We start from the raw sequence: 72,089 nt of genomic DNA on the forward strand, positions 1-72,089 counted from the left end.
ATAGGTCTAGTAAGCAGGTGGGTATCTTCAAGAGTTGAAGTATCAATGGAAGGTAGTGGTTGTAGATCATCCAAGTTCTCATCTCTCCATTCATTTACCAACTGATAGTGATTATTGTTAAATTGACGACTGTTATTGTGGGAGAGAATTTTCTCCCATACATCACCCATCAAATTAGCCTGGTCCTGTGAATCGTCAAGTTTAATCTCAACATCATCATCCTCATCAGTGAAGGTATGAACTAGGTAGTTAGGAGCCTTGTGCTTTGCACCTAAAAGTTGTTGGATCTTACTCCAAAATTTTGCTGGCTCACGTTTATACTGATAAGCTTGAAGAACTAGCAATTTCCATAAGTCATGTTTGTGGTGACTAATCATGTTAATTAATTCTTTCCTTAATCTATTCAATGTAGCTACTGGTGGTTGTCGCGTTTGAAGATGCCTTCGACATTCTGCTTGATAATTTCTTAAAGCTTCTCTAATTTCCCTTGTAAGTTTATATTGTTGGTATATCTTTGTGGAAGCTAATTGGCAAGTTGCATTAGTAGCTTCAATTATTCGATTATGAAGGGACCTGATCGCGTCGTCAATTGCAGTGGAAGGTTGATTTTCTAACGACACAATTTCATCTTCACCAAGAAATGCCCTGAAGGGGTCAAATCCTAGGGTGTTGAGATTGGGTTTAGGAGGAACAGGTATTCTAAATGGAAAAGTTTGTAGTTGTATTATAACAGGGATGTGGTCAGATCCTACGTTTCCGCCAGGAGAGATACGACAATGAAAGAGGTCACAGTCCCTGTTTGTCAGGACTATATCTGGTGTCCCTGGATGAGGTCCAATATATGATTTAAAGAATGGGCCTTGAAATGACAAGTTTCTGGCTGTCATGATATTAAATAGTTGTTTTCCTTTTAAGTCACCCAGTGGAATACCGGCTCCACAGTTAAAGAGGGCAGGGTGATGATGATTAAAATCTCCCGCTAGAATTGTTGGAATATTTCTGCTTAATATCCTATGTAGAGGTATTGACTCTATATATTGTTGTCTCGGGGGAAAATATCCAGTTGCTATCACTAGTTGGCCATGAGACGTCGTCATTTCTATTGCAAGAATGTTATCTTCATCAACATGAATATTTTTAAATGTATATCCTAATTTAACTAAGATGGCTACACCACTAAAGGGTCCTCTCAATTTCTCCACAGTAGAGTAACCACGTACAGTGGACCCCCGCTTAACGATCACCTCCAAATGCGACCAATTATGTAAGTGTATTTATGTAAGTGCGTTTGTACGTGTATGTTTGGGGGTCTGAAATGGACTAATCTACTTCACAATATTCCTTATGGGAAAAAATTCGGTCAGTACTGGCACCTGAACATACTACTGGAATGAAAAAAGTTCGTTAACCGGGGGTCCACTGTAATTTAATATGTTGGTTTACTCTTGCAGCTGTCTCATTCAAGAGTATAACATCGGGATTGTAATTATGTAGTTCAACTTCACGGAGGTAACGGTTATTAAAGAAATGTTGAATATTAAGTTAGAAAATTGTAATCCCCATTATTTCTTGCACTTCGCTCGTGTACTGCGGTCTGAACGCCTGCAAGTAATGTCATGTTTGGTATCCACGCTATCCCTGCTGGACTCGTCAAGGGGAGGAGAGAAGTTCTGCGTAGTTGCTTGTGTATTGAAATTGTCACCATCTTCACTAGAATTGGTAATATTAACAGAATCATTAGAGTCATCGGAGTCATCAGAAAACTGAGGTGTTGTATTCCCCGTTACAGGAAGCAGAGGCTCGTGAGAGTTAATTGGAGACTATGGAGTCTCCAAGGAAAAATTTGGTAGGCCAGGTGATTTACCCGGGGGGAGTTCCTGTTCAACAGGATCAGCTGCAGTAGCGGAAGAGTAAGCACCAATCTCTGGGGCATCGTTAGGGTCAGGTATTGACTCATCGGGTTGAGGGGAGTTGACAACCTGGTTATGTGAGGTGGGTGATCCCTGGACAAGGGATGAATTAGACTTATTTGAAGAAGTAGAGTAGGGAACATACTTCTTGTTATGAGAAGGTTGGGCCATAATCGTCTTAACATTTTCAGGGATAGTAATGGGAGTGATCCCATTAGCCAATAACAAATCATTTAAAACCTTAGAGCATAGATGAATGTCACCTCCTGCTATGTCTTTGGCCAGCATATACATTAGTTGTGCTCTCGTCATATCCCCGGCTGAGGATACCTGAGACATGGAAGGTGAGGCTGAACCTTGTTGTTGCGTTTGTGTATGTTGTAAGTGAGGGTTAGATTGGGGCACTCCAAAAGGGGCAGAATTCCAAACATTGGAACCAGTGGTAGAGACATGAGGAGTCCCACTAGATCCAGGAAGAGCTGGGAAGGAAGTTTGGGACATTGTTGGTGGTGCCTGGGGAGTGGTCTTTTTAGAAGTGGACAGTTTCTTAGCTTCAATAATTTTCTGCATTTTCTTTTTCCTCTCAGGACAGATAGCAGAAACAGCATGGTGTTTTCCATTGCAGAGGACACATTTGGGCGTATTTTTATTAGTACAATCTCTATAAGAATGTTGGCCAGAGCAAATGCTGCAAATCTGCCCTTGAGTACTGCATTTGTTGGTGGTATGACCAAAGGCACAACATTTAAAACATTGTGTCACACTGACAAATCGTTCAAGAGAGATTTGGTCAGGTGTACATCTGGTGCCAAAACATTTGAAGCCATTTTGACACACAAGTTTGGCCTCTTCAGGTGTCTCAAGTATTAACTTTAAGGTTACCTTGTTGTTGTTAGGTTTAGAGAATTTATGTGCTTCGACAGACCTAAATTCAGAATTCTCTGTATTAAAGTCTTCAACAATTTCATTCACTGTGCTATGTTGCATGAAACTGTTAATTCTGGCAACAAACACAGTCCTCTGGGCTTGATAGCTTTTGGGTGCAACTGGGGTAACACCAAAAGTCTTCAATTTTTCCAGAACATCATGCTTCAGCAGTTGAAGTAACTCTTCTTCAGAAGAGAGGAGAAGTACTGCTCCAGCATGAGTTTGAAAAACATCCACTGGAGCAACAGTTGAATTCGAGCAAATACATGCTAGAATTTCTTTCATCATCTTTTGGTTGCCTTCAACACGTAATCTTACTCTTATCCTCCCCATGATGTCTAGGAAGGAACATCTGGCAGAGAAGTTACTTTAACAAAAAGGGTCTTTCCTTAGTGTTATTCTAGCATCCTATTTCAGCTGACTTATGAAGGTCAGCCCCTAAGATAGCCTACCCTCGAGTGGTGAGGGGGAAAGGGCCCAAGGCAAAGATCGGCCGGATTTTAAAAAGCCACACGGGCTACCGGATGGTCAAAATGCCTTGTGTTAACTCGCCAAAGCGAAGTTGCAGAAAAAGAAGAAGATAGGAAAGTCAGAAGGATAGCAATGTATGTAGTGTGTTAGTGTGTGGGCCAGTGTAGATGTTTGGGTGAGGGGAGGATGGGGGGATGGGGAAGAGAGGGGTGAACAAGCAAGCAAGTCACCGCCTTACCCTCTTGATGGGATGGGGCTCGAAGTGACTGCAAGCAAGTTTCCTCTCAGCTCTGGTGAAGAACTACTCAGGATAACCCAAGAAAAATCTCGGGTAACAGTGTTCAGAGTTGCTCAGCTGAAGAGCAGGAACAACGACGTCTTCTCTCCACGGCGGCTGGGCTGCTTCGGGGGCCGTCAGCAAGGAGAAAATAAGGGCGTTAAAGTGGTGACGTCAAGAAGTGATAAGGCCAAAAACAAACTTGGCTTGATGGAATATAATTTGTAAATTATTATCGGACCAACGGTTGCGAGGGCGGTTAGAGATTACAGTAAAACTGAGAATGTAATACCTCTATATGAAACTGAGGTCGTGTACTGCTGACCGCGCAGCAGTCTGCCTGCTCGTTGCCCTGAACATCAACATGACCAAGGATCCAGCAGAAAATTTTTGTTTTTGCTAGAAAGTTGTATATGAAGTAGGGGATGAGGCGAATCAAATTCTTTAATAGCTTGCAAAGCACTAAAGGAGCCAGACTAAGAAACGTTGAGGAAGGAATAAATGCATTAAGAATTGCGCGCGCGCGCACGCACAGGACAGCACAGAAGGGAACACCAAGATGGAATATACCAACAAGTGTTGGATGACATACGAACAACCGAGGAGGAGGTGCAGAAGCTGCTAAGTGACCTTGATATCTCAAAGGCGATGGGACCGGACAACATCTCCCCATGGGTCCTTAGAGAAGGAGCAGAGATACTGTGCGTGCCCCTAACCACAATCTTCAACACATCCCTTGAAACTGTGCAACTACCCGAGAAATGGAAGACGGCAAATGTAGTCCCCATATTTAAGAAAGGAAACAGAAATGAGGCACTAAACTACAGACCTGTGTCTCTGACATGTATTGTGTGTAAAGTCATGGAGAAGATTATCAGGAGGAGAGTGGTGGAACACCTGGAACGAAACAAGATTATAAATGAAAACCAGCATGGGTTCATGGAAGGCAAATCCTGTGTCACAAACCTCCTGGAGTTTTATGACAAGGTAACGGAAGTAAGACACGAGAGAGAGGGGTGGGTTGATTGAGTTTTCCTAGACTGCAGGAAGGCCTTTGACAGTTCCCCACAAGAGATTAGTGCAGAAGCTGGAGGATCAGGCGCATATAACAGGGAGGGCACTACAATGGATCAGGGAATACCTGGCAGGGAGGCAGCAACGAGTCATGGTACGTGATGAGGTATCACAGTGGGCGCCTGTGACGAGCGGGGTCCCACAGGGGTCAGTTCTAGGACCAGTGCTATTTTTGATATATGCGAACGACATGATGGAAGGAATAGACTCTGAAGTGTCCCTATTTGCAGATGATGTGAAGTTGATGAGAAGAATTAAATCGGATGAGGATGAGGCAGGACTGCAACATGTGGTCCAGAAACTGGCTTCTCGAATTCAATCCTGGGAAATGCAAAGTCATGGAGATTGGGGAGGGGCAAAGAAGACCGCAGACAAGAGTATAGGCTAGGTGGACAAAGACTACAGACCTCACTCAGGGAGAAAGACCTTGGGGTTACCATAACACCGAGCACGTCACCGGAGGCACACAACCAAATAACTGCTGCAGCATACGGGCGCCTGGCAAACCTTAGAATAGCGTTCCGATACCTTAACAAGGAATCGTTCAAGACACTGTACACTGTGTATGTTAGGCCCATACTGGACTATGCAGCACCAGTCTGGAACCCACACCTGGTCAAGCACGTCAAGAAGTTAGAGAAAGTACAAAGGTTTGCAACAAGGCTAGTCCCAGAGCTCAGGGGAATGTCGTACGAGGAAAGGTTGAGGGAAATTGGCCTGACGACACTGGAGGACAGAAGGGTCAGGGGAGACATAACGACATACAAGATACTGCGGGTAATAGACAAGGTGGAAGAGATAGGATGTTCCAGAGAGGGAACACAGAAACAAGGGGGCACAACTGGAAGCTGAAGACTCAGACGAGTCACAGGGACGTTAGGAAGTATTTCTTCAGAGTCGTCGGGAAGTGGAATAGCCTAGCAAGTGAAGTAGTGGAGGCAGGAACCATACATAGTTTTAAGAAGAGGTACGACAAAGCTCAGGAAGCAGAGGGGGAGAGGACCTAGTAGCGATCAGTGAAGATGCGGGGCCAGGAGCCGAGTCTCGACCCCTGCAACCACAATTAGGCGAGTACACACACACACACACACACACACACACACACACACACACACACACACACACACACACAGGCTAAGGAAGGAAGGAGGAGAGACAACAAGAAATGACCGTGAAGTATGTGAAGAACTCAACAAGAGATTCAAAGAAGTGTTCACAGAGGAGACAGAAGGGACTCCAGAAAGACGGAGAGGTGGGGCACACCACCAAGTGCTGGACACAGTGCACACAACCGAGGAAGAAGTGAAGAGGCTTCTGAGTGAGCTAGATACCTCAAAGGCAATGGGGCCAGATAACATCTCCCCATGGGTATTGAGAGAGGGAGCAGAGGCGCTATGTGTACCCCTAACAACAATATTCAATACATCTATCGAAACATGGAGATTGCCTGAGGCATGGAAGACAGCAGATGTAGTCCCAATCTTTAAAAAAGGAGACAGACATGAAGCATTAAACTACAGACCAGTGTCACTGACATGTATAGTATGCAAAATCATGGAGAAGATTATCAGGAGAAGAGTGGTGGAACACCTAGAAAGGAATGATCTCATCAACAGCAGCCAACATGGTTTCAGGGACGGGAAATCCTGTGTCACAAACCTACTGGAGTTCTATGACATGGTGACAGCAGTAAGACGAGAGAGGGGTGGGTGGATTTCATTTTCTTGGACTGCAAGAAGGCGTTTGACACAGTTCCACACAAGAGATTGGTGCAAAAACTGGAGGACCAAGCAGGGATAACAGGGAAGGCACTACAATGGATCAGGGAATACTTGTCAGGAAGACAGCAGCGAGTCATGGTACGTGGCGAGGTGTCAGAGTGGGCACCTGTGACCAGCGGGGTCCCGCAGGGGTCAGTCCTAGGACCAGTGCTGTTTCTGGTATTTGTGAACGACATGACGGAAGGAATAGACTCTGAGGTGTCCCTGTTTGCAGATGACGAAGTTGATGAGAAGAATTCACTCGATCGAAGACCAGGCAGAACTACAAAGGGATCTGGACAGGCTGCAGACCTGGTCCAGCAATTGGCTCCTGGAGTTCAATCCCACCAAGTGCAAAGTCATGAAGATTGGGGAAGGGCAAAGAAGGCCGCAGACGGAGTACAGTCTAGGGGGTCAGAGACTACAAACCTCACTCAAGGAAAAAGATCTTGGGGTGAGTATAACACCAGGCACATCTCCTGAAGCGCACATCAACCAAATAACTGCTGCAGCATATGGGCGCCTAGCAAACCTCAGAACAGCATTCCAACATCTTAATAAGGAATCATTCAGGACCCTGTACACCGTGTATGTTAGGCCCATATTGGAGTATGCGGCACCAGTTTGGAACCCACACCTAGCCAAGCACGTGAAGAAACTAGAGAAAGTGCAAAGGTTTGCAACAAGACTAGTCCCAGAGCTAAGAGGTATGTCCTACGAGGAGAGGTTAAGGGAAATCAACCTGACGACACTGGAGGACAGGAGAGATAGGGGGGACATGATAACGACATACAAAATACTGAGAGGAATTGACAAGGTGGACAAAGACAGGATGTTCCAGAGATTGGACACAGTAACAAGGGGACACAGTTGGAAGTTGAAGACACGGATGAATCACAGGGATGTTAGGAAGTATTTCTTCAGCCACAGAGTAGTCAGTAAGTGGAATAGTTTGGGAAGCGATGTAGTGGAGGCAGGATCCATACATAGCTTTAAGCAGAGGTATGATAAAGCTCACGGCTCAGGGAGAGTGACCTAGTAGCGATCAGTGAAGAGGCGGGGCCAGGAGCTCGGACTCGACCCCCGCAACCTCAACTAGGTGAGTACAACTAGGTGAGTACACACACACACACACACACACACACACACACACACACACACACACACACACACACACACACACACACACACACACACACACACACACACACACACACAAACTTCAGCTGTAAAAACAAGCGTCATACAGCGTTGATTTTTTACTGGAAAGTTTCGGCCAAATATTTGGCATTAGAAGCATTTAGTATTTAAATTTATAAAATTTATATCACGTTATTTACAGCTATCTCAACTTTTGCCAGATTGAAATCTTAGAAAAGTCTGACGAGCACAATGGTTAATGGCGTTTTATTCGATGGTATTTCATTCGTCAGGGAACAGGCCAAGAGTTTGCTCACGCAGGTCTCACGACCCTAGTTCTAACTGGAGATTTTGGTCACAAGACCGAAGCCTTCTGCTGCTTTATCCTGTCAAAAATTAAATATGACAGTTGATGTGGACGTTATGGGCACAATCTGCCGAAACAGGTTCGTAGCCTGACCAGAGGAATATAACACATTCACCCTAGACCAATCTATACACACTCCCAGTGTGACTTTATATACAGCCTTTGAAGTGGAAACAGTATATGCAGAGGTATATTTATCAGCATAAATATGCTGATAAATACTTTAAATTCCTATTTCAAGGATTGAAAGCATTCCTGTCTAGTAGCGGAAAATTTGGTTGTGCAGCCTCAATGACCCTAATGGAGTCAGATAGGCTTTAAACCCCATTAACCACCCGAAAACACTACAATCCGCCTGTACGACTAGCTGACGGCTAACTGGTATGTGAATTAGCCCTTCTAGCCAGTAACTCGCAGCAGACCTTTATTACGACACATGGTCAATCAATTCTCAGAACCAATCCCCAGTTGACCACAAACGCCAGAATTAGATTTGGCAGCGTGTTGAATAGTCAGACTTGCCAGCTCAACCGTCAGAGCTTGCATACACCTCCATGCAACAAACTTCATACGAACATAATAGGACAGAGGCTTCAGACTTTTTCCAGTCGTGGGCCACATAACTATTGATTTTTATATTGCTACACGCCTGTAAGTCAGAGTATAGAGCATTGAAGGCTCGATCCTATGTTCATGTGGTACCTTTTATGTGAAGTGGGGGGGGGTAATGTTTTGACAAGCGTGAAGCCTAAAATATTTCGCCATGAAAGGTGGTGGTGATGAGAATTTAGGCCTACTGGTCTGTGCGCTGGATAATTTTGTTCCGGGAAAGCATTATACCCTTAGAGTCGTGTAATACCTGGAGGACATTATTATGATCATGGGAAATCGTAAAGCCTGTAGTGGACTGTGATTAGGGAATGAGAAAACCATAATGATCAGAGGAATAGATAGCTCCAATACTCTGGATCAAGAGCCCTTCACCAGCATCAATTGCTGTCACGCACGCATGTACACACGCACGCGCCCAATCTCAATTGCGCATGCATGTACACGCACTATTACCAAAGAATGTCACCAGCCTGAACACGTCTCCAACACGTCATCTTGCAATTTCACAGCTTTCCGGGTGTTGTATGGGCAGTGCGCACGCCACACTGCTGGGTTCATCTTCACTGACCACAATCACACTTTCTGCCAACACGCTCTGTCCCCCGTCCCCCACTCCCTCCATCCTCTGTCGTAACCCAGGTTAGTCCGGCTTTTGCACAACGTACAGAACACTACCCACCGACACCCATGCCACTCCACAAACCTCGAACCTTATTCCACATCGTGTAGGAATAGTGTGGTTGGTCCCCGCCATCCACCTACCAGACCATGACATCAGTATCCTGTCTACTTTCAGCAACTTGCCGCTTCTCTGAACTATTTATCTACTACGCCAGACAGTACTGGGTATTATAATCATGGGGGAGCGCTAGACCCGTAGGTTTATGCAGCGCCTGTGGGAGGGGGGAAGGATTGTGGAAGGTATTCAGGCATAATTTAGGGAACCGGAGCACAGATCCAATTCCCTAGATCAAAAGCCTCTCGCCAATATCGAGGAACCTTCCTCGAGGGGCAGAGAAATCATTTAAGAATTCAGTGAGGCTCAGCAGGTGAGAACATCCACAAGCATATTAGAACCTCGCTGATCACATTAGAACCTCGCTGATCACATTAGAACCTCGCTGATCACATTAGAACCTCGCTGATCACACAAGTTAGCTTACGTACTAAAGTGTGCCTCGCCAATATCGGCTAATATTCAGTAATTAAGTACTGAAATTTTGTATCTTGGGTAACACTTGCCAAACCCGTTATTAAAAGTATCACTATGGTCTTTATTAAAAGCAACACTATTATAAAGACATTTAAATTTGGTTGTATACTAAACACGTTAAAGCAATGACTAATGTTTAACCTGTCTGGTGTTTTTAGTAGCAACAAAACATCAGTAGACAGGCGTAAGTTTTAATACCTTGTCTTTAATAAAGGTACTCACAAGAAAAGCTGCCACATACTCTGCTCCCTTATTCGACTAGCGGCTAATTTAGCTTTTAGGATCTATTTACATTTCAGTTTGTAATTATACCGCAATTTATTAACGAATCAAAATTGAACCAGGATCCCCACCATTGTTCTACAGAGCCCTCACTATCACGTCACTGCACAGCTGCCATTTACAGGTTCCACCGTTCAGTTTCTCCACAACTACACGCTGTTCAGGAGTTTGACATCTTTTATATATTAACTTCTCAAAAATCTTAGCTCAATGTATAATTCTCCATTGTCACCTGAAGCCGAAAGCTGTGCGCTAGACTTCAGTCTCCAGAAATCTGAAAATAAAGTAACTTATTCGATTTGAATAAAAAAAAAAAGTGTCACTGAACAGTAATTAAATTAAATCTCATTTAAAGATACACACATGAAGGAGATACTAATACTTGTGTAGACATACTTCATTAAACAATAGTGTAATTAAAAACTAAAGAATAAGTGAGTGTTAAAACTTATGCAGTAGAAAAAAAACTTTCATATGGTAGGGAACGTCCTTGCAATGACGTTCCCTGTGACCGTATTTGCTTTGACCACCTTTTCTGAATCATGCAAACTCCTGTGTTTATTGCAACACGAAAGGACTAGAGCTATCATTCAACCCCCTCCCACCACCCGGTTGGTTGTTTTGAATCTTATCGCTTGTTAATATTTGCACAATTAAAGCTAGATTAAAAGAAGCAAACCTCAATTTTTTTTTTTACCTGTTATCTCAAGTGCTACAACGTGTAATATAAACTCACACCTTAGACTGTTTGGCCAATGATATTTATGCAAGACGTGTAATCATTGATGAAATATTAGGCAAGAGTAATTCACTATCGCTGTTTATTGCGACATTACAGAATATACTTACAAGTCATAGATAAGTCCCAATGGGGCCATTTGTATGAAGATTACTCATCTTTCATGGTCTTGTACCCGTACTGCTTCTGGACGGCCAACAGTCTCGCTGGGGTGCAGAAGTCTCTATCAAACGGTGATGTCGCAGTCGAAACTGAAAGGCTCTCTGCTGGGATGGGAGTGTCGCCATCGTATGCTGCTGGCGTCCTCACAGCGCTCAGAGAGCTTGGCTGTGGTGGGTCAGTTATCTCCTGTACCAGGGAAACATGCTTGGCATCGACAACACAAACTATTTCAGGTAGAGTTTCAACCATGCTCTCGTTAACTTCTGGCATAGCTTCAACAAAGCTCTTTTGCGCCTGCGGCGTAGTTTCAGGTAAGCCGTTTTGCGCCTGGGGCGAAGTGTCAAAGCTCCGTTTTACTTGAGGTGTTCTGTTAAGACTTTGATGCATTTGGAGTGTAGTTTTATCAGTGATGAAGCTAGTCAGTGAAGGGTACAATGAACATACTGAAGCACCTACACTACCGTTCACAAGTGTGGCATTTCCATGTTCAACCGAGGTATCTGTCGGGGTGTTCAAGCCGGACAAGCTTTGTCTTTGCTGCAGCCGCACGCTTTCGGGAAGATCCTCTACAGAGTTTTCTGGTGTAAATTCACGTTCTTCTAGGAGAGTCGGCGATGGTGGCGAGGGCCTTGCTGAAGGAAGGTCTCCGGTTCTCTGTTGCTCCCCCTTGCACACACGACAGCAAGCGGCCAACAAGAACATCAGAACAACAATAGGTATGAAGAGTATGAAGCCGAGACTATCATCGCTGCCGTTGCTAGCGCTGCTGTAATTCGCGTGGTAAAAGCTAAAGTGTGGCATTGTGCAGAGTCGCAGGTAAAGACCATGTAACTGGCTACAGTGGAATTATGTAGTGCTCTGGAAGAGATGCAAATTTTAGGTTAAGAAAGTGGCACAAGATTATGATAAACAATGAAAAAATCAAACCACAAAACTGTACCTTAGCAATGAAAAGGAATTCATTTAAAAAGTAACCGAGAATAATGAGTGCACAGAGTTAACCATCGTGTAAAGGTTAACTAATTAAGGGTCTTGGCAATAAAAGCTTCTTAGAATATTCGGGATGTTAACTATTATTGTTACAAAGAAATTAGAAGAACTTAAGGGCGATCTACGTACGGCTGAAGGCAGAGAATAGCGGCCTCACACAACGCTCTGGTTGTCACTAAAGCTCAGCAAGTTTATTCAAGTATACACAAATGCAATTACATAGATTATTATACATAGCGGCATATGTGAAAAGTACCTAGGATTACGCCCCCCCCCCCCCCAAAAAAAAAGTGACATTTCCATTGGGGTCAGCCTCTCGAGTCTTCCCAATACCCAAGAAAAACTATACGTGCTAGTATTACGCCATTTACGATTAAGCCTTGACAGGAGATGTACATATCTAAAGGTCGACACCAGACTTACCAATGACGACAGACAACTACTCGTATTTAATTTAAATATAGTCTCGGGTAACAAATGGCGATTAACATGTATCCAAGAAAGCGGTACGAGGTAACTAGGACGTTTATGAAGGAGACTTTTCGCTAACTAGTGACTCAATCCAATAAACTAGTAAATAACGTGGCTGGAACAATATACAAATACTCACTCTCCTCATATTTAGGATATTTACACTTCCCGGCCGTCTTGAACCAGTTAAGTGAACGGAAGAAAGTGAAGGAGGGGGTCCAATGACAGAACAGGAGGGGAACCAGAAGGGAAGGCAAGAGTCCCTTGCCCCCATATAAGTTTATTCAGGTATACACAAATACAGTTACATACATTATCATGCATAACAGCATATGGGTAGAGAACCTAGTATAACTCAAAAAGTCAGAGTGACTTATTTCCATTTGGGTTCTAGCATCACAAGCGAGGTAACCGATACTGAATCTGAAATAATCAGTCTGGTGTGAAATATGCCCACACCCGAACTAAGAAATCAAGGGATACTGAAGAAATTTTAGTGCTAAGATTTACTAAAGCATATAAATGATTTTTAACAACCTAATCATGGGCCGGGAACACATGCCTAAGATATTTTTTTTTAATTTGGTATCTAAACCGAGTTTGATTTTATAACTTGAGAATAAGGTTATTAATTGATGTTCGAAAAGCTCCTCCCACCTTACCTCGAATGGGAAAATGAAAAGGTTCTAGCAGTTTTTGAGCATGCCAAGTCTTTTTATTCTGTAGTTATGAAAGGGCTAGATCCCTAGGAGTCATACTGAGCCTAGGGAACAAGAGGTAATCACGTGTGATCCGAGAAAGAGAAGGATAGTTCCAGTTCACTGGGTCTGTAGCCTTCGCTAGAATCAAGGTAATATCCCCAACTATGCAAGGTACGAACCCTTAAATTCTTTTTAACGGTTGAGTGGGATGAAATGGCATATTGCCGGCAAGTCTGAAGACAGAGCTTTAAAAACTAGCTATTATTAGGACAAGTTTCGTTCTGTGTAGAGCTCTACACAGAACGAAAGTTTGTCCCAATAAAAGCTAGTTCTCCAACGTATGTCTCGATTTCACACTTATCAACATTACCTAGATCACTAGAGTTGCAATTAACCTGTACACTAACACGAGTACTTAAAAACCCTAAAACAGTGATAAAGCAGAAATATACCCTGCCCGGAGCATACAACTAACGCACAGAATAAAAAAATAACGTCATTTACCTTAAATTCCACCAGGACACACCGAGTGTTGACAGCAAGGAGAGCGACGCCGATACACAAAATCCACACACAATGAATTCTCACTAGTTTATGTTCAAAGAAAATCATTTCAAACTCAGTTCGAGAATCGGAATTCGGGGTCAGTATGGTAGTTCGGGTTCAGTCACCAGGTACCCCTGGGCGAAATATAATTATTCAGAGTGGAGAGATGTCTCTATACTAAGAAGTGTATGTTTCTCGGTGTATCCAGAGTTTACATTAGTCCTTATTTTAGGGATTAAAATATTCTGGCCTGGCAGTATCCAGTTTATCCACAAATCGGTGTTAATAATCTTTTAGTGGTCGAAGCTTCTAAAGCAGGGAGCATACGTGCTGAGAGTACGAAAGGGTGAATAACGGTGAAAAAAATATTAATTTGCTTCATGAATATGATAATGATATTCATTTGGGTTTTGTCAGTCATGTGGAATCGTGGATTAACAATTTGATCTTATGTGAAATGTTAGGGAAAGCGGTGAACCCGCAAGGCTCATTCAACGCTGATGCGAAACTCAATACCCACAGGGTATATGCATCAAGAGATGTGTATCGTTACGTATACATACACAAACACACACACACAAACACACACACACACACACACACACACACACACACACACACACACACGCACACACACACCGAGAAGTGCGTATCTCTGCATATACTGTATATAATCCTCTGTCTATTGTACAATTTTGGCTGTTTCTCACTTTTTACAAAGTTTTGAACAAGATATTTTGGACACTGCTTAGTAGCAATTTCGTATACGTGGCTTAATTTCATCTGTTGTACTATGCCTACTACTTATAGCATTTTTTTTTTTTTTTTTTTTTTTTTTGGTAGCTCCTCCTGACCTGTACGTTCTCGTGGAACCAGATCCAGGATGAATCTTACCACCTTATTTTGGGTAATTTGGAGTCTGTTTTTTTTTTTTTAGAACAGAATGCCAAGAAGGAGATGATGAGTAACCTTCATGATACTGCATAAGAGTCTGTGACTAAGTTGGTAGGCACTGTGTCTCTCTACAGTACAGAGGAACTTTAACCAGGCATTCTCTTTTTTTTTCACTACATTTTTAACTATTAACCCCTAGAAGGAGTGCCTTGATGCCGGTAAGGGGCTGTCTCGGTACAAAGGAACTGAAGCCATCTTGCCTTTCCTTAGATCAAACTTGATTGCCTTAAATTCCGCCAGACGTTGCATGATCCCTGCGGGTTTAGCGCTCCCCAGGAAAGGTAATATTAATGTTAGATACTGATTCACCCAATATGCACTAATCAGTTTTTGTAATATTCGCCAGGACAGAGTCCTGACACGGATCTTAAGCAAGTTTATTTGGGTACAGGTACACAGAAGTACAATCATCGTACATAGTGTAAATTACCTAGGATAGCCCGTTGGTATGTAAAGGTGATATGCACTAGTCCGAGGTTCAGGTAGGTTCGCCAGGACGATTCTTGGACCGAGTCTTCTCCATGTGGTTGGGTTAAGTTAGGTAAGGTTTGGTCATCTGACCGAAGCCTTCCGCTGGCTTACCGGTCCACCCTTTTAAAGATTATGGTTATGATTATAGCTATGTGGTGACCCGGTAGTGGCTCCTGAAGGAGTGTGGGAGTCTGTAAAAGTGATGTACCGTTTACGGCAGAGGCGCTGTGAGCGTTCGTGTCATGCGAAGTACCGTTTAAAGCCCTAATCTAACCTAACATTAGTCAAAAATTATTCCTCTATATTTTAGTGAAGTTACTGCTGAGAGAAGTTCCTCGTTACACATTAAAATTATTTACTCTCTCCATGTACACGGTGAATTAAATAACATGTCTTCGGTTTTCCTCATGTACAACGACAAATAGTGTTGAGATAATGCAAATAAGCCACATTGGTTTTGTTGAGTTATCATAGATTCATGTGGAAAATACTGTATATTTTCCGGAAATACGGTAATTTATAAGTAAATAGATGGCCTATATTGTATATAATAAAAATTATGTTATCGAAAATGGGAAACCCTGCGCCTGCGCAGAAGGGACTCGCCATTTGTGTTTTGAATGAACCAAGAAAACGTTAGTGATTGGGAAGAATTTTTCCTGCTCTAGAGGTTAAAATTGAGCTGACACCTCTCAAATGGGAGGCGAAATTGTTGGATGTGCATTCCTGCATAACTTGAGATATCAGGCGACTGGACAAGACAGCTCCAGTAACCTCAGATAAGTCTGTTATGTTTAACTCTGGCCAGTGTTATTTTCATGTATAGAGAGTGAGGTTTTCTGAGTATGATAAACCTTGATCTCCAGTCAAATTGGTGAGTGAGTTTAAGATATTCTCCTTCTGTTATGTATATGTGTATATATATAATCCTTTATTAATTTAATATACAGTCCACAAACTTATATGTTTACCAGAATTCTTGTTGATGCATCTTTTATTTATAATTAATAGGTCCAGAGCAACTTGTGGATAAGACAGTTGTAGGTATCGAAGGGGGACATTTTTGCGACCTAGGTGTCCCAAATTCCTACTTGTCTATGTAACTGATAAATAATAATTATCTTTGTTATCAGTTACTGTTATGTACATAATGAGTTACATACAGATAAATGTAATTTTCCACAGTTCAGTTCTACATAATTTACTATATAACATTAGTTTAAAATTATATTCTTTCTTTCAACACACCGGCCGTATCCCACCAAGGCAGGGTGGCCCAAAAGGAAAAACTAAAGTTTCTCCTTTTACATTTAGTAATATATACAGGAGAAGAGGTTACTAGCCCCTTGCTCCCGGCATTTTAGTCGCCTCTTACAACACGCATGGCTTACGGAGGAAGAATTCTGTTCCACTTCCCCATGGAGATAAGAGGAAATAAACAAGAATAAGAACTAGAAAGAAAATAGAAGAAAACCCAGAGGGGTGTGTATATATATGCTTGTACATGTATGTGTAGTGTGACCTAAGTGTAAGTAGAAGTAACAAGACATACCTGAGATCTTGCATGTTCATGAGACAGAAAAAAGGACACCAGCAATCCTACCATCATGTAAAACAATTACAGGCATTCGTCGCTCAACCTCTGGGACGAGCGGACGTGAGCTGAGCCTGCCCTCTGCTGTCAGCCGGTGACAACTTGGTTTTCTCAAAATGGCGCAGCAGGCAAGAAGAAGGGTAAACACTGTCGGCATAGAAGTGGTGCGTGGGGCTGTGCATGCCCACTCAGCTCAAGTTTTATTACCTGCCATCATCAGGGACACATACGGCATTGCCAACGAAGAGCTGTATGGTGTAGCCTTGAATGGGGCATATAGAATTTTTGTGAAATTTCTCAATGCAAGTGTATACGAGGACATAGTCGCCAGGTTCCAAGATCTTTGTGTACCAGTGAATCCTGCAGTGACGGTAAGGCTACATGATGTGTCCTGCCATTATACGTGGGTGAAGATCAGAAATGTACCTTTTGAGGCTGATGAGGCAGACCTACGTGCCGTCTTCGAGAAGTTTGGGACTGTTCATGTGGCGACATTGGGGAAATGGAAGGAAGGATCGTATTCTGGGATTGAGGCATCCTATTCCTTCCTATATTTTCCTAGAAGACTTCAGGACTCAAGTAATGGTGACTTACGCAGGGCAACGACGTACCTGTCGATTATGTGGTGCCTATGATCACATTGCTGCACAGTGTGTTACACAACAGGGTACACAGGCGAAGGAGCAGCATAAGGAGGCATCAGAGGACCTTGAGACGTTGAATTTGGCACGACGTGAGTCGGTTTCCTTGAACAAGGCTTGGAGTGTGGAGGTCGAGGAGGCCTTGAGGGAGGAAGAGTGTGTAACTCTTCCGAGAGAGTCATGCACTGCCGGGCAGGCACCGGAGACCAAAGATGTGGTGTCGCTGGGTGAGGACAGGGCCGTGGAGGCTACCATTGATTCAGTCCTCCACGACCTGTTAGGGACCCCAGGAGAGGTCACAGTTGAGGGGCTTGTGGGTGCCCTGGATGCTGCTGGGGTTCCAGGTGGTGAGAGGGGGGGAGGCATGTCAGAGACCCAGGTTGAGGCTGGGTTGCAAATTGGCACGGTGGTGGCGGAAGTGCACGGGGATGGCTTCCGGGTGGAGGCGGGGAGAAAGGCTCGAGTGTCACGGAAGAGAGCGGCAGTGCCCTCGGACGTGGACGATGTGCTCACTCCGGCACAGCGTTCGGGCAAAAAGGTTTGGGCTGAAGTGGTTGAGCATGGACCTGGGGGGTCCAGGGGCAAGGGGCATGTGAAAGCAGATCACAGAATGGTGATTGAAGATCAAGGGCGTATAAAAGGGAAGGGGGATAAAGGTGGTGCAATACGTAAAGGAAAACCTCCATTGACAAATTCAAGAGTCTCTCTATAAATGTTAATGGTCTGAAAAATTCTAGGAAGTGTGTATGGTTTCATGAGATGCTCATTAGGTATGGTGTAGATGTAGTGTTTGTGCAAGAGCACAACCACAAGCTGGGTTGTATGTTGATGATTGAGGGGTATACTGTATATGCAGCACACTCAACGAGATTGAAAGGAGGAGTGGCTATTTTGGTGAGGGAGGCTAGCCCGTTTACTGTACATCATTGTGAGGAGGGGGGTGAGGGGAGGGTTATAAGAGTGGATGGGACATGGGGAAGAGATAAGATGTCTTTTGTGTGTGTTTATGGTCCGGCGGAGGGGGACAGTCGAGTGAAGAATGAGTTTGTACGTGAAGTGTTGGTGTATCACTTAAGGTCGCTTCCAGCATTAGCTGTGGTGGGAGGGGACTGGAATTGCGTTATACGCCGCAAGGATGTGGAACCTAGGGGAGCAGGATATTGTTCTGGCGATCTGAGGGACCTGTTAACCGGGGTGGGGTTGGTGGATGTGGAGGGGGGGCGGCGTGGGAGGTGCAGCACACCTTTGTGAGGCAGGGGTATGCTGCATGGCTGGACAGGATATACGTGACAAGGAAAGCTGTGGTACGGAGTGTAAGGGTTTTGGATGTCTTTTTTTCTGATCATAGAGGTGTTTTGGTGGATTTGGGATGGGAGGGTCGGCCGAACAGGTATAAGAGTTATTGGAAATTGAATGTTCGGTTGCTTCAAGATGTTGAGGGGAGGGTCCTATTTGCACAATGGTGGAAAGGCTTATGGGAGGGGATGGAAGTCAATGGGGATGTGTTGAGATGGTGGGATGTGAGAGAGTTCTATGCCCGACAGGGAAGGCACGAGAATCAGTTGGCTTATGGGCTTATTAGGTATCTTGAGGGGCAGTTAAGTGAGTATTATGAGAGAGGAAGGGGGGGATGGGAGCCCCAGTGGCTGACATAGAGGGAGTGAAGGAACGCCTAATGGAAGTGCAAAATGAGAGGTTTGATGCAGCAAGGGTTTTAGGGGGGTTGGAGGAGGTCATGTGGGGTGATAGACCATCGGCGTGTGTCCTGCGAGGGCAGGGGCACCGGCGCGTTGCAATGGAAATGGTGGGTTTAAGAGTTCTTGAGGACATCGAGGGGTATAGGGAGGGACAAAATTTGGTGACGACAGAGGGGATGGGAGGGTATGTTGATGCTTGGCTTAGTGCACATATGAGGAGTGTGGGTGTGAGAGAGGGGGCTTTAAGTGAGACAGGGGGATGGGTGCAGCGTGTGCTGGACAGGGATGACAGGGAACAGTGACAGGGGCCTATTGTGGAGGAAGAGGTGTGGACGGCTTTAATGAGTATGAGCAGGGGTAAGGCACCGGGGATAGATGGGCTGCTTGCGGAGTTTTACATACAGCATTGGGAAGTATTAAAAGATTTTTTGGTGCAATTATTTAATATCATAAAAGAGAGGGGTGCGTTGGGACCTTTGCAGGCGACAGCGCTAGTAGTTTTGGTGCCAAAGGGTGAAAGTCAGTGCACAGTGAGAGATTTCCGGATGATATCACTCATGTGTGCAGACTACAAACTTTTTGCAAAAATTTTGGGAAATCGTATAAAAAAGGTCATTGGAAAGGTAATAGTGAGGGGTCAATATGGGATTCCTGGGAGATCAATGTATGAGGGGCATGGGGTTATTAGAAAGTTTATTGAGGGTCCGCAAGAGGGGGAACGAGGGGTATTGGCGTTGGATTGGAGAACAGCATATGACAGTGTCGAGAGGGAGGCTCTGTGGAGAATCATGGAGCAGCAGGGGTTCGGGGAGGACATTGTGAATTGGGCACGTACTTTATATCGGGGAGCTGGGATGTGTGTACAGATTAATGGGAGGGTGGGGTTGCATGTGAAAATGGGCAGGGGATTGAGGCAGGGTTGCCCATTGTCACAAATATTATTTGCATGTTTACAGAATCCGTTTTATAGGGCAGTGGAAAGGTGCATACAGGAGGGGGTAAGGGAGGACATATGAAGTGAGAGTCCTGGTATCATAGGTTATGTTGATGACACAACTGTCCTAGTGAGTGGGAGGGAGGGATTGGAGGGTCTGGAGAGAGTTATAGATGTTTTTGGGATGGCAACAGGTATGGCAGTGAATGTGCATAAATCAAAGCTCATGAGATTGGGTGAATGGGATGGGCAGGAGGGCAGGGGTGGGGGGGGGGGTGAGGTGGTGTGTCGTGGACTGGGTGAAAATTTGTGGAGTTGTGTATATGAGTAATGCTCAGATGGCGAGGGAGAATAATTCAAAGGGTGTGGTAGATAGGGTATTGGGAAGATTGTCAGGATTGAAGCCGACACATCTTACGCTACACCAGAGGGTCATTGTGGTCAATGTGCTTTTGTACAGCAAAATATGACATGTGGCAGCTTTGTACCCTTTGGTGTATGGGGATGTCCGGAGATTGTTGAGCAGAGTTTTCCGTTTTATCTGGGGTTCGGGATGGGATTGGTTGAAAAGGGAGGTGGTAACACTTCCGGTGGCCTTGGGAGGGCTGGGGTTAATTCATTTGGAAAGAAGGTTGAAGTGTGTATATGTGAAATATGGGTTACTAAGGGCTCGGGGGGAAGGGAGAGGAGGGTTGGGGATGCTGCAGGGTGATCTTCGGAGATGGTGGAAGGGACAAGATTTGAGAGATGGTGAGGAGTTGTTGCGTCTATTGATGATGGTCAGAGAGCCGAGAAACATGCGGGTAGGGTCCATGGAGAGGAAGATATGGCCTAGGGTGGTAGTGGCAACGGAAGGAGTGTACCCGATGTACGCATGGGAAGACATTTGGGGTCGATTAAAAGGGTTACGCATCCGGCCACGCGTGAGGGAGGTAATGTATAGGTTTCTTCACGGAATATTGCCGTCTGGGGTTGTTTTACGAAATAGGCGAATAAGGGAGGGTGGGGAGTGTCAGGTTTGTGGGGTAGATGAATCAGCTTTTCATGTAGTTTATTTTTGTGAATGCCTAGGGATTGTGCGGGAATGGTTAGGGAAAGTAATCCGGTATGTGGGGGGGAAAGGGTTGTCGGGTTTGAGAGCGCTCAGTTTAGATGTAGGTGGGGTTGGGGTAAAGGTTCAAAGGGCAGTGGCTTACTTAGTGGTTGATTTTGTGTATACATCATGGGCAATGAGAGACAAAGGGGCGGAGGAACGTAGGATGGCCATAGCAGCATCCTTTTATAGAACAAAGTGTCGCAACAGGGAAATATATGGTAGGAGGTGGGAGAGGGATTTCTCGGAGGGCTACAGGAACTTTCTTTTGAGGGATTTATGGTCTTTATAAGCGGTCAGGGGCATGAACGGGCTGGCCTTCCCAGGGGGGGGGGGAGTTGTGTGTGTTGCAGAGGTCGATTGTGTGAGTGTGTGTGGAATTGTGTGAGGAAAGGATGTTGAGGTGATATTCAATGTAATGTGTCTTGGTGTTATTGTGAACACCGATGATTATAATTTATCTAAGGATTCCTTCATGTTTTGTAAGGATGTACATAAGCATGTTAGTATATAAACATATTTTAACCTGTAATTATACATGTCTACCTATATATGAGCAATGTAACTTGTCATAATAATGAGGCATTCATACCTGTTTTTTAACTAGTGGAACGTTTTGGTATTGTATATAATGTAAGATCTTGCCTGGGGTGTTTTTGCTTTTATATTGTTACAGATGTTTTTTTTTCACATTTTCATTATAGTATATGTTCAAGTGAATGAGCTTTTGATCTTGTGTATAGCCAGGTGAAACTGGACAGTTTTTCACTTGGGGGGGGGTAGGAGTTTAAGTAATCTGCAATAGCAGGTCATGTGACACACATGTCATATTATTTTAGATGTCTAATGTTGTCCATTCTCTGTATTATTATTATTATTATTAAATATTAGCCGGTATTCTCCCGGCCCGGGCCTTTTCCAAGTGGTGGCCCGGCCTTGGCTCCCTCTTTAGGGAGTGTCTGAGACCTAAGTCTCCCATGGGAGGAGGCACAAGTACCTCCTCATCTTTGGGACCAACTGTCCCCAGGCCTAGCCACAAGCTAGGCCTCTCTGGTCTGCCATCCCCGCCCCAAGGGGGCAAATGGGAATGACAGTCTTATGAGCTAAAGGCTCGGGCTCAGGCACCTACCCTACCCTAGAAGGGTTAGGCATGGTGTCGATCATTCTCTGTAGGATGTGATGTATAGATTATCTCCGGCAGTGTAAATAATCTGTCTGCAGGAGGGAATAATGTGTAAATTTATTTATTATTGTGGTAGGTTTATGTGCATAGCGTGTTTTTTAGGGTGATATATTATAAGACGCTAATTACCATCAATGACTGTTGGTGGTTATGAGTGGTGACGGCAGACACAGTTAATAGGAGGATGGGTTGAAGTGTCAGCGGTAGTGTCTTAAACCCACCACAGTGCACGATATTAATTATTACCATAGGGTATATGAGGGTAGGGTGGATTGTGTTCTATGGTGAATGTGAGCCATCAGGTTCAGACATTCCTTGTATTATAGTGTCAGCCGTTTAGCTGGCTGGATTGTGTTTATATATTTTGTCATTAAAGTTTTTAATGCTTTTACAATTGTATAAGTATAAGAGATTTGTCACTGTGTATCTAAGGTGAAAGTGGCACGTTTTCATGGGGGGGGGAGTGTAAGCATATATATATATATATATATATATATATATATATATATATATATATATATATATATATATATATATATATATATATATATATATATATATATATATATATATATATATATATATATATATATATATATATATATATATATATATATAATCTCAGAATAACAGCACTATATGGTTTATGTAAAATCGCCAATACTACTACTGTTTTTAATAACTTAGTACTTTTCATTATTTTTACTGTGCTGCTATTATTATTTTTTAGTCCCCCTCAAATTTACAACTTAACACAACCCTTCCTTTTGGGAAAGAAAACGAAGCCTTCGGGAACATATTTATGGCTAACTAAACAATAATGAAATTATCTTACTAAGAAGAAGTAAAAGATGTAAAAACGTTTAATTGGGTACAATTACACACTAGCACAATTAAATATTTTTTTTGGATGATTATAATTGCCTTACACGGTGACATTTGTGTAAATTACCTAGGATAACCCAAAAAAAGGCCCTCGTTACTTTAGCAGCCTAACATTTAGATACTGTAAAATCAGTCATGATTATAAGCATGTAACATAACTCGTATGCATCTAATGGTTATAATCATAAGCATATTTGTAAAGGGATGTACTGCTAAGCCAGCGGAAGGCCTCGGTCAGATGACCAAAAGCTCCAGCTGCGGGTCATCATATGACTGAGACCCGCGTCAAGAAACACTTGTCCTGTTTCTTGAGAAACCTAATTACGTATAACCATACAAATGAAATAAAATAAATAAATCGACTGCATGAAATCAGTTACAAATAAAAGATATAATAAGGATAAAGTAAAGTGGGAAGTTTCATGTTAGCAACGTTCTCGCCTGGCGGGGCCAGGAGCTGAGTCTCGACCCCTGCAACCACAATTAGGTGAGTACACACTGAGTGTCCGTGGTTCAATCCCCGTCATAATTGGAAACGTTGGGTATATTTCCTTACACTTGATTTCCCTAGCAATAAGTAAGTACCTGGCTGTTAGGCAACTGGTGTTAGTCTTATCTCTTATCTTATCCTGGGGACAAGATTGATGGACCCAAATGGAAATTAAACAGACAGTCCTCGATGACGCACTGGCTTTCATGGGCTATCCTGGGTGGCAAACCCTCCCGGTTAAAACTCCGAACATATCTTATAAAGAAAAGCTTAATATAAAATAATAATTATATAATAATATTATTCTTATTATTTTATATTAATCGTTTCTCTATAAGAAATCACTTTCCTCCCTCTCTGTAGCTACATTCATTAGGAACCTTTTAGCTCTCTTCCTGATCTAGTTTATGCCAAGACTGGCCTTGACATGTTGAGGCAATCCTTTCCACTCCTTTGTTGCTCCATAATAGGTGTTTGAGGCCTGAACACCTACTGTAGATACTACGAAGCTGTGTTCACTTTCCCTAATACCATACATGGCTTTGGTTCCTAACCCTGACAATATTTGCACCAAGATATTCTGGATACTGAGCAATTTTATAAACATGATGCAGTTTCAGCTACCTTACCCTATCTTCAACATTCAGCAATTCCAGTTGCTATAAATCCTCTTGGTGTATATGATCTCTAGGTTCCAGGTCTAGAATGAATTTCACCATCTTATTCTGGTTAATTTGGAATCTGATTTTCAATCTTATTTTGTTAGAACAGAGCATCATGAAGAACAAGAATAATCATGGTAATCTGCTATAACAAAAAAAGACTGAAACGTTAATAACGCAGAAGAGCGCACTAAAGTCGGTGCGACATTGGGAATGTCTGTCTTATTTCCATTGGGGATCCTTTAAGCTTTTTCCCCCAGGATGCGACCCACAGAGTCGACTAACACCCAGGTACCTGCTTACTGCTAGGTGAACAGGGGCAGCAGGTGTAAGGACATAAGCCCAACGCTTCACCCGTGCCTGGGAGCGATCCCTGGTGGTTCAGTGTGTGAGTTGAGGACACTACCAACCGTCCAGGATACTACTCACAACAGTCGAATACCACCCTAGGACTGAACTCAGGGCCTTCAGTTGTTAGCCGAAGATGCTCCTGCTAAGCTATACAAAATCTCTACGCAACAGCCAAAGGAAACAAAGTGTTATTATTATTAATTATTATTATTGCTGTTATTGGTGGCGTTGTTTATATATTTTGGGGGGAGGTCTAAACTTGTAAAGATCATACAGCGCAATGAAAGCGGGAGGCAGTCAGAGAATAGCTCCATTGTCTTGGGTTAAAAGTCCTTCATCAACATCAAATTTCCCTCCCGCCTTGCAGGGACATTTATAGAAAACAAATGGCAGCAGCAACTAATGCTCCCATACATCGCCTTATCATTCATGGAAACTGTGACCTACCCGAGCTACGTAAAAAAAAATATCAGCACATAGTAATGACCTAATATACGATGATATTACACATCCTGTAGGTTCTTACACTTACACTCGCTCACTCATTTGACCATAAACAAAAATATTAATCTCAGTCTTAAAATAATGAATCCTGTGATACTCCAATACTGAAACTATATACTGTGCCAAAACAAAAGCATTCACATTGCTAAACTCATAAACTAGTATTTAGTCACTTAGCCATAATACCAACTTACCTCAAAATTTGTAATATTTTACAATTAAGAATAAAACTAAGTATGCCCGAAATGCCTAGCCATGCTAAGCGTTCTAGTGGTACACTCTGTAATCACAATTTTACTACATGTAAACCAAACAATAACCAAATTTCTGTAAACTCAGCATTGTAATCCTTATAGAGAATAAACTTTGAATTTGAATTTGAATTAGTGACATCATGACGTCATGGGGTTAGCCCACTATTGCCCACGTTGTGTAATTCTTCGATTATTCCTTCATTCTCATTCACTCAGTGTTAAAGCAGATTTTAGTATATTACAGCATATTAATGTGGTGGTAGTTTCAATTTAAAGATTTTCAGTAGTGTTTGAATCTCGGGAGGAATAGAGACAAAATGTCACAAAGCAGCATCGTGCCAGGGAGAGTTGCTGAGCCTCGTGAGGGAGGAGAGTCATGCCAACACTCAGTGAGACGTGTACGTTGAGAGGGTGATGATACGTACCACCTGTGAGTAGAATCTCGGTCTCTCATTCGTGAAAAGTTTGTTTAGCACTACAGAGAGCGATCAGAGGTACGCGTGGTAATCCTACAGTGAGCTGAGAAGTGCAAAAAGGAAGGATGGCCGGATGTGATGTTCACTTGATACGTATATTGCTAGTGTTTTTGGCTCTTTCGTGCCTAGCCTCGGACTGGAGGCAAATCTGTATTTTAGACGAGCATGTGTATACTCTCAGAGAGCATGACATTGCTTTCTTCCAACCACCGAATCTGAATACAGAGATTACAATACAATCCGACTCGTGTCAATTCTTTAAGAAACTGAAATTTCATACACCTAAAAAACTCGGAAATAACACACACTTGCAAGATTCTAGAGGTTGGCAGTGGTACGAGATCAGCTTTTTCATAGATGATCCCGTCTTTTACGTGATTGTAGAAGCCCAAAACACTTTAAATGCTTCCCTGACATGGGACCCTCCTCCTGGTTGTAATATAACCCAAGGAGTACAATTTAGTTTTGATGATTTCACAGTCCTCGGCATTGATTGTCCTCAACAAATATCTGATCTCGAAGATTCATCTATTTATGCTTTCAAGAATACTTACCAGGACGAAACTTATTATAAAAGTAGCTATAGTGGAAGCCATATTATTTTCATTCCAGTGGGTGCCATCCTTGTTTGCCTGAGTGTGTGTTGCCGTTGTTGCTTCCGCCACAGGAGAACTTTACGCCCTGTCAGGACTATTGCAGTTGTGAGAAGTGTCGCAGCAACTCCAGTCATTGTTACAACACAGCGGGATGTGGACCATCCTCCCTCTTACAATGACATCCAGAACGATTGCGAGCAGCCGCCACCATACTCAGAAATCGAGAAAGAGTGCTCACCACCGCCTACGCAACTGGCCTCAGCAGAGACATCCACAATCAGTACCACAGCCACGGTAGCTCATACTTCAGACGTCACAGAGAATCCTCGTTTAACAAGTGCATCGAGGATTTTCCGAATGTTGCCCTCACGACCTAAGGCTCAGTTTTCCTTCAAGCCCCTAAATGAGGAGAACTAAGAAGTATCTACCTTATTCCACTCGTCCCTTTTTTCCTATTCATGGAACGTAAGTATTAAAAATAAATAATTTTCGATCTTGTATTACTCGATCATTTTTTGTAACCCTATGGAATACATTTGTTGTAACCTTGTGGAAGACATCACTTAAACTCAAGTCCATTATTGTAAATGTGACAATTTTTTTTCACCATTCCGTGGCCGAAACAGTTCACAGGTTGCCCACAAATTAAAAAGGAAGAATGGACAGTGTCCTTCTTGGACCGCAATGATTTTATTTGATAATAGTCAGACAGACCCAAACACGTCAAGTTTCATTTTCGGTTTGTGAATTGTGTATTTGTGTGAAATTTCAGTTCCTATTAACAACTTTGTAGACATAAACCAAATAACAATGTAGGGACATATAAACCAAACAACAATGTAGGGACATTTACCAAACAACAATGTAGGGACATAAACCAAACAACAATGTAGGGACATTTACCAAACAACAATGTAGGGACATTTACCAAACAACAGTGTAGGGACATAAACCAAACAACAATGTAGGGACAAACCAAACAACAATGTAGGGACATATAAATTAAACCAGTGTAGGGACATAAGCCAAACAACAGTGTAGGGACATTAAACCAAACAACAATGTAGGGACAAACCAAACAATGTAGGGACATAAACCACACAACAATGTAGGTATATATAAACTAAACCAGTGTAGGGACATAAACCAAACAACAATGTAGGGACATACAAACCAAATAACAAAGTAGGGACATAAACCAAGCAACAATGTAGGGACATATAAACCAAACAACAGTGTAACAGTGTTGGGACATATAAGCCAAACAACAGTGTAGGGACAAACAAACAACAATGTAGGGACAAACCAAACAACAATCTAGGGACTTAACCCAAACAAGTGCAGGGACATAAAACCAAGCAACCGTCCATACCTCGGGTAGGGATAGAACCCGCGATCAGTCTCAAAACTCCAGACCGTTGCTTTAGCCACTGGGCCAGCTAGCCAGAGAATATTCATCCAAATAGGTATATTTCTACACCATAGGAAGGTTAGCATAGGCACCAGTATATTGGTATATTGGCCGTCAGTATATTGACATTAAGAGGGACATTAAAAAGGGGATAAGAAAAGCTAAAAGGGACTATGAAATTAAAGTTGCTAGGGATTCTAAAACTAACCCAAAAAGTTTTTTCCAGGTCTATAGAACAAAAGTTAGAGATAAGATAGGTCCCCTTAAAAATAACTATGGGCACCTTACTGACAAAGAGAATGAAATGTGCTTGATTTTAAATAATTATTTTCTCTCAGTTTTTACACAGGAAGACACTAACAATATTCCAGTAATTAATTTTTACAGTGGGCTAGAAGAAGATAAATTATGTAACATCACAGTCACGAGTGAGATGGTTGTGAAGCAGATAGACAGACTGAAGCAAAATAAGTCGCCGGGTCCTGATGAGGTTTTTTCAAGGGTTCTTAAGGAATGCAAAATGGAACTCTGTGAACCATTAACTAATATTTTTAATTTATCTCTTCAAACAGGTGTAGTGTCTGATATGTGGAAGATGGCTAATGTAATTCCTATTTTTAAAACAGGGGACAAGTCGTTACCGTCAAATTATCGCCCAATAAGCCTGACCTCAATTGTAGGCAAATTACTAGAGTCAATTATAGCTGAGATTATAAGAAGCCATCTCGATAAGCATAGCTTGATTAATGATACTCAGCATGGATTCACAAGAGGCCGGTCTTGTCTAACTAATTTATTAACTTTCTTCAGTAAAGCTTTTGAGGCTGTTGACCACAATAAAGAATTTGATATTATTTACTTAGATTTTAGTAAGGCTTTTGATAGAGTTCCGCACCATAGACTGTTAAAGAAAGTGGCAGCTCATGGCATTGGGGAAAAAGTGCTCTCGTGGATCGAGTCATGGCTCACTGACAGGAAGCAGAGAGTGTCCATAAATGGGGTTAAGTCCGAGTGGGGATCTGTAACAAGTGGCGTTCCACAGGGATCAGTCTTGGGCCCGTTGTTGTTTATAATATATATCAATGATCTTGATGAGGGAATTACTAGTGATATGAGCAAATTCGCCGATGACACAAAGATAGGTAGGATAATTGATTCAAACGTAGATGTTATGGAACTTCAGGAGGATTTAAACAAACTCCATTCTTGGTCAGAAAAGTGGCAGATGCAGTTCAATGTAGATAAATGCAAGGTTCTGAAGCTTGGGAGTGCCCATAATCCTAGTACTTATAAGTTAAATGATGTAGAACTTAGCCATACAGATTGCGAAAAGGACTTGGGGGTTATGGTGAGCAGCAACCTTAAACCAAGACAGCAATGCCTAAGCGTACGTAATAAGGCAAATAGATTACTGGGATTTATATCAAGAAGTGTAAGCAACAGAAGTCCAGAGGTCATACTGCAGCTTTATACATCATTAGTAAGGCCTCACCTAGATTATGCAGCTCAGTTCTGGTCTCCGTATTACAAAATGGACATAAATTCGTTAGAAAATATTCAGCGTAGGATGACTAAATTAATACATAGCATTAGAAATCTTCCTTATGAAGAAAGATTGAAGACTCTTAAGTTACATTCACTTGTTAGACGAAGAATGAGGGGAGACCTGATCGAAGTGTATAAGTGGAAGATAGGTATTAATAAAGGGGATATTAATAAGGTCTTGAGGATGTCTCTCCAAGAGAGAACCCGCAGTAATGGATTTAAATTAGATAAGTTTAGATTTAGAAAGGACATAGGAAAGTATTGGTTTGGAAATAGGGTAGTTGATGAGTGGAACAGTCTACCTAGTTGGGTTATTGAGGCTGGGACTTTGGGTAGTTTCAAATCTAGGTTGGATAAGTACATGAGTGGGAGGGGTTGGATTTGAGTGGGACTTTCACATCAGAGCTTATTTCTTGGGTGGCATTGAAAATTGGGCAAATGTTTTGTTAGTGGGATGAATTGTAAAGGACCTGCCTAGTATGGGCCAGCAGGCCTCCTGCAGTGTTCCTCCTTTCTTATGTTCTTATGTTCTTATGTTCACTGTAACCACAAATGCAAGTTTTTACTGACGAGTCTCCAGCATGCGTGGCCGTGACGAACTCTAGCTCAAGTCCCCTCAAAGCCGTCAACATGACTGATCGCTGGTTCTATCCCCGCCCGTGGTATGGTTTGCAATCGTGTCATTACGATTTCGTGAGTCAAGCACCAGTGTAGGGACACAAAACAAACAACATTGTATGGACATGTAAACCAAATGTTACCTGGCACTTGAGTTAGCACTGAGGTTTATGCAATGCGTGATCTGTAGTAACATTGGGTTCCAGAATAATCAGGTGGACTTTACGGTCTATCGACTACACGCACGTCATTAAGGCGTAACATAAATAGTTGCTAATATCAAGCATATTTTAAAATATTATATTAATACTAATAATAAAAACTGTAACACTTTCTTGCTAAAATACAGCAATATATATATATATATATATATATATATATATATATATATATATATATATATATATATATATATATATATATATATATATATATATATATATATATATATATATATATATATATATATATATATATATATATATATATATATATATATATATATATATATATATATATATATATATATATATATATATATAAGTGAGCAAATTTTCCCAGGATGACAACTCCTGATTAAAAATTATGAATATGTAAGTTTTTCCTGCAAGTCTTGACTCACAATTACAAGTAAATTGGTTATTTGTTATTAAATATTAACACCATTAGGTAGGCCTACCTCAAGCCAGGGTTAGGTCTCTGAACTCATGTACCTCAGGGAATTGAACCAACCCGGCAGGTTCAGTAGCATCAAGGTACCCTTCAAGAGGGTACCTTGATCTTATTGAAGGATTCTTGATCCAAAGAATTGTATCATCCCATACGAAATTTACCCTTCCCGCATAAAATTAGTAACATCGAATCCCTTAAGTAGACAGGCACTAAGAAAAAATATGCTGTCCTTGCGTACACGACATAAAAACTATGAAATGTTAATTAATTATTCTTTACGTTTCAGAAATGTCCTCGGTGAGAAGAAATGTCAGAAGACGACCTGTATAAGGTAGACTGCTTCATGCTAGTACAGTTTTTGGAGAAAAAGAGCAATGTGAGAGTGGTTCAAGAGATGGTGCTGTCCTATTTGGCACCAGGTGGCTCCCTTTGAGCGTGTCTCTGCAGACCTTTGGTTACATCGTTAGAAGACTGACTATGGGGCTTCTTAAAGCCTCGGTTTAATAGACTTAGTTTCTACACCATTAATTCAACAACCTCTTTTCAACACCATTGGTTCAACAGCTTTGTTTCAACACCATTGTTTCAACAGCCTTGCTTCAACACCATTGTTTCAACAGCCTTGTTTCAACACCATTGCTTCAACATAGCATCAAAACTTTCATGTCACAATAAAGGAGACTAACCATTTAGCTCTAAAAGAATCGGTAAAATTTTGTTGAGCACCGCAATAATGTTTTTAATCTAAAAAAATGCGAGTTTGACCATGAGGTTTCTCCATGTAGCCTGATGTAGAATAATTCGTGTACCATACAGTGAATCTTTATTGTAGTACTAAGAGCTTACAGTTTTGAAGTGATACTTGCTATATTTCAGTATAATAATTGCCTTCCTTAATATGAAATGGCTTATATAAATGTTTATGTAATATGTAATTACCAATATCTTTGCCAGATTTCTTCTCGAGACAACATACTCTTCTTCCATTAAAGATGTGTTTCCTTTATGTCGAGGAAGAATTCTTAATCCAAGGAATTAGAGCAATTCCGTGCCTTTTCTTGGATCGAATCTATTCACCTCGCATTACCCAAGGCGCTGTGTGACCCTTACAGGTTTAACGCGTCACCATGAGCATGATAACCCTTTTATATGGCTACGTGTTGTGTAGATGGGCTAAAATAAAATGACTGTGATTTTAATTATTGCTGTGCTTTTTGGTGGCTTATAAAGTATTTATGGATTTTGATTTAAGTTTATTTTGAGCATTAGAATTTATGAATGAGACGCGATTTTTTTCAAGGCTCTCAAAGCTACATTGCTATATAACGCATAGAGGTTTAGATCTTAATGTATAATAATAATAATAATAATAATAATAATAATAGCTACTTTAAGTTCATGATCCAAATAAATGTCGCTAATCTGAACTCATAATTACCTTTTATAACTCGAGATAAAACCAAAATCATTCCATTCTGATGATAATACAAACAACTATTATTCTTGTTTCTTGATATTAATAATGTTAATATAATATGTTCAGTGTAAAAATATTAAAATGTTTTCCAGATTTTTGCCACCATAATAATTAAATGTTTTGTAATGTTAATGAATATAACAATATAAATGACTCATATTTTTGCTGTTATTGTCAATATAATAATTTATATTTTATAAATGTTTAATTTTTATGTATATGTTTAGGTTTATCTTGCTCAATAAATTGTTACTTATATAATGAGAAATTGTTATTTATGTAAGTAAGAATATATTCATATCTGCTTGTGTGGAGTATACTGGCAGCTTTCTATAAAGTGGAGTATACGAGTATTTTTGATAGTATGCACTACTGACAAGTTGATGGATGAGACATGTGCAACACAAGTTGATGGATGAGACATGTGCAACACCAGTTGATGGATGAGACATGTGCAACACAAGTTGATGGATGAGACATGTGCAACACAAGTTGATGGATGAGACGTGCAACACAAGTTGATGGATGACGCGTATGTGCAACAGTGGCTTTAACAATTCAATGCAGAGGTTAATTTGAGGTGTTGAAACTGGAGACAGTAGAAGACGAGGTAATTAGTCCTTCATCCTAGATGGTATTCACCGTAGTCTTGAATCTGAGTTTCATTAGGCTACGGTGGTGAGTGCCATCCAAGCAAAAGGACTGTTTACCTCGTCTTCTACTGTCTCCAGTTTCAACACCTCAGATTAATCTCTCTTGAACTGATAAAACCACTGGCTGGCTTTATCAATTCAAGAATAAAGATACTCAGGTGTTGCAAATGTGTCTCATTCATCAACGAGTATGTTTATATAGTAGAGTATATTTGTATAAAGTTATTTCGTACCGAAGGCTGTATGAAAATGAGTTATATCAAAATAATTCAAACTGTTTTATTTTTCTTTCCTCAGTTTACATGTTATGCAACAATACATTTTAATACAAATTACATAAATTAGTTGTTGAAAAGTATATAAGATGTGCAGTCATGCATTACTACACTGTGTATATTACATTAGCAACAGTTAAAGATATAAAAAGTTTTATATACAAAGCTATACATGTTGCTAAAAGTATTTTGATCTACAGAATATATACACAAGTGTATTTCCCTCAGTGTATATATACCGAAAGTTTACTTTAATCACTCTTCTAGGGATGAAGTTATTCATCTATGGTGGTGAAAAAGTTACCATACAGCCTTAATGACAGACTTTAAACCACCATAAACCAACCTAATCTGAATCAAGGAATTTGAACTATCTTCACCTGTCTTGGATCAGACCGGATTACTACTCATTCCTCAGGCTCTGCATGACCCCTACAGGCACACACAGCTTCCTTCATGCTGATGATCTCCGGTGGTAAACAACAGAAGTACGTCCAGCATTTTGATGTGATGGTAATTTTTTATATACGTGATAGGCATTCTCATTATTATTATGGCCGTTGTTTGTTAGTCTTTTTAAAGTTTAACATTCTTGAAATTTAACAATATACATTGTATCTTGATATAAGGCAGATTATAACTGAAGGCAATCAAACTGTTCAGTATGGCATCAGCCACGCTTGCTGACAACAGTGTGGCATCAACCATCTTTGCTGAAAACAGTGTGGCATTAGTTATCTTTGCTGACGAAGTGTGGCATCAACCACTATCGCTGACAGTAATGTGGCATCAGCTGCCATCGCTGAGAACTGTGGCATCAGCCATCACCGCTATCAACACAGTTCAAGAAAACTGATATAAGTATACAATGAAAGTAAATATATTACACACAAAATAAACACAACAATACATACAATTATACACACAAAACAACACAATAATACAAACAATACACACACAACACTAACTTTTACACCCTCATAGCACAATGAGTGATCATAAATAATGAAACATACCTCACAGATACGAAAACATAACATATACCATAGATATTTAAACAGCAGATACATCAGGAACACTATAGATACACCACAGATACTGAAAAATAATAGGTACATAATGCAGATATTATTTAGTGGCTTAGCGCTTCTTTTTTTATTATAATAATAATAATATTTAGGTAATCACTGGATATGGTAACATGTGGCAGGATGGGTATGGGGTGCATAATAAACATATTAAACTAACTATGGTAACATGTGGCAATATGAGCCGGTGATGAAAGCATTACGTAATACAGAATACATAATGCAAAACTTTGCCTTCGACGGACAGTGATGTGATAAATCATGCTGTGGGACGGGGCGTCAAAGGGAATCCATCCCGTGTGGTTGAGCGTAAAAGGAAAATCATCTTGTGTGATGGAGTATTACTTGAAACCCATCCTGTGTGATGGAGTATGACTTGAAACTCATCCTGTGTGATGGAGTATTACTTGAAACCCATCCTGTGTGATGGAGTATGACTTGAAACCCATCCTGTGTGATGGAGTATGAATTGAAACCCATCCTGTGTGATTGAGTATGACTTGAAACCCATCCTGTGTGATGGAGTATGACTTGAAACCCATCCTGTGTGATAGAGTATGACTTGAAACCCATCCTGTGTGATGGAGTATGACTTGAAACCCATCCTGTGTGATGGAGTTTGACTTGAAACCCATCCTGTGTGATGGAGTATGACTTGAAACCCATCCTGTGTGATGGAGTATGACTTGAAACCCATCCTGTGTGATGGAGTATGACTTGAAACCCATCCTGTGTGGAGTATGACTTGAAACCCATCCTGTGTGATGGAGTATGACTTGAAACCCATCCTGTGTGATGGAGTATGAATTGAAACCCATCCTGGGTGATGGAGTATGACTTGAAACCCATCCTGTGTGATGGAGTATGACTTGAAACCCATCCTGTGTGATGGAGTTTGACTTGAAACCCATCCTGTGTGATGGAGTATGACTTGAAACCCATCCTGTGTGATGGAGTATGACTTGAAACCCATCCTGTGTGGAGTATGACTTGAAACCCATCCTGTGTGATGGAGTATGACTTGAAACCCATCCTGTGTGATGGAGTTTGACTTGAAACCCATCCTGTGTGATGGAGTATGACTTGAAACCCATCCTGTGTGATGGAGTATGACTTGAAACCCATCCTGTGTGATGGAGTTTGACTTGAAACCCATCCTGTGTGATGGAGTATGACTTGAAACCCATCCTGTGTGATGGAGTATGACTTGAAACCCATCCTGTGTGATGGAGTATGACTTGAAACCCATCCTGTGTGATGGGGTATGAATTGAAACCTATCCTGTGTGATGGAGTATGACTTGAAACCTATCCTGTGTGATGGAGTATGACTTGAAACCCATCCTGTATGATAAGTATATGACTTATAACTCATACTGTATGATGGGTGTATTAAGTAAATATGGTTATTTCTTCGGTCCTTATACAATGTCATATGAATCAGAGTAACTACACAATGTGATTTATAAAATTTTAATAAAACTATTATTGTATGTTATTTATAGTCAAGTTTCTCTTACTAATGCATACTTATTTATGTGCTAAGTCATAAAGTCACGTGATAAAAGGCAAAACTTTATTTTAGATATTTTTGTCACTCGGGACCGAACCTTATCAAGACTTGACAAGGCTCAATGTTCCTAATGGTATCCTTATTGAAACATAAAATTGTAGCATGTAAAAATAGTTTAAATGTAACCTAAAGAGAGTTTACTTAACACATGTACACGTTGGGAGGAAAAAATTATAGTATACTATTTATAATATAAAGAGTATGTATATATATATATATAATATATATATATATATATATATATATATATATATATATATATATATATATATATATATATATATATATATAATGCGTAAGGAATAGGAGGTAATCAGATTTCATCCAGGGAAAGCGGAGAACAGCTCCATTTTCTTGGATAAAAACCATCAAAGTACCATCCTTGAGGGGAAATAATGTCACACAGGTAAAGGTGGTTACAGTATAATGTATCAAATTTTTTTAAACGTCTTCTAAAGGCAAACAATAACAAAATGTAGCATCGTATACAAACCGCAGGTACTGTTTAGGACTATAGACAATACACCACACTTTCACAAGCATGGCTGAGCTCTTAAAAAAATCTATAACAAGAAATAATCTTATTAAGTTAGATTTGTTAAAGCACTACTTAGGCGAAACGGCGTAACAAAAAAAAAATGGCTCTGCTACGTGTTTTTATAGTCCAGGTTTGAAAGTCACATACCGCGCTCACTGCACGGATGGATAAATCTTTCCTAGTTCAGTCCGTACCCTCTCTTTTGTACAAATGATTTAGAGTATTTTCTATGTCAGTCACAAGCGTCAGATGGCATTATTCTTCATAAGTAACTGAAGACTGGTTTTCGCGTATACTTTTCTCCACCTGACAAGAATATTTTAATGTTTAGAACAGAGGTTAAGGTATACTCTCAGCATTTATACATCGAGAGAAATACACCTCTCAGTGTATGTAATACTTTACTAAAGGTTACCCTTACAATTACGACAAATTTCAAAGGAAAAATGTAGAAAATCAACACAATGGAAGAATGCGAATCCAAACAGCCGAATCATTGGATTATTATAATCATGGGGAGCGCTAAACCCGTAGGATTATACAGCGCATGTGGGGGGGGGGGGGAATGGAAGGTATTTGGGCTCAATTCAGGGAACAGGAGCACAGATCCAATTCCCTAGATCAAGAGCCCCTCACCAGCGCCGAATCACTGGAGCAGAGCAAAAAAAAACATCACCAAATCAATCAAAATTTTGAGGAAACTTGCATAATTTTGTAAACATCAAGTGATAAAGACAGCCAAATAAAGAAACTTGTGCATCATGGCGGAGACTGAGGCAGGAAGAAAGAGTATGGAAGACAGATAAGTTGCACCACGTTACGTCAGTTGCCGGAGAGCATTTCCTGAGATTTGCCTCATAATCTGAGTCGTCATCCCTACTGAGGAGAAAACATCTCCCATGACGTACATAGTGTAAATGCTGAGAGCTTACTTTACTTTACAATTAACTGGTGATGTAAAGGGCACATGACCCTCGTATGTATATTAATGGTATTATTATAAACTATCACAATATGCAGTTTATAACACCTTCGAATCTTGACACTGAAGAAATGGGATTTCCGTCCACGATGTAAACACACGATATCCTCTTCCCAAGCTGGAGCGGCCGTAACTAGTCCCTCCTGTGCCCTATAAACTGCAGTACGAAAGCAATTGACTGTCGACAACTTGGAAAAAATGGACATGAATGCATTTACTTAGGACACCTTTATTGGAGACGTTTCAGTCCTTGGACCCTTTCTGTTAAGTAATGAAAGACGGAAGACCGAAACGTTTTGCATTCAGTTGCCTCAATAGGCCCCCCAGACAGAATGGGCCAGTAGACCTCCCGCAGTGCTCCTCTATTCTTATTATCATATATTTAAATATACTCACGAAATGTGAGTAAGTGTATATTTCGTTCTCCATCTGAGGCCCTCTTTATCAAATGCAGAAATGAGGAGAAAACGAATTATTAACACGAGGCAATAACAGGGATGAATTTGAGAAATTTTCACGTGTTAATAGTAAAGACAGTCTTGTATTATAAATAAATATTGTGGAATAGGAATGTTAAAACACTTTTATTATTGATTTTGTTAACTGATCTATATTGATGCTGTTTGAGTAAGTGTCAAGTCTTCTCATTTTTTATTTAATTTCAATGGAGAAATGATTTAAAACTGAATAAATAAGAGAACATTAATAAGATTGAAGAACAGAAGACTGCAAAGAACAGAACACTGAGATCAAAGAACTATACACTGAAATTAAAGAACAGAACATTGAGATCAAGAAACCTATCATTTAGATCAAAGAACAGAACATATTGATCAAAGAACGGATCACTGAGATCAATTAAGAACAGGTAACATTCTCGAGAGGGAAATATTCAGTTCAGGACGATTTGATAAAACGGGTTTATAAAGCTTATATTCAGAACCTCAAGGTCAAAGAGTCTGGTTTATCCTCCTGCTACCATCACTACCACCATCACAGCCAACACAACCTTCTGCCACCACTTCGGCTGCCACTGTAAGTGCATGTGACACATATTTGTATATGACATACATGTCCATGAGATGTGTGTTTACTCTTGTATAAGAGCATGTATAAGACGTGTGGCTTTAACACACATGTATGTATTAGACACGGATAAAAATTCCATGTAGTATACACAAGCTACTAAAGTATAAAACTAAAACAATTTAGTTTTTCTAGAGTGATTATAAAAATAAATATTAAATAAACACATCATATCTCAAAAGACAATTATTTTCTTTATAGAAATTTAATGCCAGAAGACCCGGACATTAAAAAAATATAGGTATTTTTATAGGTATATAAATTAAGATCAAGCCTGTTTAAATAAATTTAAAGCAAATTTAAAATTATTAAATTTTTTAAATAAAGGTTTAATATATGCAAGTTTATACACAAGTTTTGTAACATAAAATCACAGTTCATATATCAGCGGGTCATGTACAAAAAAAATTCTGTTTTATTAGTTTTAATAGAAAGTTTGAAATTGGTGGAAAGTAAGTCATGGACAACAGAATATATAAATCGAGAGATGTATATCTCAATGTGTGTATATGCTGAGAGTTTATTTTAATCCTTATTTTTGGGATCAAAGCGTTTGTAACTCTTTGGATAATCGATAGGCTTTAAACCACATTAACAACTCGAATACTAGTCATATACGCGTGAAGACGCAGTCGTAGAGAATATGTCTAGTTGAAACAGCAGTTCCCTTATTATCATCTTGGACTGTCTCCTAGAGAGGACAATTAAAGAACACAAGATAGAATAATAAAAGAAAAGATATATATACGTATATATATATATATATATATATATATATATATATATATATATATATATATATATATATATATATATATATATATATATATATATATATATATATATATATATATATATATATATATATATATATATATATATATACAGAACAAGCTTGTTTTTTTTATTATTGTAACAGCGTCAAGCTTTTTGGAAAGCTTTATCAAAGCTCGAAGTTGCCACAGTATATAAGCTTGTTCTGGGCATGTCTTTTATTCCATTGTCTACATCTCATCCTTGATTCCTGTGTGCGGTTATGAAGCGTCGATCCTCCGTCCACTAACCGCAGGACTCGCCTACTCCTCGTAGCTAGGCTTGCTTCTACAATACATAAGAAAAAGACGTCAGGCAAGGTTAGTATGTTCACCGAGAGGTGTATGTCTTTCAGTATAAATAAGCAGCTTTCTTTATACTCTATTTTAGGGATCAAAGGATCTTTGGCTGGTAGTGTACATGTACGTCTTGTAGTCAATAGGTTTTACCCTTGTAAAGTAACTAACCAGGTCAAGGGTTTTGCAAGTACAGGACATTTATCCAGTGCGAGCTGCCTTATCATGGATTTTCAGACAATTGGAATCGAGTAGCAAAATACATTTCCCGAAAAAATCGATTTTGAGGAAATGGGACAAACAAAATTGTGAATTCTCTGGACATTATTCCTGTGTTTAATTTTCATTAGCACATTCTTAAGTTATTGTATTGCTATTTACTTGGTAGTTGATCAATGTACTGATGACTTCACATCCCGCATGTTACAATGAAATCTTATTTTTTGGGTTATCCTAGGTTCTCTACACATATGCTGCTATGTATGATAATTCTATGTAACTGTATTTGTGTATACCTGAATAAACTTACTTACTTACTTACTTACTTACAGTACAACAGGTTTAACGAAGTAAAACAATAATTTCGAGTATTTGTATGATGGCGTGTCAGGAGGCAGCACTTGTCAGTGTTTACATGTTCATGCAGTCATGATGAGGTGAAAACAACTTCTACCTTTAAGTAAACTTCACGTGTCCTGAAGAAAAAGAAGTTTGTTTATGTGTGCATGGCAGTGGTGTTACAGAATTAAGAGCTTTTATCTCTGGAGCCTCCTCAACGTGGAGGATGGAAGTTATTTTAGATTTGGTAAGACTCGCCAGGAAACCCCAACAAAAAGACTCGTCAGGAAACCCCAAGAAGAGTCATCAGGAAACAGGGCAAGTATTCCCTGACGCGGGTCTCAGTCATATGATGACCCGCCACTGGAGCTTTTGGTCATCTGACCGAGCCCTTCCACTGGCTTAATCAGTCCAATCCCTTTAAAATTTTAGATAAATTGAGGACGGAGAACAGACATGCCTATGATTTCGCAGAGTATAAGTCTTAACTTTTTAGGATTGTCACCAAACATCATTTGACGTAATGACCACAAGCGGAGACTATTCCTCACAACCCTCTGAACTTAAGCAAGATGAAGGTGAGCAAGTTTTTATTGAAGTATTATATACATAGCACACATTCTTTTTTACAGTGGTGTTGAGGGAATACATGTGTTACGGACACACACATAATACATTATGTAGATTTAACCATAAAATTGTAACGGTTGTGTATATGGGAATCTTTATTGAAGAAACGTTTCGCCACACAGTGGCTTCATCAGTCCAATAAAAAGTAGAAATGGGTAAGGAGAGGAGAAGTTTGAGGTAATCAGTCCCTCAACCTGGAATCGATATGTTCAGTCCATCACTCTTGTGTGAAGTGCAGCATAGGGACAGAGAGGTGGCTTATATACTGCAGTCAGATGAGTTGAAGCAGGAGGAGGCGGGATCACAGTGGGACCTGCCACTAGTGTAAGTAGGTCGTCGCCCAAAGGTTGGGCAAGCGTTGAAGTCTTTGTACCAAGATCCCATGATGTTGCAGTGTCTAACAGATGTGATGAATGTTTTTGAAAACCGACAAGTTGAAGAATTGTGACACTTATGCAACATATGGGAATCTCGCCACACAGTGGCTTCATCAGTCCATCATCATCTTTCCCAACCTTTGGACGACGACCTACTTACACTAGTGGCAGGTCCCACTGTGATCCCGCCTCCTCCTGCTTCAACTCATCTGACTGCAGTATATAAGCCACCTCTCTGGCCCTATGCTGCACTTCCTACTAGAGTGATGGACTGAACACATCGATTCCAGGTTGAGGGACTGATTACCTCAAAAGTCTCCTCTCCTTACCCATTTCTACTTTGTATTGGACTGATGAAGCCACTGTGTGGGGAAACGTTTCTTCAATAAAGATTCCCATATGTTGCATAAGTGTCTCAATTCTTCAGTGAACAAGGTCTCCATGATGGAGTGAACAAGGTCTCCATGATGGAGTGAACAAGGTCACCATGATGAAGTGAACAAGGTCACCATGATGGAGTGAACAAGGTCACCGTGATGGAGTGAACAAGGTCACCATGATGGAGTAAACAACGTCACCATGATGGACTGAACAAGATCTCCATGATGGAGTGAACAAGATCTCCATGATGGAGTGAACAAGGTCTCCATGATGGAATGACCAAGGTCACCATGATGGAGTGAACAAGGTCTCCATGATGGAGTGAACATGGTCACCATGATGGAGTGAACAAGGTCTCCATGATGGAGTGAACTAGGTCACCATGATGGAGTGAACAAGGTCACCATGATGGAGTGAACAAGGTCACCATGATGGTGTGAACAGTCTCCATGATGGAGTGAACAAGGTCACCATGATGGAGTGAACAAGGTCTCCAAGGTGGAGTTAACACAGTCACCATGATGGAGTTAACAAGGTCTCCATGATAGAGTGAACAAGGTCACCATGATGGAGTAAACAAGGTCTCCATGATAGAGTGAACAAGGTCACCATGATGGAGTAAACAAGGTCTCCATGATGGAGTGAACAAGGTCACCATGATGGAGTAAACAAGGTCTCCATGATAGAGTGAACAAGGTCACCATGATGGAGTAAACAAGGTCTCCATGATAGAGTGAACAAGGTCACCATGATGGAGTAAACAAGGTCTCCATGATAGAGTGAACAAGGTCACCATGATGGAGTAAACAAGGTCTCCATGATGGAGTAAACAAGGTCTCCATGATGGAGTGAACAAGGTCACCATGATGGAGTTAACAAGGTCATCATGATAGAGTGAACAAGGTCACCATGATAGAGTGAACAAGGTCACCATGATAGAGTAAACAAGGTCACCATGATAGAGTAAACAAGGTCACCATGATAGAGTGAACAAGGTCCCAGGACAAAAACGTTTCCATAATAACATACCCGAGTGTTTGTTCGTGTGTCTTTAACGACAACTTGTCGCTATTATATACCAGGTTTTCACCAATTTATTCTTTTCTAACTGAAGCCGTGTAGTAGCAATATAGTAATTTTTTGATAATCGAAATACAAACTATTTTTTTTTTTTGTAAAACTAGGCGAAAGTTTTAACGGACCAACTTATATAAATATCCTGTAATTTTGTTTTTACTTTTAAAAAACTATATTTATATATAGTATATAATGACTTTGATCTGATTTTCACGTCTGTATTAATTTTATCCAATCAAGGAAGGTACCTTGATGTTGAAGAGCTCTTGATCCATGGAATTGGAGTTATCCTCCCCTTGTATTGAATGTTTGCTTTCTTTTTCCCCGAGACACTATATGGCCCTACGGGCTTAGCGTTTCCCCTTGAGCATAGTAATGATTATAATAATTTAACATCCTCAGTCTTTTTTTTTAATTATTTTTTCATTTCTAATTTTTATATTTGTTTCGTTTCTATTCATTTTAATGTTTTTTTACAATGTATTTGGTGTAATGTATGCATAATAGGCTCTTCAAAAAATTAACTGGGGTATATTTTGTGAGGTTAGGCTAGATTTTTTTTTTTTTTTTTTATTCGCCGGTATTCTCCCGGCCCGGGTCTTTTCCAAGTAGTGGTGACCCGGCCTTGGCTCCCTATCTGGGGAGTGTCTCTAGACTTAAGTCTCCCATGGGAGGAGGTACAAGTACCTCCTCATCTTTGGGACCAAGTATCCCCAGGCCTAGCCACATTCCCCGCCCTCACGGGGCTCGTAGAGAGAAGCTAGGCCTCTGGTCTGCCATCTACCCCGCCTCAAAGGGGCTCGTGGGGATGGCAGTCTTATGAGCTGCAGATGGTAGCAAGCTCAGGCTCTTAGGCTAGATTGTTCTAGGTTATCCTAGATTTAACCTAGGTTAAATCTTTTTAATGTGCTATATATGTATGTACAAAACATTCATGTTCCCTCAGAATCACTGTGCACATTTAAACTTACGTTTGTAAAACCATTTGTAAAATTTCTTAAAGAAACTTTTCTTCTGTTATTCTGTCTTGAAAAATATTTTATTTAAATGTCAGTTTAAGTTTTAGAAATAAGAGTTGCCATATTTGTAATCGATTAGGATGAAAATGCAGAATTATTTTTAGAGTACATTGGTAATGCCTCAATAAAAATACTAAAAATTCTTCAATTAGCTTTAAGCACAGAAGCGGAAGACCTCGGTCAGATGACCAAAAGCTCTAGCGGCGGGTCATCATTTAACTAAGACCCGCATCAGGAAATACTTGTCTGTTTCCTGACAAACCTTACCTAACCTAACCTAACTTAACCTTACCTAACCTAACCAAACCTATAAGTATAGAATAATTCGTTGCACTATCCTCATATCTTAATTAAACTTATAACTGTTTTTTTTTGACCAGGTCTAGGGCTGTCTTTTTTTTGACCAAGTATTTTGTCTTGACAAATATGTTTAGACTTTTTCAACCAAGTCGGTGGGCTGAACGACCTGGTTGGTTGGGTTTGTTAATGAAATTTAAAAGTCTATCCCTCACTATCCTCATTAGGCTATAAATTTTCACCCGACAAAATTAAACCAAAAAAAGGGGTTAAAATTACCTCGGGGTATATACCTGAAAATACCTTTTCCCCCCTTTTAATCCCCCCCTTCCTGGGCTTTGTAATATTTTAATATTTTATCTGGTTTTTGGTATAAATCATAAATAAAACATCTAATTTGACAAAGTGAAAGGGGTTAAAATTTTAATAAATTTTTGTGTATACAATGAATACTCCCTTCATATTTTCCCATCTAAAAAATTAGATACAATGATCAATATATAAGTAGGGAAGAAATTATTTTTAATTAATAAATGGTAAAAATTTTGGGGCCAAAAATTAAAAAACACTAATTTCCCCAAAACCTTTTTAAATATTTGTGAACCAATTCTCTTTTTCCTAAGCATAAAAAGGCCGGAGGACAAAAGTCTGTATATATTTCAAAAGGTTTTAAAACCAAAAATTCTTTAATCTTGCACAAAAAAAAAATAAAAATGTTAAGAAAAAATGACATTTTTTTTTCTTCTTGAAGGGTTAGCAGTCTTTTTCTCATCCCTAATTGACTCCCCCCAATTACATTGGCCCATTGCTTGTTCGTAAAATATATATAAAGTAACCTGTGATATCCCCCTTGGGTAGGTAGTTGGAACAGTTTGGGCATTTTTTTTGTGCGGGTGGTGATACTTATTTGTCTTCCCCCGGTCTTTTTACTGTAATTTAATCTACTGATGTTCTTTTTCCCTTCTTTTTGTCTTTTCTTTTCCCCTTTTTCCCCCACAATGTTTTCTTTTCCCTTCTCTCTACCGCTGTTGTCCTCTTCCCCCCTTGTTCTCTTCCCTGCTGTTTTTTTCCCCCTTGTTCTCTTCCTTGTTCTCCCCCGTTTTCTCCCCCTGGTTTCTCTTCCCTTTGTACCCCTTTATTTCCCCTTTTATCCTGAAAAATGTTAAAACTTTCAAAAACTGATATCAAATATGTTACTCATTTTTTTTAAACATTGTCTACAATTAATAAGCATAAAATATTTATTCCCCCCACACAAAAAAAACCTTTTTGCAAGATGCAGACACACCTACAGACGTTCCCTTTTCTTATTTATTATTATTTTATTCAGTGGAAGCACTAAACTGTGGGTGGCCATACAGCCCCTAAGGGTTTCTCTTTTTCAATCCCTGGAACAAAGGGATATTAAATTGTAAGGAGAATTGCTTAAAGAACGGAATTATGCTCATCTAAAATCTCAGACAAAAAATGAAATGAAACATTACGGAGACCAGATAAAAAATCCATGGAGAATTATTCAGCACAACACACACACACACACACACAACACACACCACGCACGCACGCACACACACACACACACACACACACACACACACACACACACACACACCCCCCATCCTTCCTCTCACCTTCCTTAAATTTTCCTCTCAGCATGTCCTGCTGCTAGTCCACATCATTAACAAGATGGTAAACACTGCAGATGTCCAAAGAATCAGTATCGGCATTATTAGCTAATGTTGATGGTATCAGTGGTATCGACCTACTGTGAAACTAGTATGGGATGGATAAGTTTCAACTGACTTTGAATATATCGGTGGGTATCGCTGATTTTGATGGGATTAGTATAAACTCATTGTGATGGTATCAGTATCGGCTCATTTTTATAGTATCAGTATCATCATTTTATGGTATCAGCGAGTATCAACCCAAATTTTTTAAAGGTATCAGCTAAATTTTATATCAGTGGGTATCACCTAATAATTTATATCAGTGGTATCAGCTCATTTTTATGGTATCAGTGGTATGAGCTCATTTTTGATGGTATCAGTGGGGATCAGCTAATTTTTATGATATCAGTATTGGACCTAAATTGGTCCCCATTATCATGGGAAGCACTTATGTACTCACTGGAACAGGGACATCATATACATGGATGATACTGGAGGACAGCTCTTCAATCAAACTGCCATAACGTACTGGAGCGAGGAATCGAAAGTGAAATAAACCCAGTGGAAAGCAGGGCGACATGAGCACAATAGAAAACACCGTGTCAACATCCGTGGTCAAGAGACTTGCGCGCTACCAGCAGATATCAGAATGATGCTGGAACACGTGTAAAAGTTTTTAAAAGGAAACTGGATCTCTACCTCTGTCAGTGTCCGATCAACCAGGTTGTGATGGATATGTGATGCCAACAGTCCGCCAAAGCAACGGGCCTCGTTAATCAAACACCAGATGAGCAAAACTCATGTTCAGGCTGTGGAGTGCCCGGGGTATGGGAGGTAATCAAGTGTTATATGCAATAAGATCACAGTAAACAGGTGATATCACAATATGGGAACAACATGAAAAATAGGAAATTCCAGGTTTCGGACTTCTTACATTATCAAGGAACTATCATTATCAATGTTCCTTGATATGTGAAAATCAATACTCTGGAATTTCTTATTTTTAATGGTTGTTCTAAATATATATATATATATATATATATATATATATATATATATATAATATATATATATATATATATATATATATATATATTATATATATATATATATATGATGGTCCCCCTCTGTGTAATTGTCGACCCATAGCCTCGGAGAAGTGGATAAAAGTTTGGGAAAGGGAATATTTGGTTTTCTTCCAAGCCGTTTAATTCACTTCTACCACCCCATCTTTTATTTTTTTGGTGCATTTTAGAAAAAAGTGGATCGATCCTCCCTCATCATCACTTAAGGAACTGGAGACTGTTTTGCTGAAGAATGGACAAAAATACCCAAATCTATTCAAACACTGTTTATGAATTCCTCTAGAATTCAAGCGTATTTCTGCCAAGGTGGTCAACACCATATTAAAATAAATTTGTTTAAAATTTCACCTTAGTAATTACTGCTTGATTTTAGTTTATCAATGTTTTAATAGATTTCAGAGGTATTTTGTCATTCTTCAACAAAACTTCTCCAATCTAATGATGAGTATCGCTCTCACTATTTTCTAAAATGCACCATAAATTTTCAATTTTATTAAGATCTGGATTCGGGAGGCCAGATAAGATGCTCAACCTCACTGGAATGTTCCTCGTCCCAGGGGACGATTTTAGCTCGTGAATCGGTGCATTATCGTCCTGGAAGATATATATATATATATATATATATATATATATATATATATATATATATATGTTTGTTTGTGTGTGTGTGTGTGTGTGTGTGTTCACCTAGTTGAGGTTGCGGGTCGAGTCCGAGCTCCTGGCCCCGCCTCTTCACCCGATCGCTCTAAGTCACTCTCCCCGAGCCGTGAGCTTTATCCCTACCTCTGCAAAGCTATGTATGGATCCTGCCTCCACTGCATCAGCTTCCCAAACTATTCCATTACTGACTACTCTGTGGCTGAAAGAAATTTCCCTAACATCCCTGTGATTCATCTGTTCTTCATTTCCCAACTGTGTCCCCTTGTTACTGTGCCCAATCTCTGGAACATTCTGTCATTTCCACCTTGTCAATTCCTCTCAGTATTTTGTATGTCGTTATCATGTGTGTGTGTGTGGGGGCGGATCAAATTAAAATCCACAAGGATCAGTATTAGGATTTATGCTATTCTTAGTGTAAATGACATGCCTGGGGAGGAACAGGAGGTAGTGCTCTAAATATCTTTATCCTGGATAATGAAAATCGTGTATTAGTGAATATTAATCTAAAACTTCCAGTTGTTCTTTAAAAGTATGTGCAAATTAATTGGGACGGGGAGTAAATTTGTGATTATCTTGTATGTTTTAGTCTCCGGCTTAATAATGTAGTCTGGGTTCTTTAATTTTTTTAAGAGTTTGCTACTGACTAATGGTACTTCCAGCTGTGGGGCTACTCTGTCTCTCGTCGTGCTACAACAGCTGTTTTACTAAGACTAATTCTGCAAGTGTGTCCATGGTGAATGTGGTTTCGCCAAATTCTCCCCTTCAGTTCATGATTTGCTGAAATTCATGATGGTTGTTAAACCCAGGAAATATCAAATATTGAGCTCTTAGAAAACATGCTGATTTGAGTATCAGACAGATCACCGAAATTTGATCTTAGTAAAGTCAACTGTTGGTCGAATTCTGAAAAGAGCTGCGACTCTGGTTGTGGAGCGCTGCGTATAGAAACGCAAGACAATACCCCCCCGATGACAAGGTTATCAAAAAAACAGTCAAAACCCCAAAAAACCAGTGAAGGCTCAAGAGATTTTTTTTAAAGCGTAAATGTTGTTTTTTAAATGTTCAGAGGCTCCTTGAAGTTAGAACGCAAAACGTAAAAAACAATTTTGCTACGTTTAAAGATGTGGCGCATTCTAGAATACTGGGTAAGATAAATGGCTGAGAGGGAAAAAGGCGAACCTTCGAATGGACACATTAAACAAGCCCCAAAAAACACCCACCTAAATGTTTTGGGTATTTTTCTATAGCCCGGATGGTTTTATTGTTGAGGGCAAGAACAGAAAAATAAAAAGCAATACCCCCCCCTTGTTTTCCCAGTGGACAGGTTTTCCCTGATGGAGAAGGCTTTTTGGGGATCTTCCTCCACGCCACACTTTCAAAAAAAAATGATACTTTAAAGTCAATAAAATTGGCATGGAAACTCTTCTGATTTTCCGATGAGAATCTAAGAATAAAAAAAATTTTCCCCATCCTCTTCAGATTGCGGGATGTACTTCCCAGTCCAAATGCAACTTTCCTACCTATCCTTCGAAAAAAACCGCAACAAAACCGACAATATTTGATAAAAAAAAATTTTAAGAACCCGGGAAAAACTCTTTTTACTGAACTGCGCCTCAGTGGCCCGTGCGCTTTTAACCAGTAAGGAAAATTTATTCATATAAAAAAACAGTTACATATTATCATACATAAATGTGAAGAACCCAGAAACCAAAAGTAAGACAGGGATTATTTCATTGGGGCCTTTATTTTTCCCCCAACCAATAAAAATTTGGGTTAAATTTGCATAAAAGAACTACCGGATTTTATCATTATTTCCCCAAAAAAACCCAAACCCAAAAGGATGCAGCCCAAAAATTTAGGAAAAAAAAAACTATTTTTATCGGTCTGTGACTGGCTGCTTTTAAAAGGGTCCAAAGGGGGGACTGATTTATTCTTATTTTATTTTTCTGTTTGGGTTAGTTTTTAAAAATTTATAGAAAACTATACACATGTGTATTTACGTTAAAAGATGTACCAGAATATGTATTGTTAAAAGATGCACACATATATATATATATATATATATATATATATATATTTTATATATATAGATAATTTTTTGGATTTTTTCCCGGAGGGGTTTGCCCCAGGATAACCCCAAAAGCAGTGCGTCATCGAGGACTGTCAACATTTCCATTGGGGGCCTTAATCTTTTCCCCCAGGATGCACCCACCCGTCGACAAAACCCCCGGTTTTTTGCTGCTAGGGAACAGGACAACAGGTTAGGAAACGTGCAAATGTTTCCCCCCCCGGGGAAAAGCCCCGGCCCCGGTGTGGAAGGGGAGTTTGCCACCAGGCCACCCGGATACATACATACATACATACATACTTCATAAACATACATACATACATACTACATAATACATACATCATACATCATACATACATACATACATCATACATCATACATATAGGATGGGGCCCACCTCGGGTGAAAATTTTGGGACCCATCCCTCGGGGGTGGAAAAAAAGGTAAAAAAAAAATTTTTGGGATTTCTTCCTGAACCCGTTTTATTTTTTCCCCTACCCCCCCATTTTTTGATATTTTTTTTTTTTACAAATAGAATTTTATTATAATATTTTAAGAAGTTTTAAAGGATACATTTTTTGATATAAAGGTGGATATACGGTACATGTTGTTGTTTGGGTATCCCGATTATAAAGGAACTCATCCAGCTCCCAGGCGGGGGCGGTCAAAATACGCGGGCATTCCCCTTTTTGAACGCCAGGGCGGGAACAAAAAACTAGCTGCCGGGGGCCCCTAGTTCCGGGGTGGTTTTCCCACCCAAGAATTTAGATGCATCTTCCCCAAAAAGGGGCCCCGGTTGGGGGGAACAAAAAAAAGATGGCAAGTTCTCCATATTTTCTAGACTTTTGGGACTCCGGGGCGAGCCCCCCCCTTCCTCCTGGTGTTTGGAAAAGGGTTCAGCCAAGGTAGATGCACATGAAGCCCCACACCACCTCTTCCATCGTCCAGGCAGGGGATACCATCTGGCGCTTCTGGTGCCACGATCTCTGTTTGGCCCCCACTCGGGGCACCCGCTGTTGTGGGGCTCCTTTTGATAATGTTATTAACCTCCCTGTCTTGAAATTTTTCCCCTGTTTACCCCAGACCATGGTACCCAAAATGTCTGCTTTTTCACCTCCACCTGTGTTCAGGGGGAGAAAGGGCGGAAGTCAAAGGAACACCGTGGGGGGTCTGTGGGTCGAGACGTGCGGGGCTGGGTTAAACCCCCAACAGAAACCCCCCGCATGACTCACTGAGGAGGCGGTCACCCTTTCCTGACACCTGAAACATTGTTGGGCAATTTTTTCCACTTTTGGGCCATCCCGTCGATTGTTTGTATTTTTTTTGGGGAGCAGGTCGGGCCCCAGGCCCGAGTTACCCCAGACTTCCAAAACAATGAATTTTTGGTCCTGGATCTGAAAGCAGTGTCTCTGCAATTTCCCCAATAACTGGATTAACCATTTCCTTTAAATGCTGTGGCCTTATTCCAGTGTAACCCCCAGCAGAGCCAGATGGGAACGACATTATTGCTTTGTAAATGTCTGAGTCTTCCACTATCAATGGTTCCATAGTGGGGACAGAGGTGTTGGAACTGTTGGTGCCACTGGTTTCCCTGGCAGGGTGCTTTCCTCTATATATATATATATATATATATATATATATATATATATATATATATATATATATATATATATATATGCAATAAGATCACAGTAAACAGGTGATTTCAGAATATGCAAAACAACCACTCTGAAAGAATAGAGAAATTCCAAGCGCTTTCGTGACTACTCACATTATCAAGGAACTATATAGTTTCTTGATGATGTGAGTAGTCACGAAAGCGCTTGGAATTTCTCTATTCTTTCAGAGTGGTTGTTTTGCATATATATATATATATATATATATATATATATATATATATATATATATATATATATATATATATATATATATATATATATATATATATATATATATATATATATATATATATATATATATATATATATATATATATATATATATATATATATATATATATATATATATATATATATATGTCGTGCCGAATATGTAAAACTGGTCAATTAGCAAGAACTCATTTAAAATTAAGTTCTTTCTAAAATTTTCTCTTATACGTTTAAAGATATATTTTTTCATTAATGTTGATGTAAAATTTATAATTTTGCACCAAAAGGAACTTAGAAAACTTACCTAACCTTATTATAACAAAAACAATTTATTTTAGGGTAACCCAACTAAATATATTTTAGGTGAGGTGTGGAGATTGTTATTTTCTAACCTTTATTTGTTTCGTAATTTTTTGAGGTGTTATGTATTATGTATTTGTATATGAAGTTTAATATACAACAATAATAAGTGTGTAAAGAATTTTTGGATAATTGAGAATGTCTTCGTACATAAAGTTTTATGTAAAATGTCAATACCTGTGACATTCTTTGGGTTATATTGCATATTGTGTTTATGGCTGCAATTTTGGATGTAATAAACCCACCTGTATTTGAAGCTGTGGGATGTCTTTAGTTTAGTTAAATGTATGTTATGTGTGATGGTTGGGTTTTTTTTGAGGGGTATCAAACTTTTTTTTTTTAGTTGACTGTGTTTTCTTATGTATAAGTTTAGTGCTAAGGTAGGGAATGTGGAGCTTTTTGTTGTTATATATAATGGTTACGTTTCATTGTTTACATTGTCTACATGTATAATTGTGTATTGAGTTTTTAAATAAAATATATAAAAAAATATATTTTAGATTTGTTTACAATAATTTAATACTAAACAAACACAGTGAAATATATTTTTTTCGTTAGGTTCAGAATGATTTTGGCGAAATTATTGCATACACAAATTTTCACTTGTCCTATATGGCAAGATGAACGTTGCTATTTAAGCCAAGATGGCAAGTTCTGCCTATTCGGCACGACATATATATATATGCAAAACAACCACTCTGAAAGAATAGAGAAATTCCAAGCGCTTTCGTGAATTTCTCTATTCTTTCAGAGTGGTTGTTTTGCATATTTTGAAATCACCTGTTTACTGTGATCTTATTGCATATATATATATATATATATATATATATATATATATATATATATATATATATATATATATATATATATATATATATATATATATATATATATATATATATATATATAATATATATATATATATATAATATATATATAATATATATATATATATATATATATATATATATATATATATATATATATATATATATATATATATATATATATATATATATATATATCAACACATCGGCCGTTTCCCACCAAGGCAAGGTGGCCCGAAAAAGAAAAACTCATCATCATTCACTCCATCACTGTCTTGCCAGAGGCATGCATACACTACCGTTATAAAACTGCATATTTAAAATATATATATTATATATATATATATATATATATATATATATATATATATATATATATATATATATATATATATATATATATAATATTATATATATATCCATACATATATTGTTAAAGAATGAATATAAAGTACCTTCGATGTAAACCAAGTGACTAAATAACATGGTTTTTTTGAAGAAGCTACTTCTCATCGAGTTAGTGTTCCACGTGATCTTGAGACTTTAAGAGGTAAGTGTCGTCTGCCGTTTGTGTGTTTGTTGCGCCTGAAGACGGGAAGGAAGCAGCTAACCCTTCTGTGAAGCTGCCCTCACCTGCTGCTGGTGTGGTCGTCGTATTTGAGGATGGAAATGTAGCAGCTAGACTTCGCAAGGGGCTGTCTTCACCTGTTCCTTCCACACTTGCTACTGGTGTGTTTGCCAAATCTGATAACAGGAAAGGAGCAGCCAGCCTTTCCGTAGAGAAGTCTTCATCTGCTTCCACATTTGCGAAGTTCGGAGGTGTAAACGATGTCTCAAAAGAATTTGAGTCCAAGTTTGATTGTGATTCATCAAATATATCAGACCGTACTGGAGAAATGTGATCCGTGTTCATCTGTGCTAAACTTGCCTCATCTAAAACCATTTGTATATGTTGAGCTTCTGAATATGACGGTGGAGGTGCAGTTTGAGTGATGTCATCATAAGCTGGAGGAGGGTCTTGTTGGTGAGTGCTGGGCCGGTCCATATGGACGGACAGTGTATCGCTCTCTGATACCGGCATAGGAATCATTCTAGTAATGCGCACTCTTCTAACATACTGCAGCGTTTTGTTTCTAGGATACAGGATAAAGCGAAGGCACCACAACAACCCCAAGACAGGAATGAACAACGCAACGACAACTAGTAAATCATCGGTCACCAATCTATGGCTATGAGATGTGCCTAGATCATTGTTTACGTACTTCTTTTCTTTATCAGTTAATGTCTCGAAGAAATCGAGCTTCCTAATAATTCTATCAATATTTAGCTGGATTAAGTTCTTTCGGTTGTTTTCGAGGGGCGAGGAGACAGTGAGCGTGGGCGAGTAGCTGCTGAGAATTGTCTTTGGGTTAACGAATGATAGAGTAAAAACTTTCTCTCGGCATTTTGCAGCAGCACTCCATCTGCGTTGAATAAGATGTGTTGTTTCTCCACTTATTTTAACCCAAAAGCTGAACTCAGACGTGAAGAAACTTAACTCATACCATTGTTGTCCTTTCCTATCTTCTAGTTGAGGGTTCCTTCCTGCAACTTTGCTTGCGTTAACACCATAATATTCGTTTAACCAGCAGTCTTTTTTACTAGATATCAGCGTAAACTTTAAATAATCACGTTCAGCGTGGCAGAGAATAATTTCCCCCTCATTCAGCTTGACGGTTCTGCCATTTATGGGATACAGTTGTGGTAGAGAGACAACGCTATGGAGAATGGTAAGCAATATTAGCGGCCAGAGAGAATACCAAGGCAGGAGTGAGGGGCACTGCGCCATCCACGGACTAATACTACATTGTCCAACATGCATCACTCTCTGAACTTTAGTGTAAAGTGTACACGCACTTTTCAGTTAGTATTTTCTCCTCTCGAATGATTACACAGAAGAAATAAAGCCGCTCTCGCGAAATACCACTCTGGATGTTGTGGTGCACTAGACACATCAATATCAGGCAAGGCTGCAGACACACCGTGGCTTCTCTGCACTACTGAGACTCACTCTGCGCATGTGCACCTAAAATTTAGCCAGTTCTGCACCCTTTAGCATTTTAAACATACGTAGAGACCTTCTTCTGCAAACATCTCACGTTTGCGGATCATGTCATCCCTATCAAGAGCCAAGCGGACTATCCTTGAAAATTGATCAGTAAGGAGAACACCGGCAACCAGAGTCCTGTGACGTCATAGCGCAGCGCTAAGAGGCCATCAACACTAACTTAAAAAATGTCGATTTTTTTGTGTGAATGAAACTTTGTGGAGCTAGAACTAATTTCAGTACAAGTAGATAGCATTTACTCATGTATTTAGCATATAACTGTATTTCATAACACTTTTCTCTAGTAAATCATACCTGCATAGAAGATTTTTATTTTAACACAGAATACATGTAAATCATTCACCCATTAACAACCAGGAAAGGTCTTGCATCCTGGTATATTAGTGTTTAAAATGGATGCCTCATAAATATTTTGTACTCTGGCTGGGTTGCTGATCTCCTGTTTACCTCAAGAACCCGTTAGATAACATGTAACTCTTACAAACCTCTACTTAGAGTCAGAATGTAGGAGCCTTTGCCTCTCTGTGTGTTTCTTACTTGTTCTTATTCCTAAAATATTTCCATTTCAGTTCTTGGAGTTTAGTCTGACGTCTGTCCCTGGAAACGAAGTTCTATTAACCATTGATATATACATTTTTGCATTATCAAAATTGGTTACACAACACTGTATGACGACCTTGATCTATAGGACATTTCATAAGGTTAAACCAGCAATCACATTAGATGTTTTTTCCTGTCGTACTCCAAGCAGGATGGTTTATTCGTCAAACTTAATCTGTAATTATTATTTTACTACATGTAAACCACACAATAACCAAATTCTGTAAACTCAGCATTGTAATACTTATAGAGAATACTCCGCCACATGATTTTCTTGTCGTCCTCCATCAAACAAGATAGTTTTCCTGCCATGCCCCATCATACAGGATTGTTTTCCAGTCGTACTCCATCACACAAGATGGTTTACCTGTAGTACCCAATCATAAAAGATGGTTTTGCCTTTATACTCCATCACACACGGTGCTTTTCTTGTACTCCATCACACGGTGATTTTCTTGTACTCCATCACACGGTGATTTTCTTGTACTCCATCACACGGTGCTTTTCTTGAACTCCATCACACGGTGATTTTCTTGTACTCCATCACACGGTGATTTTCTTGTACTCCATCACACGGTGATTTTCTTGTACTCCATCACACGGTGCTTTTCTTGTACTCCATCACACGGTGATTTTATTGTACTCCATCACACGGTGATTTTCTTGTACTCCATTACACAGGGTGATCTTTCTTGTACTCCATCACGCAGGACGGTTTTCCTGTCATATGTTATCTCACCATAATAGGGAAATGATAAATGAAACATCTGCTTTATTTTTTGTTTATCTGTACAGATCCTTTCAACCATTCTTACCATGGGAGAGACAGAGATGGAGTGAGGGGCTCGGTTAAGCTCTTCTTTTTTGGAGACAAAATGTCATAGAACTGGTAGCTACATTTTATAAGTACTATTATAGTTTCATACAACGCCAAAGGACCCCAGTGGAAATAAGTTACTGACTTTTTTTGGGTTATCCTAGGTTATCTATACATGTGCTGCTATGTATGATAATCTATGTAACTGTACTTGTGTATACCTGAATAAACTTACTTGTCAAAGCCGGGCGAGTCATACAACGACAAGCTATAAACGTAAACTTACGGAGACAGCTCTGCTCTCTACTCGCAATTTAACACCCGGGATTAACCCAGTAGCTGGGTTAATCCCGGGCTTTTCCTTTTCCTCCCCCCCCCCATCCTGTGACGCTCCTCTCACAAAGCTGTATAGCTCTTGTGGCTTAGCGCTTCTTTTTGATTATAATAATAATAATAATAAAATTCTCTCACAAAACCTGTTCTTAATCTATTGCATATTCCTTTAAAGAAAGCTAATTGTACAGAGGCTAACTACACAAATCTACACATATTGTCATTTGCTCATGTTAACATATTCTTACGTCAAGAATAAGACAAAACTTGTAAAGACTCAACAGATTTTGATATTTTTCTTTTAATTGACATTTTCTGTGTCAATAGACGGCACTTATTACAGGCTGGTAGTGACGCATGCATTAATGTAAAATGAAACTATACAATTTCGAGATTAAAAACGACAAAATGCAATCTTCTAAACAGAATACGAATGTTGAAATTTTGAAGCCGATCAGAGGAGACCGTCTCCGGTTATCACACAAACAAGATGTGGGAATTACCAATATAACATTGTGAGTAGGGCACCTACGCATGCACATAGTCCCTTGAATCTTGTCAAAAAATAAATTACACCAGCGTTAAAAATTAGAAACCACTCAAATTAGGTTTTTTTATGAATTCTTTTTTATTTTTAAAGAAAATTTTTCTTTTAAATAACTTTTTTAAGAATTTTTAGCTTTTTAGGCTCATTTTTAAAGAGAATTTACTTTTTCAAGATTTTTTTTTAAAGTACATTAGAACATTTTGCTCATTCGTTCATGATGATTCTCTTCAAATCGCTTGTGCTCTCTAGGCTGGAATACTGCTGTACACTAACTGCCCCCTTCAGGGCTGGTGACATTGCAGACCTGGAGAATGTACAGAGAACTTTCATGGCACACATAAGCACGATAAGGCACCTAAATTACTGGGAACGGTTGAAGGTCCTTTATCTATATTCCCTGGAATGCAGGCGAGGGAGGTACATGATAATATACACTTGGAAGGTCCTGGAGGGATTGGTACCAAACCTGCACACGAAAATCACTCCATATGAAAGCAAAAGACTCGGCAGGAGATGCAACGTTCCCCCGATGAAAAGCAGGGGCGCCACGAGTACATTGAGAGACAACACAGTTAGTGTCCGGGGCCCAAGACTGTTCAATTGCCTCCCAGCATACATAAGGAGGATTACCAATTGACCCCTGACTGTCTTCAAGAAGGCACTGGACAGACCTAAAGTCAGTACCTGACCAACCGGGCTGTGGTTCGTACGTCAGCTTGCGTGCGGCCAGCAGTAACAGCCTGGTTGATCAGACCCTGATCCACCATGAGGCCTGCTCTCGGACCGAGCCGCGGGGGCGTTGATCCCCGAAACCCTCTCCAGGTAAACAGGATCGCCAGTACTTCCGGCCCGGGTCTTCTCCAGATGGCGACCCGGCGGTGGACCCCCCCCCCGGGTGGGGGTATCGTTCATCTTCTTTCTTCTACCTTCTTAGTTGGGACACTCCGGTTGGAGGGTGATAGTAAGTCGAGCCGAGTCTTATGACCAGAGTCTTTGGTAAGATGGGTAAGGAAGAAGGATGGGTAAGGATAGAAATATTGGAAAAGGGTGGGAGGGGGAGTGAGGTAGGATATAAAAGAGAAGTGACACAACCACTTTGATGCAATTTAAAAAGTGTATGTGTAATAATAGAAAATTCTTGAAGGGGTATAATATACTAACCCATCAGAGTCACATAGATATAACAGATATATAGGTACATGACTCTGAATTGGTAGTAGATATACAAATTGCAATTGCTTTTTTTTGCGATTGCATAACGAATATTTAAACGACAAGGCGGCAATTGTCTGGACTGTTCGTAAAGAATTACTTGACATGTGATGGTAAGAGATATACACTATTCAATATATATATACAGTGCAAGTACTGGGTTTTCATTGGTGGAAACTTCAGTTTACTCCCCTGGAAACCAGCCAATCACAGGGAGGAAACAGCAGGGACCCTCTCCGTGTGTTTCAGTATTGGTCGCTCGGCCATGGTGGTAGTGATGTCCTGTTAATCTTTCTGCTTCGTATATTTTTCTACTCGTTCTTTTACTTTTTTATGCGTCAGAAGGAGGGGCGTTTGATCCAGTGAGTTGAAAGTGTCCTCCATTTGAAGACTGAGACACTTGTGCAACATTTGAAAATCTTCATTCAGGAAACGTTTGGCCAGATGTTGCACAAGCGCCTCATTCTTCAACGTAAGTTTTCTAAACTATTGCATCACACATGTCTCCTTTCCTTGTATCTGACGTGATTGCCTGTCATTGCTCAGGAGGAGTGTGAGTCCCGGGGTTAAAAAAAAATGAGACAATCTTACCCCAAGTGGTTTAATTGCTTATAATCAACCATAATTTTTAAACGGGTGGAGGGGCAAGCCAGCGGGAAGGCCTCGCTCAGATGACCAAAAGCTCCAGCTGCGGGTCATCATATACTGAGACACCGGTCAGGAAATGCTTGTTTCCTGACAAATCTTACCTAATTTAACGCAGCGCTGTATAGTCCTTGTGGCTTAGCGCTTCTTTTTTATTATAATAATAATTACCTAACTTAACCTAACCCGTGATTATCATGATGTGTACTGCCTTTTATGTCCTACTGTTCCGATACTCCTGTTACGATTGTATTAGGATTATTAACCCGGAGGGTTAGGATATCCAGGATAACCCAGTAGTCATGTCATCAATAGCTTATTTTCATTGCAAGAAGATAAGATAAGATTTCGTTCGGATTTTTAACCCCGGAGGGTTAGCCACCCAGGATAACCCAAGAAAGTCAGTGCGTCATCGAGGACTGTCTAACTTATTTCCATTGGGGTCCTTAATCTTGTCCCCCAGGATGCGACCCACACCAGTCCACTAACACCCAGGTACCTATTTTCTGCTAGGTGAACAGGACAACAGGTGTAAGGAAACGTGTCGAATGTTTCCACCCGCCGGGAATCGAACCCGGGCCCTCCGTGTGTGAAGCGGGAGCTTGAGCCACCAGGCCACCAGGATTTTTATTCCAAGAAAATGAACCTGCGCGCTGTTTCATTTGACCTGATTGCCTCCCATTTTTCCATGCGATGACCCCTGCGGATTTAGCGCTTTCCGCATGGATGATATAATCAATTTGATCTCTAATCCGCTTCCCCAGGATGCGACCCACAACTAGATGAACAGGGGCAGCAGGTGTAAGGAGACATACAACGTTTCCACTCTAAAGGACCCCAATGGAAATAAGTCACTGACTTTTTTGGGTTATCCTAGGTTCTCTACACATATGCTGCTATGTATGATAATTCTATGTAACTGTATTTGTGTATACCTGAATAAACTTACAGTACAACAGGAGATCAGTCCCTCTCCCCCTTCCTCCTCGTTTCCTTGGTGTATAAAATGAGGCCACTACTGAATGAACTGCAGCGCTGTATAGCCCTTGTGGCTTAGCGCTTCTTTTTTATTATAATAATAATAATACTGAATGAGCTACATTGTTCGTGGACACAACTCAGGGCAACTTGGGTTTAGAGCAGGTCGCTCCTGCCTGTCCCAGCTACTGGACCACAATGACAAGGTCCTGGATGCTCTAGAAGATAAACAGAATGCAGATGTAGTATACACACTTTGCAAAAGCCTTTGACAGATGTGGCCATGGTGTGATAGAGCACAAAATGCGTGATAAAGGAATAATAGGAAAGTTTGCAGATGGATCTATAATTTCACCGTAGCCGTCTGAGGTGGCTACAGTGAAAAGCTCTGTTCCACCAGGCACAGTACTCACTCCCATCCTGTTCCTCATCCTCATATCTAAAATGAACAGGGATGTAAGACACAGCAACATGTCTTCCTTTGCAGATGACACCCGAATTTGCATGAGTGTCCTCCATTGGCGACACTGCAAGACTCCAGGCGAACACGAACCAGATCTTTAAATGAGCCACAGAAAACAATATGAAGTTCAGTGATGAGAAATTTCAGTTACTCCGAGATGGAAAACGTGAGGAAATTGAAACTATATCGGAGTATAAAACAAATTCAAACCACACAGTAGAACGAAAAACTAATGTAAAATACCTGAAAGTGATAATGTCAGATGATCTCACCTTTAAAGACCACAACGTTGTATCAATCGCATTCTGCAAATGTCTTAGATATTTTCAACCCCTCCCTCCTGAAGAGGAATTGTGCATAGAGATGTCCGACATTCTCAGAAGCTGGGCTGATACTGATACTGCCATGCCTTCGTTCTCCTGCAAGAAGAGCCATTCCCTGCTCTCCTACAGGGGTTTCCTACTTCACTGTCACACATTAATGGATATCTTAGACATCTGTCACACTATGATGAACTTTCACACTTTCCTGGAAGCTACGCCTCTAAGCAACCGACGGGTGCTGACGTGATAATCACTGATGACTTTTATTCCTGCCTGATCAGCAATAGCCTGACCAGCTGTTCAGAGAAAGGGCAACGATTAGGGGACGGAGGATTGAGCCCCCAATGCTGCTTGTGGTGCATTGACCTACACTGGTTCTGCGCTTCATGTAATACATAGAATTTGATGACTCCCGCCTTTGTGGTGCTTTCGATGCTCCCTCGTGGGTTTCGCCTAAATTGACATTTTGATTGACTTTAACTGAGAAAATATATGAACACCGTTCTCTTGAGGTATGAACATCAGTCTCATCTCTCCATTCCATTTCTGTGTCTGGATAAATCCGTAGGGGTTGTACTGCTCTTGGTGAATGAGAGGTGATCACATTTGATCCAAGAAATTAAAGGGTAGCTCCAGATTCTAGGCCCCTCAAGGAAGGTTCCTTGATGTTGGTGAGGGGCTCTTCATTTAGGGAATTGGATCTGTGCTCCAGTTCCCCGAATTAAGCCTGAATGCCGTCCACATCCCCCCCCCCAGGCGCTGTATAATCCTCCGGGTTTAGCGCTTCCCCTTTGATTATAATAATAATAATAATAATCCAGATTCTAGGATCAGTAGCCCTTCTCTAGCATCAAGACGACCCCCCCCCCCAGTCCACCATGAATGGTTTAGAATTTTAGATGTATAATTTGTATTTTCTCTAATGTGCTGCAATATACATTGAAATCTATAATTTAAGTTTTCCATGTGCTCCTATTCCAGCTAGTTCTCCAGTTCTTACTCCCTGAAGAGCTGCCATGAGATGGTATTATCACTACATACCACTTTGCTCAAGGTTTTATCACTTATTAAACTTCAACATTTTTATAAGCTCTGTGATGTTGTAAGTGACATGCCTGGTGACATAGCCTGGTGGCTAAAGCTCTTGCTTCACATGGCGAGGGTCCGGGTTCAATTTCTGGCAAGGGTAGAAACATTGGGTGTTTCCTTACACTGGTTGTGTATGTTCTCCATCAGTAAAATGGGTACCTGGGTGTTAATCGACTGGTGTGGGTCACATCTTGGAACAAAACTGACCTAATTTGCCCGAAATGCTCTGCATAACAAGTGGCTTTCTATATATTAGTATGTCATTGATGTCAGCCAAGCCTCTATGCCTTGTACATGTACTTGTAGAAATAAAGATATTACATATTTTATTATGGTGTAAAGTTGTTACTGTGCAGTTTTTTTTTTTTTTTTTTTTTTTACACCTGCCTTCCCATTGATGTAGGGTGATCCCCCTCCCCCTAAAAAAAAAAAGGTTATATTTACCCTCACTTATTTAATAGTCGTCTAGCCAGAAGCGTGCTGATATCCTAATTCAAATGACCCTCCGAATTCCAACATCCCCACAGCCTACCTCAGATTGCAGGCACTGTACTTCCTGCTTCCATAACTCTTAAGTCCCACTAATTGGTTTCTCTGCATCCCTTCATAATGTTACTTTCTCGCACACCATCAACACGTCATTAAAACTTCTCTTCTCCATTCACTCTGATCTAACATGCTCATATAAGGCTGCAAATTGCTTTACCAACTCACTCCATCCTTTTTGTGGTACAACCTTTGCTCTTCTTCCTTTCATTCCCAATTTATACATCCTCTAAATCAACCTATTGTTTCATTCTCTCTGTATGCTCAGACCACCTGAACAATCAGTCCTCAACCCTCTGGATTATATCTGCTAACTCCCATTCAATTTCTAATTTCGACACTGAATTGTAGGCATGATATTCATTCCACTCATTGCTCTCAAACGTGACATCTTCAGCACATGCGGCAACCTGCTTGCTGCAGCATTAAAACCCATACCTCCCACCCATATAAAAGGGTTGGTACCACGATACATTGATACATTTCCCATTATTTGCCTCCATGGGTAAAGTTCTTAATTTTCGTGTGTCTACGCACCACCTATTTTTTTTCATCTTGTCTTTCATGACCCATCTGCTGGCATGTCCACTCTCAAATATCTGAAGATAATTACTAACTCCATGCTCTTTCCCTCTAATTTTATATCCAATCTTTCATTACCTAGATATTTTCTAACTCATTATCATACTCTTTCTATGTTCATTTTTAATATACTTTAATAATTCTACCATACACTTTAATCATTATACTCACCTGGTTTATTTCTCTATAACTGTTACTCTCCTCCTTGTTCCCTTTTACCTTGTGTTAGGGACTAGAAATCTCTATGCCAGCCCTTAGGTACCTTTCCATCTTTCATGCATGTTTACATCCTCTCCTCACTTAACGATGGAGTTCCGTTCCTAAGACCCCCATCAGTAAGGAGAATACTACATGTATGATGGTAGTGGGTTTGTGTCAGCCACCTTTGATATTGTTTTAATGTCGCCTTTGCACCATTTATAACATTCCTGGTATATTTTTAACTGTTTATACAGTAGTGTATTTTATATTATAATAAACAGAATAGAGGAAATCAGCTCTAATATACATTATATAGATATGCATACTGGTCAGAGAGCCCTTCGTAAATCAGAGTCGTCGGTAAACGAGTATGTATGTTGCTAAGCGAGGAGAGGCTGTATTTAACAAATATACCAATCACTCCGAAACTATATCCCCACAATCTAACTTAACCAAATCAAACCTAACCTAAATAGCATATATTGAAAAATTTCCTTTAACCCTTAAACTGTCCAAACGTAGATCTACGTTCACTCGCTTAGTGCTCCGAACGTAGATCTACTTTTTTTTTACGTAAAGCATGTAAAATCAAACGTAGATCTACATTCAGAGTGCTACACAAGTGAACATAGATCTACATTTGGACAGTTTAAGGGTTAAAATGTGTGTAAGAAACTCACATTTCTATTATGAGGACAGATTGATGATTGCAGTGTTTTTCAAATCGTTTTAATTTTTAATTTAATTTGATGAGTTTCTATTGTAAAAAATATACTGTATGTTTATATAGAATATAGCTTATCAGATTTTGTGCTAATTTTTATTTTTTTTCCAGGGTTATGAGAGTGAAGCTAGAAGAGTTATGGCTCTTTATAACATCAGTACCCTCTTAAGTGGAGACTGCACTTAAGCACCTCTTGTATACCCTGCCTCTTATGTCTAACCCATCATTCATGGCCACATACGTACACCAGGAATAACTACATGTAAGTATTTTAGAAAATTTAAATACCTGTACAATACAGACAAATCTTTATTCACAAAAATGTCACAGGCATAGGTGTGGTATACATGCAGGTGTGGTAAATACGTTTAATACATAGCTGCAGTAAATAGGTATGTATAAGATCTAATATGTTTAGATAATGCAATTTTTCTTAGAGAATGCTTCACATCCATACAGAAGCATTAACACTAATGTACAGTACTTTGACAGATTCCTTGTTTTTTTTACATCCATTGACATTTTCCTTTACACATTTCTAGACACTTCTGTAACTTTGTTTATTTTGTTCTGTGATACTTGGTAGACTTGCATAACAGTTATGCTCCTGAAAATTGCATTTTAAGTGAAATCTGTGTTATGGGAACTAAAGAATATAGGGAAAATAGGAGTTTTTGAGACCCACAAAAAAAAAAATTTACCTTAAATTCTGGATGGGTGGTACTTGTAGATGTCAACATGCATGGAGAGAATTGGTGTGGCCACTACTGGGCCAAGGTGGATGGATGTTACTGTTGGGCTGAGATTAATAGCTGCAATTGTCATGTTGATATTGGTGCAGAGTTGTCTATAGATCATGGTTGTACTGGAGTTCAGATATTCAGTAATGCATCTCTGCTCTGTTCTACACTGCCATTTTTTTTTTTATTCAGCTTGCTCCAGAGTGCTGCACAAGAATTCTTTGAGGTATTTTTTCAGTGTCTTAAGTCTGCAACTTTACCAGTAATATGCAACATCTTGCCTATATCTGGTAGTGTCATCATTATAGGTTTAGGTTATTCCTAAATAACAAAAAGGCACAATACCGTGACTGGAACGATACACAAATAACCCGCACATAAAAGACAGAAGCTCGTCTTCCTTATTTCCCAGTTCTACCACTACCACTACTACTACCTCTTCTTCTTCTACTACAACTACTGACGAAATTAAGACACATGTGCAGCGTCTGGTTGTCTTTGTTGTGGACGTTTTGCCATCCAGTGGCTGGCTGGATGGCGAAACGTCTACGGTGGGGATGCCCGGGTGTTGTGCATGTGTCATTTCATCCTGTCGGTATTATATACAATTCTTGTACTACTACTACTACTACTACCTCCACCTCTTCCTGCCTATATATAGCCGTCCTGCTCCACCTCTGTTAGTGTGACTTTGTCAATGGTCCAAGTCGGACCGAAACGTCGTCGTAAGCTTCTGTCTTTTATGTGCGGGTTATTTGTGTATAGGTTATTCCTCTTCCTCTTATGTTATCTGCCTTCCCTCTATCTTGGAATTGAACTCTTCCAACACTTCCTCTGCAATTTTTCATCATCTTGTAACAGTTCACATATGTCATCTTTCTGTATATCTTTAAAATCCTCTCCTGGCACTGTCCTTGCCAGATTCACACTGTTTCTTGGATCAGACTGTCTGTTGAGAGGAAAACCTGGAAGATTATTTGCCACAAACTCGAATCATTCAGTAGAGTGAAAGTTCCATGTATGAGACTTGGGAGTGACAATGTCAGAGAATTTCACATTCAATTATGACAATAGTGTTGCTATCACTATTGTAAGGAAAATGATAGGCTTGATAACTACTGTAGAATATTAAAGGCTGAAATACAGCCTCTCCTCACTTACCGACGTACTCATTCACTGACGACTCGGACTTTCGACGGTCTCTCTGACCAGTGTGCATACCTAAATAATGTATATTAGAGCTGATTTCCTCTATTCTGTGTATCTCAGTATACAGTACACTATAAACATTTAAAAATATACTAAAAATGTTAGAAATGGTGCAAAGATGACATTAAAACAATATCAAAGATGATTGACACAAACCCACTACCATTATAACATGTTTCTAACTTAGCAACGAATTCATTTACCGATGAGTTCTCAGGAACGGAACTCCATCGTTAAGTGAGGAGAGGCTGTACTGCTGTATAAAGTAAACCCTCAATATAATGGACTAATAGTAGGGGAGGATTGCCAGTGGCCATTAAATTAGACTGTTAAAAAATAGCAAAATAGTACCCTGAAGTACTCTGTCTACGTAATATGCTGTAGCACAGTTTACAAATACAGCCTCTCCTCACTTAGCGACATACTCATTTACCGATGACTCGGACTTACGATGGCCTCTCTGATCAGTGTGCATACCTAAATAACGTATATTAGAGCTGATTTCCTCTATTCTGTTTATTATAATATACAGTACACTACTGTATAAACATTTAAAAATACACTAAAAATTTTATACTAAATGGCACAAGGGTGACATTAAAGCAATATCTAAGATAGTTGACATAAACCCATTACCATTATAGTATGCTCCTTGTTTAGCGACAAACTCGTTTACCGACGTGGTATTAGGATCGGAACTCTGTTGTTAAGTGAGAGGCTGTATGCTGCAATAAGCATTGAAGACAAAGGTATTAAAAGTGCATTCTGCCCAGTGGATTTTGCTCATAATTTAAAAGATTATATCAAAGGTTTACTATTAATCATCATCGAGGCAGGAGAGATTGCCGAGCTAGAAAATGTACAGATAATCTTCACTGCCTATATAAATTCTGTCATACATATAAGCTACTGGGAAGGCTTCAGGTCCCTTGAACTGTACTCCTTGGAATGCAGGAGAGAATAGAAAATCATGGCAGAACTGGTCCCAAACCTGTATTATGAAATCACTTGGCAGATGAAACCTCTGTCAGATGTTAGGTGTTCAACACACCTCCAGAGAATCTCCTGAGTCATTCTGCCAGGAATGGCTCCATTGGACTCACCATGCCGTTGTCATAGGACTGCTCCCACCATAGGGCTGTAAACGGTATTCCAGTTAACGTGAAGACAGCTCACCATGCCCTTGTCATAGGGCTGTAAATAGTACTACATTTGTTTGCTCACCGTGCCCCTACCATAGGATTGTAAGTGGTACATCACATGTACACATTCAGACACAACTTCAGGAGCCACTGCCAGGTCACCACATGGAGAAGACCCAGGCTAGAACCTGTCCTTGCAAACCTACGTGGACATGATGAACTTGACTGATTTTGCAAAATACCTTCAGTTAAAAAAGCAGGGGCATGCTAAGTACCCTAAGAGAATTCTATGAGCATCAGGGCTCCTCGACATTTCAACACCCTCCTTCCATGTAATAATAGCAGGATATTGATGATAATGTCATCTGCCTTACAGATGACATTACGGAATTAAAGAGTATATTTTTGTGAAGGTAATAAAACAAAACAAAAAATTCTGATCAGTACTTACCGAGGTACAGAGGCGAGAAGTTGATCCAAAATGACCGGGTGGCAGCAACATCGACGATTTCCACAAACTCGCATTTCTTTATTTTACGTTTTTTATACTTTTTTCTTTTCTTTTCTAATTTTTTTCTTTTTCTAGTAACATTTGTGGCCTGTGAGACCAATACTGTATATAATGTATATATATACGCTCACTGTATTGAACACAATAACCGCACTAAAGTTATTATTATAATACTGTTTACCACTTTTGTTTATTACAATAAACATGCACAAATCTTATATAATACTAATGTTCTATTATATATTTACATATGTACAATCACTGGACATGTTTTTAGAACTACTGCAGCTTGTGGAACTCCTTGAAACAAGGCACCATGCACAGAGGTACCTTACATTCCTCACACATAAACTGAGTGTCTTTGCGTCTTTGTTGCTGTTTTTTTGTTTGTGCACAGACAACACACCTCTTCTGAGCGAATTTCTTCTTAGTTGCAGGAAGATGTATTATGAAGTGATCACCTTCCCTCCTGAAATGCTTGGGCATTTCTTGAGGAGTTCGAGGACGGTTTTGTATAGCAGGTATTGTTACCTGGTACTTCATTATGAGTTGTCTGACAACAGACAAACAAAATCCACCATATGGTGGTCTGTTGCCAGTCTTCATTTGGTACATATTATATGCACTGAGCATTGAAATGTCCATGAGATGGAAGAAAAGTTTCATGTACCACTTGTAACTCTTACGAACACAATCAACAAAGTCAATCTGCATGTCACATTTGTGAACCAACCACATGTTTTGTGTATAATCAATCACTGTCACTGGTTTTCGAATACGTTCATTAGTCTCTCTATCAATTTTGGCACTGTCTTGCATTTCGTTACGGTGAATGGTTGTCAACAATGTGACATCTCATTTGTCATGGCACTGTAATGCCATGATGTCATTGGCAGTAAACACCTGCACCTCATCACCACGAGTGCCTGCGTTGAACCTGGGCATATGTTTACGATTAGAACGCACTGTGCCACACACATCTGTCATGTTCACTCGCAAGAAATCACTGAGTAAAGGGCTTGTGCACCAGTTATCAGTATATAATGTATGCCCCTTACCAAGATAAGGTGCCATCATGCTTCTCACTACGTCACCTGAGATGCCTAATAACATCCTGGTATCTTTCAATGTTTTACTTCCCATGTCTACAACAATATTCAATACCAGGCCACTGTCACAGTCACAAAGTACAAACAGTTTTATACCAAAGCATTTCCTCTTGCTCGGTATATACTATTTGAACGACAGTCTACCTTTGAACAAAATCAAAGACTCGTCAATTACAAGATTCTTGAATGGATAAAAGTACATGTTGAACTTTTCTTTCAGATACATAAAAACATTTCTAATCTTGTATAATCTGTCACTTTTGTCAGGCCTGGTTTTGTCAGAGAAGTGCAACATATGTAACAGTAAGACAAACCTGTTCACTAGGATGATTTCACTGAAGGCCGGGGTAGAAATTAGTGGATCTGTGGACCAGTATGATTTTATATTATGCTTATAGACATGAGGCATAAGCATTAGTGTTGAAAAAGCAAATACATTTCTGCAACAGTTGTCTCTTTCCACCGGTGTAGTCTTGACTGTGGTGATATCATCGTATTTGCCGTGGTGTACTCAAAATACTTGTTACTTTCCCTGACAGTAGTTTCCATCAAGGGCTGGTCAAAGAATAGTTCAAAAAATTCCAGTTCATTTGCACTGTTTCCAAGGTGACAAGTAGGTAGAATTCCACTTTGAGAGTCGTCAAACTGGTGGGGATTGGGAACAAAATTGGGATTTTGCTGCCAATCCCAGATACGGTTTGCTGGTGGATACTGGACATCATAAGCTGGTTGTGTTGGTAGTTGTGGTTGTGGTGGGCTGGTGGCTGACGCTCCGCTTTGTCCTTGAGCTGAGGAGTCAACGGCATGGGTCCCAGCCTGGGCTGGCGAGTCATGCATGGCCATAGCACTACCATTACCACTACCACCACCTACTGATGCCTGTGGTCTATCCATGCCAAGTGTAGCCACATCATCCTTACTGTCACTGTCTATTCCTGGTGTAGGGCCACAGGATGTACTCCGGGATGTACTCCGGCCCCTGGGCACTGCATAGGGAACACTACCCGAGTGCATGCGGTGGTGTATATACCGACACTTCACTGGTGAATATGTTTCCTCACTGTCACTACTCGAATGATCGTCAAGAGCAATAAAATCACAATCCGTGTCACTATCATTATTACTGAAGTCAGAGGCCTGGCCATGCAAAAATAATAGTTTTCTCTTGCGATGAGGTACAACTGAACGTGACTGAGACATGCCCACACCAGAGGTAAAAGGTTGAGGATCGTCAGGATTTTCTGCACTATTATCGATATCCTGGTCATTCCTTTTGGTCACTAACTGATCAGAGCCATAGAATTCGTCTTCATTTCCACTTCCATCAGAGTCAGAACTATCAGATAGGAAGAGGAGAGTCCCAATTTTCCTTGGAGTGAGAGCTGCCTTGCGACGAGGCATGGTGAACATCGGTAACTGAGCTGGCGTTCCCACAATGCTGTGCGGGCACCTAGAATTTTTCTTCACAGCGGACACCCACAATGCAGACCCATTTTCTCACATGTAGGCCTACCAGCCTTCTCGTGCTAAATTTGAAGCCGCTAGAATTTTGGCATAGATCTACGGTTTGGACCCTCAATGTAAACCCTCAAGGGGTTAATGTTCAAAATGCAGAATAACCAGTGGCTTTCTAAAACCTTAAAATAAATCCTTCATAAAGAAAATGTAACTTAGACAAAGTGAAATACTTAAGGCACATTATGACTACATTATTCAGTGATCTGTTAATTAAGACTGACAAGCCACAGGATTTTTTCGTGAATGTTACAGAAAACTCTTCCAACATTTCTTGTACATACATAATCCTAACTCTTACTTGATTTTGAAGAAGCCATTCTACCTCAGGTCTACACTGAAAGAAACCATACTGTGGGCAGGGATTGAACTTGTGAATGAGTCGTAAAACTCCAGGCCAGTGCATAAGCCACTGGGCCAGCTGGTTACAATATGATTCATCCAACTAGGTATATTTATACACCATAGACTGTGACCACAAATGCAAATTTTTAAAGAACTTTATATTCTGTCAACATTAAGAAAAGCTATTGCAGACATTAAGTCTCCTAAAAATCATTGATAGAGCCCCACATTTTAGATGGAAAAGGACATTCACATTATTATTATAATCAAGGGGGAAGCGCTAAACCCGGAGGATTATACAGCGCCTGGGGGGGGGGGGGGATGTGGACATTCACAAACAACGATAGATCAGTAACACAGACCTGAAACATAATCAAAATCTTTAAAAGAATACTATGTAATAAGACTGATAAATATTTGGATGTGCATAGGTTTAGGGCAGAGATGAGCACTCCTACCCCTCACAAAACTCATCCCTTAAAAGAGTAGAAGAAATGGTCATTTGTCCAAATTAATGCTGTTGAAGGACTTGATTCAAGGAATTGGAGCTATCCTGCCCTTTCTTTGGATCAGTCTAAATTACCTTGCACCTTCTGTTTCTCAGGTGCTGTATGGTCTTAACGGTTGTAGTGCTTCCTTCCTCTTGAGTTGAATTAGTATACTGATAACTTGATAATCATAATGGGTCGGATTCTCACTTTTATTGTAGAGTGGAAAATCTTAAAAGCCTTTAACCCTTTATGCTTACCGAGTTATCACTTGATAAGCAAACAGGCCCCTGATCTGACAAGGTAACTTGAAATGTTCCTTCAAGGTTTGCCTTATCTAATGACCCAAATGGATTTATCCCTAAAATTGATTATATTATTATTATGCCTGTGTGGGCTGTAGTGTCTATGGCAAAATGTGACCAGTAGTGTGAACACCAGAAATTGATCATTGGATATCTAAGAAAGAGGCAACTTGCCAGCTTGGTTCCCTGCCTTAATCCTGGAAGTAGTACATTAATTCCTTTATAATATTCAGCACAAATGTATTCTGGAGTTGACTGACACCATCTATCAAGGGACAAAAACTGACCATCGAACTGGAGAACCACTTATCACAAAAATTTGCCCATGATGGTAGTAGCAATTAGTGGTTAGTCTAGCCCCTTGCCAGCATCCAGTGGTAGGGTGATGCACCCAATATATCATTCCTACCCATAGGCACATACTGATATTACCTGCTGGATCATAGAAGCAGCATAAGCCCCATTCTTTCTTTCACCCACCATGACAATGCAGTGTTTTGAGCATCACGTGCTTTGCAGTACCATGAATAGCGTAATCAGTGCTCCTGATAGTGCAGGGGTGGGCAGATTTTTCAGTGTAGGGGCCACAAAATTTCCGAATTAACCATTTGGGGGTAACGTGTTAATGTTCCACAATATTATTTGGCATTGCATGGTAACTTTTTTTTTTTTTCAAATTTACTAACATTTTGTCCCCAAATAACGTGAGTATGACTTGATCTTGTTGGGCCGCATGAAAACCTTTGGCGGGCCGTAGTTTGCCCACCGCTGTGATAGCGTATCAGTGTTCCTGATAGGATCAAGACTTTTTATGTGGATGATCTTGGAGTGTATTGCTCAGTGTTTACTCCCAAAGAAGCCTATCGTGGGCTTCAGGTGGCAATCTGTTGATTCTAACTACTGCCATTTTTCACATAAATGATGGTGGCTATTCACTTTACCCAGTCTTGGATAAGACATCCTGCTCCCTACATGCTACTTGGTGTGATCCTCTCCTATGAGGATCAGGCGACATTTGCAACCCTGACAAGAGCCTTTCATGTAAATTAGCTCAAAGTGGATGCTCTACAGATGATAGCTTGGCAGACCATACTTTGCGTGTATGCAGTCTTATGTTACAAGCTATAACATGGCTGCTAGATCTTTTTTGGCCTGCACTTCCTTTCTATGCCTTCAGCATCTTGTCCTCTTAGGGGATGTGGTTTTG

The 72,089-nt window shown here is 40.0% G+C and overlaps 2 protein-coding genes and 1 long non-coding RNA gene across 5 annotated transcripts in view; 2 read left to right on the forward strand and 1 right to left on the reverse strand.

Moving 5' to 3' along the window:
* Positions 1 to 9,928: 9,928 nt before the first annotated feature.
* On the reverse strand, positions 9,929 to 13,760 carry LOC138853281 (uncharacterized). 2 transcript variants are annotated; one of them, XM_070089111.1, is made up of 3 exons: positions 13,601 to 13,760; positions 10,883 to 11,792; positions 9,929 to 10,307 (listed from the first exon to the last, which is right to left on the reverse strand). In XM_070089111.1, exon 2 carries the CDS (start codon positions 11,733 to 11,735, stop codon positions 10,923 to 10,925), a length of 813 nt encoding a protein of 270 aa, XP_069945212.1. In that variant the 5' UTR covers positions 11,736 to 11,792; positions 13,601 to 13,760; the 3' UTR covers positions 9,929 to 10,307; positions 10,883 to 10,922. The 2 variants fall into 2 exon arrangements, with proteins under 2 accessions (XP_069945212.1, XP_069945213.1); XM_070089112.1 differs by lacking the exon at positions 13,601 to 13,760 and adding an exon at positions 13,276 to 13,299.
* An 11,974-nt stretch (positions 13,761 to 25,734) lies between these two features.
* On the forward strand, positions 25,735 to 31,025 carry LOC128691139 (uncharacterized). Its single transcript, XM_053779972.2, has 2 exons — positions 25,735 to 26,892; positions 30,960 to 31,025. Exon 1 carries the CDS (start codon positions 25,897 to 25,899, stop codon positions 26,842 to 26,844), a length of 948 nt encoding a protein of 315 aa, XP_053635947.1. The 5' UTR covers positions 25,735 to 25,896; the 3' UTR covers positions 26,845 to 26,892; positions 30,960 to 31,025.
* A 27,148-nt stretch (positions 31,026 to 58,173) lies between these two features.
* Positions 58,174 to 72,089, forward strand: part of LOC128691141 (uncharacterized) — a 29,879-nt gene continuing 15,963 nt past the window's right edge. The window contains exons 1-2 of one of the 2 annotated variants that reach the window (XR_011392487.1): positions 58,174 to 58,329; positions 63,630 to 63,780. This is a non-coding gene — a long non-coding RNA (uncharacterized lncRNA). Of the gene's footprint in view, positions 58,440 to 63,629; positions 63,781 to 72,089 lie in introns of both variants that reach the window. The other variant, XR_011392486.1, reaches the window with a different exon arrangement.

This window comes from Cherax quadricarinatus, chromosome 27 (genome assembly GCF_038502225.1).
Source record: "Cherax quadricarinatus isolate ZL_2023a chromosome 27, ASM3850222v1, whole genome shotgun sequence".
Lineage (NCBI taxonomy): Eukaryota > Metazoa > Arthropoda > Malacostraca > Decapoda > Parastacidae > Cherax > Cherax quadricarinatus.

What these genes read in the sequence shown, in the direction of transcription:
- LOC138853281 (XM_070089111.1), bottom strand. Translation starts at nt 11,735, where the DNA reads ATGCCACACTTTAGCTTTTACCACGCGAATTACAGCAGCGCTAGCAAC.
- LOC128691139 (XM_053779972.2), top strand. Translation starts at nt 25,897, where the DNA reads ATGGCCGGATGTGATGTTCACTTGATACGTATATTGCTAGTGTTTTTG.